This window comes from Orcinus orca, chromosome 17 (assembly GCF_937001465.1).
Source record: "Orcinus orca chromosome 17, mOrcOrc1.1, whole genome shotgun sequence".
NCBI classification, from domain to species: Eukaryota; Metazoa; Chordata; class Mammalia; order Artiodactyla; family Delphinidae; genus Orcinus; species Orcinus orca.
Window position 1 is genome coordinate 45,487,991 of NC_064575.1, and position 69,207 is coordinate 45,557,197.

General features: G+C 37.2%; 2 protein-coding genes across 9 annotated transcripts; one reads left to right on the top strand and one right to left on the bottom strand.

Moving 5' to 3' along the window:
- The first annotated feature begins 22,958 nt into the window (after positions 1-22,958).
- Positions 22,959-47,584, top strand: CIBAR1 (CBY1 interacting BAR domain containing 1). 4 transcript variants are annotated; one of them, XM_049700295.1, is made up of 9 exons: positions 22,959-23,178; positions 23,695-23,929; positions 25,102-25,125; positions 26,163-26,231; positions 31,390-31,494; positions 40,377-40,490; positions 45,287-45,406; positions 47,059-47,135; positions 47,350-47,584. In XM_049700295.1, the coding sequence occupies exons 1-8, from the start codon at positions 23,153-23,155 to the stop codon at positions 47,104-47,106; spliced, it is 741 nt and encodes a 246-aa protein (XP_049556252.1). In that variant the 5' UTR covers positions 22,959-23,152; the 3' UTR covers positions 47,107-47,135; positions 47,350-47,584. The 4 variants fall into 4 exon arrangements, with proteins under 4 accessions (XP_049556252.1, XP_033294185.1, XP_033294187.1 ...); XM_004275393.3 differs by lacking the exons at positions 25,102-25,125; positions 47,059-47,135 and adding exons at positions 27,198-27,299; positions 30,174-30,179 and having other exon boundaries at positions 22,969-23,178; XM_033438294.2 differs by lacking the exon at positions 47,059-47,135 and having other exon boundaries at positions 22,964-23,178.
- Positions 29,004-59,829, bottom strand: RBM12B (RNA binding motif protein 12B). Of its 5 annotated transcripts, none has more exons than XR_007472460.1 (3): positions 59,392-59,767; positions 55,738-55,785; positions 29,004-29,030 (listed from the first exon to the last, which is right to left on the bottom strand). XR_007472460.1 is itself a non-coding variant. In XM_049700217.1 (3 exons), exons 1-2 carry the CDS (start codon positions 59,779-59,781, stop codon positions 52,141-52,143), a joined length of 3,171 nt encoding a protein of 1,056 aa, XP_049556174.1. In that variant the 5' UTR covers positions 59,782-59,829; the 3' UTR covers positions 29,004-29,030; positions 43,006-52,140. The 5 variants fall into 5 exon arrangements, 3 of the variants coding, with proteins under 3 accessions (XP_049556174.1, XP_033294182.1, XP_033294181.1); XR_004486287.2 differs by having other exon boundaries at positions 59,624-59,762; XM_049700217.1 differs by lacking the exon at positions 55,738-55,785 and adding an exon at positions 43,006-55,153 and having other exon boundaries at positions 59,624-59,829.
- Between the last annotated feature and the right edge of the window lie 9,378 nt (positions 59,830-69,207).

The following is a 69,207-nucleotide window of genomic DNA, read 5'->3' on the forward strand; positions in this document are numbered from 1 at the left end:
GTTATATATACTACCAAATGTAAAATAGATAGCTAGTGGGAAGCAGCCACGTAGCACAGGGAGATCAGCTCGGTGCTTTGTGACCACCTAGAGTGGTGTGATAGGGAGGGTGGGAGGGAGATGCAAGAGGGAGGAGATATGGGGATATATGTATATGTATAGCTGATTCACTTTGTTATAAAGCAGAAACTAACACACCTTTGTAAAGCAATTATACTCCAACAAAAATGTTAAAAAGAAATAAAAAGTACTCATATTGTGGCACAAAAGCAGCCATAGACAAAATATAAACAAATGGGAGAATCTGTGTTCCAATAAAACTTTATTTACAAAAACAGGCAGTAAGTTGGATTGTTTGCTGACCCCGATCTATATACATTTCTATATCTTGTTTTCTGTATATGTCTTAGAGTGAATTTTATATCAGAATATTAGCGAGATCTCGTTTTTAAAGAAGTATATGAAAAGCTACTGTATGGATGTATCAAAATGTATTTATCCAATCCTATACTGATATACATTTTGGTTGTTTTCTAATTTTTTGTTATTATAAATAATTGATAAAGTAAATTACATTTTACATACTTCTCTTTGTACATGTATGAACATATATCTTGGATATGTTCCTAGAGGTAGAAACATACAATTTAAACTGACATTGCCAAATTGCCCTCCAATTTTCCACTCCACCAACAATACATGAAACAGAATGTCTCATACGGCACCATATTGATATAGAAATAAAGTTCGGATCCAGCTTTATTATTTTACAGTTCTACAGAGGTATGCTCAGTTTTCCCAGGATCATGTAGTAAGTCCATTATCTTTACCTACTAATTTGAAACGTTATCTTTTACAAAGGTTTCCGTCTTTAATAATAGCGAAGAAAAATGTTCACTATCAACATATAAAATAAAGTATTTAAAATCTGAATGTCAAATTTTCATCAAAGCTATCTTCTCTTCCTCCCCTCAAATCTAGGAGTAAGCAATTTTATCTTGATGCTATGATGTATCAATCTATAAAAGGAACATGGAGATCAGTTTAGATGAACACATTATCCATGGTCTAATTCTGAAAACATCACAATTAGCTGTTGATACCATAAACATGAGAAGCAAGCAGTTGTGTGTGTGTATGTTTTTATTAAAGTACCACTATATTTTCTCATTCCTTTCTAAAATTCCACAATTCTATGAAAGAACAATATAAAGATCTGTACTCACAACCCTGAGACTATGTCACAGTCAGGTCTGGTGGGAGAAGAGACCTTTCATTGGGACATCTGTCCTTTGGCAGGTGGCACTGAACAATGCAAAGCATAAGGGTAGATTACCAAAGGTCATGCTAGATCTGCACTGTCCAACACACACTCCATATTGTTAGTATTGGACTATATGGTAACCAGTAGCTACACGTGGCTATAGAGCACTTGAAATGTAGATAGTCCAAAATAAGATTGGGATGCAAAATACACACTGCATTTCTAAGAAATTATGAAAAAAGAATGTAAAATATCTTAATAATTTTTATATTGTTTACATACTAAAATGCTAAAACTTTGAATATATTCATTAAATAAAATATATTATGAAAATTAACTTTATTCTTTCTTTTTATTTTTTTAATGTAGCCACCACAAGATTTATAATTACAAACATGGCTCATTTTATATTTTTATTAGACAGTGGTATTAGTTCACAGCAATAGAACTTGTAACTTTAGGATATGACTTGAAGGATTAGCTGTGACTCTTGGAGACCACAAATAGGAACTGCAATCATAGGGATTCCTAAAAGTTCAGTGTGAATAGTAGATAACACAATACACTAGGAAGAAGGAACATTATTCATTCTGCAAATATGAATTTAGCACCAATTATTGCCAGGAACATGCCTGGCATTTGATCAGGACTACAGACTCCTTGATAACTGTATAACTTTGACCTTGTCAAACCATTAAACTTCTCTGAGTCCCATGGATTTGCATGTAAAATTGGCCTTGCCTGAAGAGAAGAGATTGGAATGAATGCACTCTTGAAATTCTTTTCTGCATCAAGATCTATGATTCTGTACATATTTCAATTTTGTAATCAAGGTCTCTAATTGGATATAAAACTGTATTAGAAAAGCTTACATCATAAATTTATAAACCACATTTTTGCACATAATTTACTAAGAACATTTTCTCTCAGCATGTAACTATATTTCTTTAGTGTGTAAAACATTCAATTCCGTAATCAATAGTGAGCTAAAAAGAGAGACAAAATCATATTTTGTACCATATTCTGACGGTTTTATTTTGAGGTACATAGACTTTTTTCATTTATTTATTTAACACATTTAATGAGTATAAGGCCAGATGCTATACAGGAAACAAACATTCATAATGATAGTCCCTGTTCTCAAATAACTTATCTCTGTAAAGCTTCCCCAACTTCCCTGGCCAGAGTTACTCCTAAAGGTAGAATTAGTTATTCCATTGTCCATGCCTCTATTACAACATTCAACATACTTTTTCTGTTTATATTTCTGCTTCCTCCCTAGACCATAATCTCCTTGGCAAAGGGATTATCTTATTCATCTTTGAACCCAGTACTTAACATATAAGGGATGCATGTTGAACAACTGACATGTGACTATTACCATAATCAATAAGGAAGAGATGGACAACCTGTGCTCCATATGTGACACCCTGAGAAGAACACACCATCAACTATGCAGTATTTTTGCCAAGAACATATAACCTCAGTCTGTTATTAGGAAACATCTGACAAGCACAAAATGATAAACATTCTACTAAGAAAGCGGGGCACAGAGGATTACATTCTTACAAAATATTAATGTCATAAAAGACAAAAAGGTTATAGAAATGTTCTATATTAAAGAAAGCTAAAGAAACGTGACAATTAAATGTGATACCTTATCCTAGACTGGATCTTTTACTAGAATGGAAAAACTGCTATCAGGGATATTATTAGGTCAATGGACAAAACTGGACTATGAATGATAGACTAAGGTATTGTATCAATATTAACTTATGAATTTGATACCTTCATTATGGTTATGTAAAAAAGTATTCCTATTTTTAGGAAATATACATGAAGATACTTTAAAGGATTATAATATATGTAACCTTCAAACAGGTCAGCAAAAAATTCTGCACACATACACACACACACACACACATGCAAACATATGCACAGAGAACAAATGATAAAGCAAATGTGGTCAAATGTTAGCAATAGATGAACCTAGGTAAATAGTGTGTGCATATGTTCCTTGTACTGTTTTTATATTTGCAGTTTTGAAATTATTTCCAAATGAAATGTTTTTAAAAGGACAAATATATATATATATATGTGTGTGTATATATATGTATATATATATATATATATACACATATGATGCTCAACTTCACTGCTATTCACAGAAATGCAAATTAAAACAAGGAGAAAGCATTATTCACTATTGGCAAAAGTTTTAAAGAATAGATAATATTCAGTAAACGCAAGGGTGTAGAGAAAGTAATACTTCTCTCACACACTGTTGAAAGGAACAGAAATTTATAAGTCTTTTTAGAGAATAATTTGGCACTTAAATCTTTTAGCCCAGAAATTTAAACTTTAAACCATTAACCTTTTAAACCCAAAAGTTCAACTTCTAGGAATTTTTCTTAAAGATTGCACACACCTTGTGCACATTGATAAGGTATAAAGTGATCACTTCAGTATTGTTTGTAATAGCAAAAAATGGTAGATAACCTACATATCCAACAATAGGTTAATAGTTAATGCATAATGAAACATTCATATCATGGAGTACTAGCCACTAAATAGAATGAGATAGACGTATATTCTGCTATACAAAAATTTCCAAGTACATTATCAATATATTTTAAACAATTTACAAAATAGCCTACATAGTATTTACAATTCCATAAAAACTTAACTTGTGTCATTGTATGTTTTATATTAATAGAAATATATATATATATATATATATATATATATATATATATATATATACACACACACATTTCTTTTTTATTGGCTGGAGTTTTATATAAAATAGTTACCACACCATATATATAAGTATATGTACCATCTAAAACTCTAGTCAATAGAAAAGAAATATTTACCAAAAGAGACAGATCAAGCTGGCAGAGGAGAAGGATGCTGGGCTCACCTTCCCTCATGAACACATCAAAACTACAATGACATATAGAATGACTCTTGCTGAAATTGACCTGGGGACTAGCAGAACAGCTCTTCTACAACTAAGGTTATAAAGAAAGACCCACACAGAGTCTGGAAGGAAGTGAGGAGAAGCAATTTGGTCGGGACCTGCACCCCTAGTGGGGGAAACAGAGAGGAGAGGACATTACAAGCTCGGGGATCCTCCCTGGGGAGTAAGGGGTCCGAGCTACGTATTAGACATGCCAGCCCTGGGGTGTGACACCATGAAGATGAAGCACCTTAGCTGGTCTAAAACCCACTGGGGCTTATCAGAGGGCTGTAAGAAACTGAGACTCCACTCTTAAAGAGCATGCACAGAGCCTGGCTCACTCGCAGTCATAGCGCTGAGGCAGCACTCCCCAGCATGCCAGGGCTGCCCCAGAGCACTCCTCCAGCCCGCACTGGGCTCCTGCTCCAGCCCCTCTTGCTCCAACGCTGCTCCCCACTAAGAGGGAGTCCGCCATTGCCAACAAGAGCGCACAAACTTGGAGGGAATGGAGCCAGCTTGGACTCTGGCCCTGCCTCTGACCAGCATGGAGGCAGCCATTGCCAGCACATGCCTTCTGATTGCACGCAACTGGAAGGGAATGAGGCTAACTCCAGAGCAGAGACCACCATCGTCATAGCATGCATCCCTGTGTATACTTGGGACAGGATAAGGCTAGCTCAGTGGTGTGAGACCAACCCCTCCAGCCCAAACACAGGCTCTAACCAAGGTGCTTACCCCAGAGGAAAAATGAAACCAACACAGAAGTACAGCCCCAAGCCTCAGGCTCAGGCCACATCCCAAACCAAGGCAAAGACTACCATCACACCTGGGAGAAATCTAGCTTCCTCAAAGTTCCTGCTCCAGCCCCACGGGCTCTGCCCTAGCCCCTGATAGGGCAGTAACAGCCACTGATCATGGAAAAACCCCAACTTGCACCTGGCTCTTGCTCTAGCCACTCCGCCTCCAGACCCACCCACCACCAAAGTGGTGCTGCCAGCACACCCTGGGGAAGACATGATCCCTGCCTACTTCAGATCCAGTTCTCTGACCAAAGCCACTGGGCACACACAGACTGAAAAGGGATGCTCCCACACAAGGACACGACTTCAAAACCAAGTCACCTAATTTCATATAGACAAAGTTGAACAAAATGAAAAGACAGAGGAATATGTTTAAAATGAAAGAAAAAGAAAAACCCTGAACAAAAAACCTGATGAAACAGAAAGAAATAACTTATGGAAAAAAAAAAAGAGCTCAAAGCAATAATAAGCTGAACTGGGGAAAAGAATATATGAACACAGTGAGAATTTTAACAAAGAACTAGAAAATATTTTTTTTAAAAAAGAATCCATCAGAACCAAAGAATACAATAACTGAAATGAAAAACACGCTAGAGGGAATTAACAGCATATTAGGTGATAGAGAAGAACACATAAACAATCTGAAAGATCGAATAATGGAAATCATCCAATCACAGCAGCAAAAAGAAAAACACATTTAAAAAAATGAGAATAGTTTAAGGGACCTCTGAGAAAACATCAAGCATACTAACATTTGCATTATAGGAGGCCCAGAAGAAGAAGAGAGAGAAAAGGGTAAAAAGGTATTTGATGAAATTATGGCTGAAAACTTCCTGAACCTGAAGAAGAAAACAGATACCCAGGTCCATGAAGCACAGAGAGTCCCAAACAAGATGAACAAAAAGAGAAGCACACCAAGACATATCATAATTAAAATGGCAAAAGTTAAAGATAAAAAATAATTCTAAAGACAGGAAGAGAAAAACGAGTTATATACAAGGGAACCCCATAAAGCTATCAGCTGATTTTTCAGCAGAACCTTTGCAGACCAGTAGGGAATGGCAAGATATATTTAAAGTGCTGAAAGGACAAAACCTACAACCTAGGATACTCTACCCAGCAAGGTTATCATTCAGAATTGAAGAGGAGATAAAGAACTTCTCAGAGAAGCAAAAACTAAAAGAGTTCATCAATAATAAACCAGTCTTACATGAAGTGTTAAAGGGTCTTCTTACTAAGTGGAAAAAAAAGGCTACAACAAGAAATAAGAAATTATAGAAAGGGAAAAATCCTGCTGGTAAAGGCTATGGATCAACCACTTAAATTAGCTAGTACAAAGGTTAAAAGACAAAAATTTGTAAAGTCAACTATAACAACAATAAACAGTTAAGGGATAGACATCAAGATGTAAAATATGACATCAAAAACACAAAACAGGGCTTCCCTGGCGGCACAGTGGTTGAGAGTCCACCTGCTGATGCAGGGGACATGGGTTCGTGCCCCGGTCCGGGAAGATCCCACATGCCGCAGAGCGGCTAGGCCCGTGAGCCATGGCTGCTAAGCCTGAGCGTCTGGAGCCTGTGCTCCGCAACGGGAGAGGCCACAACAGTGAGAGGCCCACGTACCGCAAAAAAAAAAAAAAAAAAAAAAAAACCACATACAAAACATGGTGGGGCAGCTGAAATGTAGAGCTTTTAGAATGTGTTTGAACTTAAATGACTACCAGTTTTTAATAAGTAGAAATGGTTATAGATCAACATGTAAATACAAATCAAAAAACCTACAATAGATATACAAAACTAGAGAGAAAGGAACACAAATATAACACTAAAGAAAATCATCAAACCACAAAACAAGAGACTAAAAGAAGAAAAAAGGAACAGAGAACTACAAAACAACCAGAACACAGAAAAAAAAAATGGCAATAAGTGCATGCCTATCAATAATCACTTTAAATGTCGATGGATTAAATGCCCAATCAAAAGACAAAGAGTGGCTAACTGGATGAAAAAATAAGACCCATCTATATGCTGCCTAAAAGATACTCACTTCTGAGCTAAAGACACACAGACTGAAAGTGAGGGGATGGAAAAACGCAAATGGAAACAAAGAGAAAGCTGGGTAGCAATATTCATATCAGAAAAAAAAATAGACTTTAAAACAAAGTCTATAATAAAAAACAAAGAAAGGCATTATATAATGATAAAGAGAACAATACAAGAAGCAGATAAAATGTTCATCAACATATATACAAATATCAACAGACATGAAGGGAGAAATTAACAATAATACAATAATAATAGGGGACTTTAACACCCCACTTACATCAATGGACAGATCATCCAGAAAGAAAATCAATAAGGAAACACTGGCCTTAGATCAGGGTCCCCAACCCCCAGGCCGCAGACTAGTACCAGTCCGCAGCCTGTTAGGAACTGGGCCACACAGTAGGAGGTAAGCAGTGGGCGAGTGAGTGAAACTTCATCTACCACTCGCTCCCAATCACTGGCGATCATTCGCATTACTGCCTGAACCATTCCCCCCGCCCCCCGGTCCATGGAAAAATTGTCTTTCACAAAGCTGGTCCCTTGGGCCAAAAAGGTTGGGGACCACTGCCTTAAATGACACATTAGACCAGTTGGACTTAGTAGATATCTACAGGACATTCCATCCAATACCAGCAGAATACATATTCTTTTCAAGTGCACATGGAATATTTCTAGGAGAGACCACATACTAGGCCACAAAACAAGTCTCAACAAATTTAAAAGGACAGAAATTATATCGAGCATTTTTTCCACAATGGTGTGAAATTAGAAATCAATTACAGGAAGAAAAATGGGAAAAACACAATCACATGAAGACTAAACAATATGTTAATAAAAAAACAATGGGTCAATGAAGAAATCAAAGAGGAAATCAGAAAATACCTTGCAACCAATTAGAATAAATCCATAACCTTCCAAAAATCTATGGAATGCAACAAAACTAGAGAAGTTTATACTGATAGAGGCCTACCTCATGAAACAAGAAAAATGTCAAATAAACCACCTAACCTACCACCTAAAGGAATTAGAAAAAGAACAAACACCAAAGTCAGAAGAAGGAAGGAAATAATAAAGATCAGAGAGGAAACAAATTAAATAGAGACAAGAAAATGATGTAGAAAAGATCAATAAAACTAAACAAAACTAAACAAAATAGATAAGCCATTAGCAAGACTCATTAAAAAATGGGGAAAGGACCAAAATGAACAAAATAAGAAATGAAAAACAAGTTACAATCAGTATCACAGAAATACAAATAATCATAAGAGAATTCTATGAACAGTTATATGCCAACAAACTGGACAACCTAGAAGAAATGGATAAATTCCTAGAAACATACAATCTTCTGAGACTGAATCAGGAAGAAATAAATAATCTGAAAATATCAATTATTAGTATTGAAATTGAAGCAGTGATCAAAAAACTCCCAACAAATACAAGTCCAGGATCAGACGGGAATTCTACTAAACATAAAAAGAACAGTTAATAACTATACTTCTCAAACTATTCCCAAAAATGAAAAGGAGAGAAAATTCCCAAATTTATTCTACAAGGCCACTTTTACTCTAATACCAAAACCAGCCAAAGATACTACAAAAAAAAAAAAAAAAAAAGAAGAAGAAGAAGAAAGAAAGTAAAGAAAAGAAAGAAAATTACAGGCCAAAATCCCTGATGAATACAGATGCAAAAATCCTCAAAAATAATTTAGCAAATCAAATCAACATATAAATAGGTTCATAGACCATGATCAAGTTTGATTTCTTTCTTTTAAAAAATGTTTTTTTTTGTTTTTTCTTCTTGGCCATGCCACACAGCATGTGGGATCTTTGCTCCCCAATCAGGGATCAAACCCGCAGCCCCTGCAGTGGAAGTGCAGAGTCTTAACCAATGGACCACCAGGGAAGTCCCAAGTTTGATTTCTTCCACGGATATAAGAATAGTTCAATGTCTGCAAATCAATCAATGTGATATACCACATTAGCAAAAGGAAAGATAAGAATCACACCATCTTCTCAATAGGTGGCAGAAAAAGCATCTGACAAAACTCAACACCCATTTATGATAAAAATGCTCAACAAAGTAGGTATAGAGGGAATATATCTCAACATAATAAAGGCCATATATGACAAGACCACAGCTAACATCATACTCAATGTAGAAAATTGGAAAGAATTTCCTTAAAGTTCAGGAATAAGACAAGGATGCCCACTCTTGCCACTTTTATTCAACATAGTATTGAAACTCCTAGCCACAGCAATCAGTCAAGAAAAAGAAACAAAAGGCATCCAAACTGGAAGGGAAGAAGTAAAACTGTCACTATTTGCAAATGACATGATACTGCATATAGGAAACCCTAAAGTCTCTGCCAGAAAACTATTAGAGCCCAATAACTGAATTCAGTAAAGCTGCAGGTACAAGATTAATATACAGAAATCTGTTGCTTTATTTTTTTTTAATTTGGCTGCACTGCACGTCTTGCAGGATCTTAGTTACCCGACCAGAGATCGAACCCAGGCCCCAGCAGTGAAAGTGCCATATCCTAACCAGTGGACTGTCAGGTAATTCCCCTAAGAAAACAATCCCATTTACAGTCACATCAAAAAGGATTAAATACCTAGGAATAAATATAACTAGGGAAGTGAAAGACCTATACTCTGAAAAATATAAAACACTGATGAAGGAAATTGAAGATGATACAAATAAATATAAAGATATCCCATGTTCATGGAAAGAATTAATATCATTAAAATGTCCATAATATGCAAAGCCATCTATAGATTCAGTGAAATCCCTATCAAAATACCCATGACATATTTCATAGAACAAGAACAAATAATCCTAAAATTTGTATAGAACCACAAAAAAAACCACATATAGCCAAACAATCTTCAAAACAAAACTGAACAAAGCTGGAAGTGCCCTGCCCCTGACTTCAGAATACACTGCAAAGCTACAGGAATCAAAACAGTATGGTATGAGCACAAAAACAGACACGTAGATCAATGGAACAGAATAGAGAGCCCAGAAATAAACCCATGCACATATGGTGAATTAAGCTATGACAAAGGAGGCAAAGTCATACAATGGGTAAAAGACAGTCTTTTCAATAAGTGGTGATGAGAAAACTGGAGAGCTATATCTAAAAGAATAAACTTAGAACATTTCCTCATACCATATACAAAAATAAAATTGATTAACGACTGAAATGTAAGTCTGAAAATAATAAAACTCGAGAAGATAACCTAGGCAGTACACCCTTTGACATAAGTCTTAGTGATATTATTGGCAGGGGGGTCTGCCTCCTCAATCAAGGGATACAAAAGCAAAACTAAACAAATGGAACCTAATTAAACTTAAAAGCTTTTCCACAGTGAAGTAAATCATCAACAAAACAGAAAGGCCACCTCCTGAATGGGAGAAGATATTTGAAAGTGGCATGTCTGATAACGGGTTAATATCCACAATATATAAAGAGCTCATAAAAATCAATATAAAAAATGAATAATCCAATTTTAAAAATGGGCAGAATACCTGAGCTGACTTTTTTCAAAAGAAGACTTAGATGACATATATATGATCATCTCAATAGATGCAGAAAAAGCTTCTGGTAAAGTTCAACATCCATTTATGATAAAAAAAAAACCTCAGAGAGTGGGCATAGAGGGAAAATACCTCAACATAATAAAGGTCATATATGACAAACCCACATCTAACATCATACTCTATGGTGAAAAGCTGAAAACTTTTTCTCTAAGATCAGGAACAAGAAGAGAATACCCACTCTCACCACTTTTCTTCAACATAGTTCTGGAAGTCCTAGCCACAGCAATCAGAAAAGAAAAAGAAATAAAAGTAATCCAAATTGGAAAGGAAGAAGTAAAACTGTCACTGTTTGCAGATGACATGATACTATACTTAGAAAATCCTAAAGAAGCCACCAGAAAACTACCACAGCTCATCAATGAATTCAGTAAAGTTGCAGGATACAAAATTAATATATAGAAATCTGTTGCATTTCTATACATTAACAATGAACTATCAGAAAGAGAAAATAGGGAAACAATCCTGTTTACCATTGCAATATAAAGAATAAAATACCTAGGAATAAACCTACTTAAGTAAGTAAAAGACCTGTACTTGGAAAACTATAAGACACTGATGAAAGAAATTGAAGAGGACACAAAAGATGGAAAGATATACCATACTCATGGATTGGTAGAATTAATATTGTTAAAATGACCATAATACCCAAGGCAATCTACAAATTCAGTGCAATCCCTATCAAAATACCAATAGCATTTTTCACAGAAATAGAAAAAATAATTTTAAAATTTGTATGGAAAAACAAAAGACTCCTAGTAGCCAAAACAATTTTAAGAAAGAAGAACAGAGCTGAAGGAATTATGTTCCCTGACTTCATACTATTCTACAAAGCTACAGTAATCAAAACAGTGTAGTACTGGCACAAAAACAGACACATAGATCAATAGAACAGAATAGAGAGCCCATAAATAAACCGACACACTCATGGTCAATTAATCTATCACAAAGGAGGCAAGAATATACAATGGAGAAAAGACAGTCTCTTCAATAAATGGTGCTGGGGAAACTGGACAGCTACATGTAAAAGAATGAAATTAGAACATTCTTTAACACTATATACAAAAATAAACTCAAAATGAATTAAAGACCTAAATAGATACTATAAAACTCCTAGGGGAAAAAAAACGTAAGCAGAACACTCTGACACAGCAATATTTTTTTTGGATCTGTCTCCTAAAGCAAGGGAAACAAGAGAAAAATAAACAAATGGGCCTAATTAAACTTAAAAGCTTTTACACAGCAAAGGAAACCGCTGACAAAATGAAAAGAAAACCTACCGAATGAGAGAAGATATTTGCAAATGATATGACCAATAAGGGATTAATATCCAACATATATAAACAGCTCATACAACTCAACATCAAAAAAACAAACCACCCAATTAAAAAATGGTCAGAAGAACTGAATAGACACTTTCCAAAGAGAAAATGCAGATGGCCAACAGGCACATGAAAAGATACTCAACATTGCTAATCATCAGGAAAATGCAAATCAAAACCATGATAAGATTTCACTTCATGCCTGTCAGAATGGCTATCATCAAAAAGAACACAAATTACAAATGTTGGTGAGAATGTGGAGAAAAGGGAACCCAGTACACTGTTGGTGGGAACGTTAATTAGTGCAGCCACACTGAAAAATTGTATGGAGATTTCTCCAAAAACTAAAAATAGAGCTGGCAAATGACCCAGCAATTCCACTCCTGGGTATATATCCCCCAAAAACCCCAAAAACACTAATTCAAAAAGATACATGCACTCCAATGTTCATAGTAGCATTATTTACAATAGCCAAGATATGGAAGCAACTCACGTGCCCATCAACATATGAATGGATAAAGAAGATGTGTTATACATACACAATGGAAGGCTACTCAGCCATCAAAAAAGAAAATATTGCCATGTGCAACAACATGGATGGACTTGGAGGGCATTATGCTAAGTGAAATAAGTCAGACAGAGAAAGACAGATACTGCATGACATCACTTATATGTGGAATCTAAAAACTATAACTATTTTGAATATAACAAAAAAGTGAATATAACAAAAAAGCAGACTTACAGATATAGAGAAAAAACTACTGGTTACCACTGGGGAGAGGGGCAATATAGGATTTGGGGATTAAGAGGTACATAGTAGTATGTATAAGCTACAAAGATAAATTGTACAACACATGGAATATAGCCAATATCTTGTGATAACTACATATGGAGTATAAGCTTTACAAATTGTGAATCACTATATTGTACACCTGCAACTTATATAATAGTGTACATCAACCATAACTCAATAAAAAAAGATAATATTACACACAACTTTGAGCTTATAGTCAACAACTTAGATAACATGGACTGGTAGGGAGCATTGAGTTGATGTAAATGTATAACCAAGACTAAGCCACTGTATGGGTTGTAGTTTCAAATATATTGTTAGTAACATTGATAATGTACCATGAAAATATTATTAATAACAACAAAATGTGAGGAAAGGGAAGAGGTAGGAATTATGAAGATGCTAATTTCCTTATTTTTCATAGGAGAGTTAAACATAGAACCTGAAATTTAAGCACATGTTTACAAAATGTGAAAACTTCTATTCTTAATGACTTCCCTTTTTTTAATCTTAGATCTTTTAGGAACTAATATCTTGTGGAACAGGAATATTATTTTCTAAATTCCAAGACCTCCTTATATTGTACTTTATTTCTTTTTTCTCTGTTATTAAATTCAATAAAATTAAAGTTAACATTTTAATTAAAAACAATGTCTTTAAAAATATCCTATCTTTACCCCAATTTCAAAACAACTACAAAATTATAAGACTGTATAGTACTGGCACAAGGATCAACATAAAAATCAATGGCAAGAAGTTGAGATCCAGAAATTAACCCTTATATTAATGATCAATTATTTTCAAGAAGGGTACCAAGACACTCAGTGGGGAAAAAATAGTCTCTTCCATGAATGTTCTGGGACAACTGAATAATCACATGCAAAAGAATGAACTTTGACCCCTCCTCACACCATACACAAACTAGACCATAGACATAAATGTAAGTGCCCAAACTATAAAATTCTTAAAAGAAAATATAGGAGTGATTCTAGACCATAGACATAAATGTAAGTGCCCAAACTATAAAATTCTTAAAAGAAAATATAGGAGTGATTCTTCGTGACCTTACATAGGCAAAGAAGGTTTTGCCTAAAGTAAGCACCAAAAGCACTAGGAACAAAAGAAAAATTAGATAAACTGAATTTCATCAAAATTAAAAACTTTTATGCTTCAAAAGATACTATCAAGAAAGTGAAAAGAGGGCTTCCCTGGTGGCACAGTGGTTGAGAGTCCACCTGCCGATGCAGGGGACACGGGTTCGTGCCCCGGTCCGGGAAGATCCCACATGCTGCGGAGTGGCTGGGCCCGTGAGCCATGGCCGCTAAGCCTGCGCGTCCAGAGCCTGGGCTCCGCAACGGGAGAGGCCACAACAGTGAGAGGCCCACATACCGCAAAAAAAAAAAAAAAGGAAGAGAGTGAAAAGACAATCCATATATAGGAGAAAATATTTGCAAATCTATATATCTGATAAGGACTTATATCTAGAATATATAAAGAACATTTATAAGTCAGTAATAAAAAGACAAACAACCCAGTTTAAAAATAGACAGAAGATACAAATAGTTACTTCTCCAAAACAGATTTACAAATGGCCAATAAGAACATGAAAAGATGCTCAACGTTACTAGCCATCAGGGAAATGGAAATCAAAACCATTTTGAGATACCACTTCATACTCACTAGGATGGCTAGAATCAATAAAGTCAGATAATACCAAGTGTTGGTGAGGATGTGGAGAAATTGGAGCTCTCACACACTGCTAGTGGGAATGTAAAATGGTGCAGCCACTTTGCAAAATTGCCTGGAAGTTCCTCAAAAAGTTAAACATAGTATTATCAAAGGATCCAGTAATTCCACTCCTAGGTATATAACCATGAGAAATGGAAACATGTGTCCACACAAAACCTTGAAGGCACATGTTCATAGCAGCATGATTTGTAATAGCCAAAAAGTGGAAATAACCCAAATGTCTATCAACAGATGAATGGATAAGTCAAATTGGTATATCCATACAATGGAATATTACTCAGCAATAAAAAGAACAAAGTTCTGATACATATTATAAGATGAATGGACCCTTGAAAACATTATCTTAAGTGAAAAAGGTCAGTCACAAAAGACCATATATTGTATGATTTCATTTATATATGTCCCAAAGAGGTAAATCTATAGAGACTGAAAGTAGATTATTGATTGCCTGGGGCTGGGAGGATTGAGGAGAAATAGAGAGTGACCACTAATGTGTGCAGAGTTTCTTTTGGGGGTGATAAAAATGTTCTAAAATTGATTGTGGTAATAGATTGTACAAGTCTGTAAATGTACTAAAAAAGATGGAATTGTACACTTTAAATAGGCAAATTGTATGGTGTATAAATTATATCACAATAAAGCTGTCCCCAAAAAGTGGATTAGGAAAATAAATTGTGGTTACAGCCATTAAAAATTTTTTTCACGTTAAGGCCAACTTGATTTATCTTAAAAATCAACAAACAAGTTTCTCTTGTTTCGAGTAATTAGATCCATTCAGAATATCTCTAATATAAATGGTTTAGAATTGGTCCAGCTATAAACAAATAGGCCAGTAGAATAGAATGCCTAGAAACAGGCAAAACTATGTATGGGAAATTGGTATATGACAGAAGTAGTAAAAAAAAAAAAAAAAAAAAATGAAAGAAAAAATCAGTTGGGATGGGGGGGTGTTGAACCAAAACTTCAATACATTAATTTGGCACAAGTGGTTATCCATATAGAAAAAGATAAAATTAGATCTTTACCTCTGAATATATACAAAAATAAATTTCAACTAGATTAAAGACCTAATATTAAAAACTTCTGCTCTGCAAAAGTGATTACAAACAACATGAAAAGACAAACCATTTCTATACAGATACTCCAGAGAAAATAAAGTACATATACATTGCAGCATATTTTGTAAATAGGAAAAAAAACAACCAATATTTACCAGAAGAATAAAAACACCGTCATTTATTCATACAAAAGAAATCTATACAGTACGAAATGTAACAACATGGATAAATCTCTAAAACATAATGTTGTGTTAAAAAGTAAATTTCAAAAAGGTATATAAAATATTATACCAGTTATGTAAAGTTCAAAAACATAAAAATAGCACATCATTAATAAACACATACACGTAAAGTAGAAATATACAAACAGGCATGGAAAGAATACACACCACCTTGAAGATAGCAATTATTATGAGACAAAAGGGACAGAGGGAATAAGATGAAGGGGTAGGGCTTTAACTCATCTAGAACTTTTGCTTATTTAAAAAAACTGAAGCAAATATGGTAAAATCCGCCCAGTAAATATACTACTATAGGGGTCAGTTAATTATTTTCTGTATGTTTGATATATTTCATAATGTAAAAAAAAAATCAAATAATGCCCCAAATAAAATTTTAAAACACATATAAAGATCTTGTTTTTATAAGATTGCTTGTCTTCATGCTTATGTGTTTATATATGTGTGTGTATATATATATGTGTATATATGCATATATATGCTCTACCTCTATTTATTAGATAGGTAGATAGATCAATCTAGAAAAATGTTCACCTAATATTAACATAACATCATATAGCATTGGCATTTATTTTCTTTACTATGCTTTTCAAGTTTTGATGCTACTTCTAATAACAAATATATGTCTTTTTTTCTAAAAGTCAAAGAGTTTTGCTTTATATTTTTCCATACCTTATTCATATTTCCTTGGTTTTTACCTAATGTACATTTCCTGTTCCAGGACCCACCCCATCCAGTATATCACATTACATTTAGTTGTCATGTCTCTTTAAGGTCTTCTTGGCTGTGACAGTTTCTCAGACTTTCCTTATTTTTAGTGACCTTGACAAATTTTAGGAGTAATGGTCAGGTATATTGTAAAGTATCCCTGAACTGGGATTTATCTGATGTGTTTCTCATGGTTACACTGGGGTTATGGGTTATCAGGAAGAAGACCGTAAGTTTAAGGTACATCATATAAAGGGTACATACTAGTAACATGACTTACCACTGTTGATATTGACCTTAATCACCTGGCTGAGGTGGTGTGTGTCATGTTTCTCTGCTGTAAAGTTACTCTTTTTTCCCTCTTCGCGAGGAAGTCACCATGTGCTGCTCACACTTAAGGAGTGGGTAGCTATCCCCCACGTCTTTGAGGGCATAGCGTCTACAGAGAATATTTGGAATTACTAACACGGGAGATTTGTCTCTTCTTCTCCATTTATTTGTTTGTTTATTCCTTCCTTCCTTCAATCATTTATTTATCTCAGCATGAACTCAGGGATATTTACTTTTTAATGTGGGTTATAATCAATTACCACTTTATTTTATTGCTCAAATTGTCCCAACTTTAGTCATTGGGATCCCTTTCAACTGGCCCCTCTGTCTCTTTGACATAGCGCCCTCAGTGTGTCGTTTTTGTTTTGTTTTATATCAATTTTTCAAAGCAATATGCATAAAGATCAATGTATTAATGAGAGAGATGCTAATAGATATATTAATAATGCTTAGTACAGTCAAGCACACTCAATCATAAGTAAAATTACTGATATAACTTAGCTAACAATAGTAGCTCAACAACAATATTATTAAAAAGTTCTACGTTATTTTTTGAATTTTTCACATTGGAAAACACTGATAGCTCTATTACTAGGAGTTAACCTCTGTGGAGCACTTACCATGTCGGGTACCATGCTAAGCGCTTAACATCTACTGTTCCATTTAACCCTCACAATAACCCTATGGCTAAACCTTGAGGAATATAAGGCTTAGTTTCATCACTCTAGGAGTCAAGGATGGTGCTTCTCAAAGTGTGGTCCCTGGACCAGCAGCATCAGTATCACCTGAGAATTTGTTATAAATGCATATTCTTGGCTCTCACTCCAGACCTCCCAAATCAGAAACTCTGGGGTGGGGCTTAGAAGGTTGTGTTTTAACATGCCCTCCAGGTGGTTCTGAGGCATGCTAACAGTTGAGAAAATGATGGAGCCAGAATTTAATTCCAGGTATGAGACCTCAGAGTCCATCAAAGCCCATGTGCTTTATCACTTAATAATACTCCGCCCCTTAACTACTAAAAAGAAAACCGGCTATAGGTGATCTCTACTTAAAAACTGGTGTTAAATGAGATAGGATTCTGGGGTAGTTTCATTCTATACTCTTTGCTTCTAGTGCTTGACCAAGTAATTTTAAATACTAAATTCACCACTAGAAGGAGCCCCTATATCCCCTCAAGTATTGAATCTTTAAAGCAAAAAATAAAATCATACAAACCAAAAAAAGCCTAAAATTTTACTGGAGAGAGGTTTTATTTCTGTGCATCAGCATTAAAACAATTTGCTTAAGCTTCTTAACATGGGACAGCTGCATCTGAAGTTATATTGTTTAGGCATAAACACTAGCAAATAAATACAATATATCATGGTTGGTCATTTAACATCTTTCTTCATTTCTAAAATGGGACAGGGACTTCCCTGGTGGTCCAGTGGTAAAGAATCCGCCTTCCAATGCAGGGGATGCAGGTTCCATCCCTGGTCAGGGAACTAAGATCCCACATGTTGTGGGGCAACTAAGCCCATGTGCCACAACTATTGAGCTCGCACACTTCAACGAGACGCCTCAGCTAGAAAGAAGCCCATATGCCGTACCTAGAGAGAAAACCCGAGCAGAGGGTGCACCGTAACGAAAAGATCCTGCAGGCCTCAACAAAGATCCCGTGTGCCACAGCTAAGACCCAACGCAGCCAAAAGAAAAACATAAGGAAAATAAATAAATATTTTTTAAAAAATAAAATGGGACAAAAGGGTAGGGGAGGAGAAATATTAACAAAATAATAACATAATTTAAGTAAAATAATCTAATTTAAACATCACCTCTAAAGTTCTAAAGAAAGAATAGAAAAAAAATTTTAATGATCCAGTTATGTATATAGCTGTCTATTTCCACGTTATTCAGAGCACTTGGATTAAAGATTGGTAAATCCAGCATCTGGTACATGATGAGTTCTCAGTAAGTAGGGCTGAATAAATGAGTGAATGAAGTTAATGTAACTCTTTGTCTCCACTGGACCTTTCTTAAGCCATCCCGCACTGGAATTTATTCAATTTTATACTAAATAAGATTGTGCTGTTTTTCACAATAAATATACAAATATCATATAGTGGTTTATGAAAAGGCAGTTGTAGTTTAAGAAAAGTCAGGTTACACTGCTTGTAACCTGGAACAATAATCCCAAGAGATTTTGGAATGCTACAACCAATGATGGGCACACCCTCTCCTTATTCCAAACATGAAATGACATTCATTGACTACTTAGTACTTTATGTTTATATTTGTTTAATAACTTTGCAAAAAAGCATAATGGGGGGGAGTGGATCCTGGTACAGTGGAAAGAGCACTGGAGAGAGAGGGAAGACAAAGGATTTAATTCCAGCTCCCCTACTGTCTCATCATGTGACCTTGGCCATGGCACTTGGCCTCCCCAGGCCCCCAGCTCCTCTTCTATTAGAGGTGTCCTAGGAGAAAGTATAGCCTATAAGAAAGAAAGTTTCTCCAAGCAGTGCAAACACTGGAGAACAATTGTACTGATGCATGTTTTGAAATGTCTGTTGACAGTAGAATAAGATCAAAGAGACTAAATCTCAGGAGAAGGGTTCCTAGAACACATTCAGCCCATACATTGGGTGGAGACTGAAAGAGTGCACTTCAATATATATTTATTCAACAATTACTATACTATATATGAGGCATCTGCTAAAAGATATGAGTTACATGATGAATAAGATAGTCCTTGCTATAACACATCAATATCTTCACATAGATACCAAGATAAGGACTTTGATGGTTAATCTGTGTCACCTTGACTAGGCCACAGGATGCCCAGACATTTGGCTAAACATTACTCTGGGTGTGTTTGTAAGGGTGTTTCTGGATGGGCTCAACATTTGAATTGGTAGACCGAGTAAAAGGGATTGCCCTCCCTAATGTGGGTGGGCCTCATCCAACCAATTTAAGACCTGACAAGAACAAAAAGGCTGAGGAAGAGGGATTTCCTCCTGCCTGACTGTGTGAGCTGAGATTTTGGGTTTTTCCAGTCTTCAGACCCAGCCAGAAACATCAGCTCTTCTTGGGTCTTGAGCCTAATAGCTTTCATACTGGAATTCATGCCATTAGCTCTCCTGGGTTTCCAGCTTGCTGACTACAGATCTTGGGAATTGGCCTCCATAATTATAGGAGTCAATTCTTTATAAGAAAACCATATATATGGTTCTCTCTGGAGAACCCTGACTAATACAAGGACCAAACTCCTTAGCATGGCCGAGATGCCCTACAAGACCTGGCCCTACCTACCCTCCCACTGCAACACATATCATCATGCCCACTTCCTCTACTCCAGCCTCACTGGTTTTCTTCCATTTCCTCACACACACCATGCTCCCTCTGTCATGGGGTTTTCACTTACTCATTCACTGGCAAACTCAGCTAATTACTGAGTTCCTACTATGAGTCAAGGACTGTGGTGGTATGGGAAATCTAACATGAACATGACAGCAAAGTGCTTGGTTTCATGGAGAATATATTCTAGTCATGGGAGGCAAACAACATATAAACAAATAGAGAGTAGCATGTGCTTCAAAGGAAACAAAAAAGGGTGATATGGTAATAGCTAGGTGATCAGAGAAAGCCTCACTCTCTAGATCTCTTTTAAGTAGAATTCTATATGATGAAAAGGGGCCAGGCATGTGGAGATATGAGAACGGAGTGTTCTAGGCAGAGAAAACAAACACAAAACTGACTCTGAAATGAGCTAGATATATGCTAGAGACAGAAAGAAAGATATTGTAGCTAGAGCACACTGGGGCAGTGAGAGAAGGTAGGCAAGAGTGAGATACAGCCTTAATAGCCAGAGTAAGAATTTAAAATTTTATTTTAAGTACACTGGGAGTGTGTCTTAGTCCATTGAGCTGCTATAGCAAAAATGCCACAAACTGGGTAGCATAGAAAAAAAAAAACAGAAATTTACTTCTCACAATTCATGATCCAAGATCATGGCACTGGCCAATTCAGTGCCTGCTGAGACCGTCTGCTCAGTACACGATGTCAGAAGGAGCTAGGGAGCTCTCCGGAGTCTCTTGTATAAGAGCACTTAATCCCATTCACGAGGTCTCTGCCCTCATGCCCTAAGCACCTTCCAAAGGCCCCACATCCTAATACCATCACCTTAGTGGGTAGGATTTCAACATATGAATTTTGGGGAGACACAAACATTCAGACGCATCCAGCAGAGGCTCTGAAAGGTTGGCATGATCTGACCCACATCTTTTATTTTGCATTTCAGTGTGTAACTACGGACATGAAGAGACCAGTAAGAAGGGTTTGCAGTAAAGGTGAATGATGCCAGTAGTTTGGATTACGGTGACGTAGAAATGAAGAAGGAATGGTTCAGGATATGTTTTGGAGGTAGAACAGGTGAGAACTGCCAGCATGTCTGGGGAAAAGAAAGGATGACTGCTAGGTTTCTGACTAGAACAATCAGCTGGAGGTTGGTACCATTTTCTGAAACATGAAGTTGAGGTATAGATGGGAACGGGGTGGAGGGGGGAGGGCAATTTGCCTGTATTATCCCTCTCTTTGGACTGTTTTTCCTTCCCTCTTCACCTAGTTACCCCCTTCCCAATTTTTGGATCTCAGCTCAAACATCACTTTAGTCCTTTCCCCAAATAGTTCAAAACAAACATTTATATTCAGTATATGCTCTCTTGGTGTCATCTATTTTTCCTTAGTACTTGTGTCACATTGCAGAAGTGGCTACTAACATGTTGCCTTTTTTGCCCCTGCTGACAGCCTTCCCACCAGAAGACTTGGTAGCGAGACCATCCTAGATCATCCAGCCACCAGCAGACCCGCCAGCTGACCAGGAATGTATGAAAGAGCCCAGCTGAGCAGACCCAAAGTAGAAAAACCACCCAGCTCACTCACGGAATCCCGAGTTAGCTAAAGCATTGCTGTAAGCCACTAGGTTTTGTGGTGGTTTGCTACACAGCAAAAACTGATACAATAGCACACAACTCAGTTACAATCTTACATGTATCAATATTTGTTTGATTAGTGTCTATCCCTCCAAGTGGGCTCTGTAAGACTAAAGACTATTCTGGTTTTAAGTTACCACTCCATGCTCAGAGCTCGGCATAACATCTGGAACACACCAGGCAGTCAATGGATAACTTCCTGAATGAATGCAAGGGGAGAAGAGAGGCATACACTGTAACATGAGAGAATAAAAGTTCTGTAAGAGAGGTAACATAGGACTGGGGACATCCGTTTGTCCAAAACAAAGTTTTATCAGCACCAAGTGCTGAGGAATACAAGGCCAAGATTACATTGCCTCTGCCTCCAAGAGCTCAAAAGTCTAGACTACGGGACACAGTACAAAATCAACAGAATACACGACTTTGGAAGGGAGCCCTAACGCTGTCTGGAAGAGGGAAGAGTGCAAATTGTCACAGTAGGGTTCTTGAAAGAAATAAAGCCTAGATTTAGTCCTGATGGTGTTTACTTGGAAGAGCAGCAGAAGCGAAGGCCAAGGATAGGGGGTTTTGTTTGTTATTTATCTCGGGTTATATCGCAAAGGTTTAAGTGTCTCCTCATCAAACTCTAAGGGCCTTCAGGGCCGGGAAGGTTACGGGCGGAGAGGGGATTCTTATCTTTGTATTATTCCCAGTGTCGAACATTACTTTTTCCACAAAATGGGAACTCAGTAAATATTTGCTGAATAAGTGAAAAGCTGAATAAATGAATAAGGCGGAAAGCACTGCTCCTTCCAAGAGCCCACAAGTTCGGCTTCAACACAGAGAAGTGGACAAGATGAGCAGTTTCTAAGACTCAGCGTCGCATAAGCAGAGACTGGCCCCACTGGCCTCCAGTTTTCCCTCCCTCCTCATTACCGTTTGACCCGCTTTTCTCCTGCAAACTTTGCTCACAGTCCAGCATGTAGGGACGGAGGCGGGAGTTTGGTGGCGGGTTGCCGCAGGACGCGGAGAGGCCCGGCAGCCCCCAGCCTTCCGCCGCGTTCCAGACGCTCGCGCGGGCAGGAGCGCGCAGGTGGACGCGCCGGCCGCTGGGCGCGGGTGGGTGCCGGGGCACCTCTCTAGCTTCCGCGCTCCGGGACGCCGGCGCCGACCGCGCGGGAGCGCGCCGCGTTGCCGTGGAAACGCCGGGGCCGCCGCGGCGGCGCGTGGGGCGGGCTCTCGGGCTCTAGCGACCCCGCGCACGCCCGGGCGTTTCGGAACCCCTGTCTTTGGGTCGCAGCCCCGGGTCTCCGACCGTGCGCGAGAAAAGATGTTGAGGCGCAGCTTGGAAAACCGGTAACAGCCCCGGGGCCGCAGCTGCCCAGGGCCGCCACACGCGAGGGCTCGGGTGGGGGAGTGGAGCCTTGCTCCGTGGGCCTCCGGGCCGAGCTCCGGCGCGGGGCCGGGGGCTGGACAGTAGCCGCCGCGCTCTGGGGCCTACCTCCCCGGTGGCCGGCCTTCACGCTCCCCAGGCGCCGGCCCCCGCCCTGCCGCGGGCGGTGCAGACGCCGGGTGGCAGCCGGGCGCCCGGGCAGCATGGCGCGGAGCTGCCCCGGGAGCCGCCACCCCGCAGTGGCGCCGCCGGCCGGAGCCAGGCCTCTTCGTGCGCCTGCACTGTGGGATGTGGAGGCCAGGCCCCGAATGGGGACCTAGAGGAGGATCGGCCTTGGGAGATGGTGGGATCTTTGAAGGTTTGCGCCGTCGAAGCTGCAGAATACCCCGGGAATGTTGGCATAATCAAATTAACGTGAAGATGAAGCCATCTCATCTCAAATGAGAATGATTTGCTTTTTGTGTCATCTTTTTCTCTAGGGATGCTCAAACCAGACAACTGCAAGATGCTGTCACAAATGTGGAGAAGCACTTTGGAGAGCTGTGCCAAATCTTTGCTGCTTATGTGCGGAAAACTGCCAGACTGCGAGACAAAGCAGACCTCCTGGTGAATGAAATCAACGTGTATGCCTCTACAGAGACCCCGAAGTTAAAGCAGGGCCTGAAAACCTTTGCCGATGAGTTTGCCAAACTTCAGGATTATCGACAAGCAGAGGTATGGAGTGAAGTCACACCGTCATGTTATGAATGAGCCCTGACGTAGTGGACGGAGGAGCCCTGAAGACTTGTAATCTACCTAACTGCAGTGACGAACACACTCTTGATGATAAACGTACCTTTTCATGTCGGTAACATTGTGTAAGTCTATTAAAGGGACGCTTCCTGTGATTTTACCGTTTTCAAACTAAACTCTAGGGTGTCTTGAAGTACTGAATTTCCCCACCTTACTTGCCAACTTTTGGCCATGGGGTGGCTATTTGCAGGGCGTAGTAAACGTAGTACCCCAGGGCAAGAAAAGGAGCATGATTTGTGTCTTGTGTGCAGGTAGGTATATTTTAAAGTATATATGGAGATGGAAGATGTTGGAAGTGGTGATGTGAGTGAATAAGGAGTAAATGAACAAAAGATTTTTGTTGCTGCTTCCATGCTCTGGAAAGTTGACCAATGTTTCATTGAAAGGCGGTGGGGGGGGCGGAGGGGGAGTACAGTATTATTAATTCTAGTCACCATGGTATTATGCATACAAACCAGTAGTGAAATTTTGTGGAGTTTTTTGTTTTTTTTGTGGGTTTGTTTGGGTTTTTTTGCTTTGGGGTGGGGGGAGGGAAGAAGGTGGTGTTGTAATTGTTTAAATTGTTAAAGCCCATTTACTTTAATACCTCATCAGTACTTATATTTACTTCAGGATTCAAGATACAGGTCAGAAATTTTCACTTTGACTTTTAACTTGTCAGAAGTTGCCCAATTAGAGCTGCATTGCTTCTTTTGTACTTTTCTCATCAGTGCTTTTCTTCCTTTTTAAAAGCCTAAAACAGAAATTTCAATTATCAAAAAAACCTCAGAATCAAAAAGAAGATAATGACCTTTGAACCTATAACTGCTAATCATACAGAAATTTGAGTAGTAATTACTTTTGGGGCTACTTTGTGGGAAAATGTTTCGTTCTTGTCATATGGTATTTATTCTGTAATAAGCAACTCTCAGTTATGTGTAACTGGGAACTTAATGTTTCAAAAGTAGTTTATACTCACAGATAATACTAGAACCCTACGTTAGCCAATAATTTCAGTGCCCCTTTCTAGACAACCTTTATGCTATTTATCAAATAGCAAACTGAATTGATTTACATTTGTTTTTTTTATTTCACTTGCTTACCAAATGGTGGAGGTGCTAAAGAACAATGAACAAAAGGTAGGCTACAAAAAGGAGAACAGAAAAAAGACTTGGCTAATCTTTACACTGAATAATCAGTGTATGGATTATTTGAAATGGAATAAATAATCCTGAGTATTCATGGATTTGATTTTAGGATTCCTAATATTTAAATGCTCAATGAGAACTTGATCTTCTCCATTTTCCTAAAATTTTTTAAGTGAAACATTCATATACATTCTGTTTATAGAAACTAAACAAAAATGAATATGAAGTGATATACACTCACTGATTATATAAACCTGTATCATCAAAAAAAAAGCCTTTTTCCTGCTACAAAAGTAATACATGTTCATTTTAAACAATTAAATACATGTCATCTTGTATTAGCTATCCTGAAAAAGAAAATTTTAATGTCCAGGAGTTATTTTTCTTATGCTATAGTTGTATACTTGCCTTAAAAAAAAATCTGTTTCTTTAGTGCCTTCCACTAGTGCTATTAGTAAAAGGAGAAATTACTCAAAATCTGATAAATATTGTAATGTTTAAGAAAAACTGTTTAATTTTAAATAAAAGAGAGATCCACCATACAGTATAACAGCTCAGAAACACTATCTTGTTCTCTAAGTGGTCTGTAGGCTTTTTTGCTTTTGAGGATTGTGTTGTTTTAAATCTTTCCCATATGCTATATTTTTCAGCTTTGATTTTCTTATCTGGAAGGTTGGGCTTTTACATTTCCGATATAATGTATGTAAAGTATCCATCCAAGTATTAAACACACTGAAAGTGGTAGCTGCAATAAAATTTGAGGTGTCTTAAAACTTACCAAAAGCTTTTATTGCTACTGCACAGCTTAACAGTTTTTAATGTATTTGAGTTTAGGTTCTGAGTCTTATCAATTTCTGGTGGTTATTCTTTTATTTATAAAGGTAACTGACATTTTAATTTTAAAAATTTCAAATATTAATCGGTGTAGTAATTATGTTCAGGTTTGACAGCACACGTTTTATTTCAGAATTTAAATTTTGATATGTCTATGTTTCTTTTCAGTTATATTTTATAATAATTTTCAATAGGTTGAAAGACTTGAAGCCAAAGTAGTTGAACCTTTGAAAGCTTATGGAACCATTGTAAAAATGAAACGAGTAAGTAAATTCATTTTTTCTACTATTATTAGGTATTCTGGCAAAACATATGAGGTTTCCAATAACTGTCCTTTTAATAAAAGGTACAGAGTAGTGTTTAGTCATTCTTTTTACACACTCTGAAGCATTCTTAGAACTTTGAGAATAAGGAAGTATTTTTATATACTACTGTAGCATCATAAAGCAGTTTTGTTTATTATGGAAACTTTAAAATATTTAATATTTATATTCATGAAGAACATGTGGACAGAAATTATTTTACTAAATGAATTTGTTTATATTTTTGTTTTAAAGCAGGCGATAACATGTAAACTAAAAATGAATGTGACAGAGTTTTTTTTTAATTTTTTTGAGGTATAATTGACATATATTAGTTTCAAGTGTACAACATAACGATTTGATGTTTGTATATATTATGAAATGGCCACAATAAGTTTAGTTAACATCTGTCGTGATACATAGTTACAAATTTTTTTTTCTTGTGATGAGAACTTTTAAGATCTAGTCTCCTAGCAACTTTCAAAATGCAGTACAGTATTATTAATTCTAGTCACCAGGGTATACATTACATTCCCAAAGTTCTATTTTTTAAATCAACTTTATTGAGGTATAATTTACATGCAGTAAAATGCTCTTGTTTTAAATGTACACTGAGTTTTAATAAATGTGTATACATCTGTAACTACCACCACAATCAGAATTTTATGTGTGTGTATATACATATATATAAATATATATATAGTTTTGCATTGAAATTGTGTCATTATTTGAGAGGATATTAAACTACACACATGCACACAGTCTCACACAAAAAGACACACTGATTATGCAATAGTAATAATTCCTGTGGTAATGATGCCAGGATCAAATAGGGAGTGTTCTTCCCTTCTTAAAACAGAGAAGTGTATATTTTACTACTTAAATAAGAGATTTTTATTAACAACAAAAAAAAATGCCTGTTTGCAGGATGACCTCAAAGCAACATTAACAGCAAGGAATCGAGAAGCTAAACAGTTAACTCAGTTAGAAAGAACACGTCAGAGAAACCCATCTGATCGACATGTTATTGTATCCTTTGAATTTGGGTCTTTAAAAAGATATTTTGTAAGGTATGCAGTACAGAAGTAAATATATATGGAAATTATGCATTTCTACTTTAAATGTGCAAAGAATATGAATGTAAAGTTTGAAAAGAAACACATGCATTTACAAATTCTCACTATGGAAATTAGCTAATTTTAAAGAGAATACACAACTTACTTCAGTCTTATGTTGTTTTCCACAAGATATTCAAAATATAAAACACTCATAAGTGTAGATGTTTTTATAAAGAATACAAAATTCTAAGATTTTTTACATAAATGATGACTAAATATTAATTATAAACTTAAAGATCTATCATTAATCCTAATATATCAATGCCTTCTCAGCCCTGCATTTGAGAAAAGGAAGGAACAATGATTTTTTTCCTGGTAAAATTCCCTTCATCTTAAAAAACAACAACTATGTGAAACCACAATTATGACTTCCAGCCAAAGACCCTCAGGAGATTGAAGAGTATAATTGAGGTCCACAGCTGGACACAGATCTAAATAGGAGTGTCTACTGTAACAAGGTTCTTCTGCTCAGAATGATTATTTGTTAAACTAGAATGTGCCTTGTTCAGAACTAAACAGGGACTTCCCTGGTGGTGCAGTGGTTAAGAATCCGCCTGCCAGTGCATGGGACACGGGTTCGATCCCTGGTGAGGGAAGATGCCACATGCTGCGGAGCAACTAAGCCCGTGCACCACAACTACTGAGCCTGCGCTATAGAGCCCATGAGCCACAACTACTGAAGCCTGCGCACCTAGAGCCCATGTTCTGCAACAAGAGAAGCCACTGCAATGAGAAGCCGGTGCACCACAAGGAAGAGTAGCCCCTGCTCACCGTAACTAGAGAAAGCCCACATGCAGCAACGAAGACCCAATGCAGCCATAAATAAATAAATAAATAGTTAGATAAATAAATTAACTAAATAAAGAAAATAGCATCTGGCTAATTGCCAGCAACTGGGATAGGTGCAGTTGTATATAAGGTACTAACTTATCCTGCTGCCTCTTTTTCCCATTCCTTGTGTCTCCTCCCTACTTAAGGTTTTTTACAGCCCACCTTTGCCAGAAACCACATGAGGATTGACTCTTTGGGGACATTTGAGGTTCCAGAACACCTCCATTTCTGAGGGGAATCCCTTGATTAGTGATTTTGGGCTGCACCAACAGCCTGGTCCTCCTTCCTTTGGACCAAAGATACATACGCCCAACCTTGTAATAAAAATGGGCAGCCACATGTCTGGGATCTACAAACTGGAGATTATAGAGTCTGGGTTTCAAGCAAGTCAGACAAACTACAGAATGCTGGAAAATCTGACTGACAACTATGGACTAAGGCAGAGACTAGGGAATATCACCAGTTTTTAAGAATCAAGCCAGAGGTCAAAATTTTGCTGCTTTGTTCGGAGGAGGGGAGAGTACATAAGGGCAGAAAAAATGTCACATCTGGAATCTTGAGGTGGTAAGATTGATTCAGGGGTATTGCTGTGGACACTCGATGTGGAAATAAATGTCTTCCTAAGACAGACGCCTCTGACTTTGGTACTTTGCTGTAAACACTGCTGTGGAGGAGGCTGTCTTATACCATAGACAGAGCAGGTCAGGAGTTCACACAGGGGGAGATAAAGCAGCAACTGAATAGATTATGGCTGTAGATGAATTGCCACACTCAGTAGGAAAGGTGTAGGACTCCAGTGGATTTTGACAACCTGAAACCAGAAAATAAAGGACAGTCTACATATAAATGCATCCACTATAAATATAAAGATATTCTATCATAGCATCATAGAATATTTACCAGGATAGACCCTTAAAATTCATCTGATCTTCAAAAGAAGTACATTAAAGTTCAGTATATAAAATAAAAGAGTAGTTCTGGTATAAGAGGATGGGGTAAAGAAGAATCCCAGTGTTCTGCCTGGACCCCCTAAGGCCCCTGGTGGCTTCTGAAAAAGCTTCTTGCAACAGAAAAACACCAATCTGGCTCACTCTTTTATAAGCCATTTTGCACTCATGACTAATTTCATTAAATATACTGATATCCTTATTCATAAAGTTGTATCACAGTATTTTAATCAAAAGTATCTCCTGCCCAAATTGGTATGTTATAGGATTTTGAAGAATTTTCAACAAAAGGAAGAAACAGAAATCTGTATCCACTTTGCTAAAAATAGCTGTGCGAATTTGGGCACGTGGCTATGCCCGAGTAAAAGGATTTGAGACTAGGAAATGAATCATAGTTGCTGGAGTGTGGTGGAAGGTGGCTTCTGCTTCCCTGCTCTTTGCTAATTTAGCGAACTCTACCTACCCTTCCAGATTTTAAAATGAAACTGTCAATAAACGGGGAGGGAAAAGACGTTAAGTCAAAAGTAAGTAGTCACGGTAAAGAATTTCACAAGTCACATGTACTGAACAGTATTAGAAAAATAGTCTGCTTGAATATTCTCATTAGTAAAAGGTTAACATGCATCATACCTGTTAGAAATTTTTTCGTAATAAATCCTGTGATAGTTATATTTTTAAAAATCTGAAAATCAGTAATAAAGAGAATTGTTTTTGATTACTGGTTATGATTAAAAGCATAAAAGTTTGCATGGATTTAAAGAAAACTTTATACCCTATATAGCAAATATACACACACAGAGATATATATAAATAAGTTTTAAATGCTTAGTTTCTTGAAATTGTATATCTGAATTAACCTAGTTGTAAGTATATAATCAATATAAAGTTATGATTAATGTATAATCTAATTGCAAGAAGATATAATTCTATAATAGCATATGATTTTAATTTATTGGAAGAAATTGTTCTATTTGAAATGTATTTTTTTCCTTTATGAAAAATTTCAGTCACAGGTGGGTAATAAAGTGATGTGTGAAGAGATGGACCCCTATAGTAAACCTTTTTACTTATTTCAATTTATACATTTTCTTGAAAAAGAAAGCAAAGGCTTAAATGTCATAATATTATGTTTCACAAAACTTTGATTCACAACTGCAAATTTTTCCTATGGAGTAAATATTAAGATGATGATATGTGATACTTTTGAGTAAACATAATACTAACATAGGAAACAACATTATTAGAAAGAGTTTAATCAGAAAATTGGGCCATGTTTTTAAAAATATGTTATTGTTTAACAAAAAATTTTAAATATTTTGGGGCAAACTGTTGTCCTTAAAGGAAGAGATGATTTTTTTAAAGAGAAATACATGATTAGATTGGAAATGTTCTGCACTTTACAGCACTGTAGCCACTAGCTATATGTATGGCTATTGAGCTCTTGAAATGGCAACTAGAGAAACCAGTTTTTTAATTTACATTTGATTTTAATTAATTTAAATGTAAATAGCTACATGTTGCTAGTGGCCACCGTATTGATTGTACAACATGGATCTAGATAGTATGAGTACTTTGAAGGAAAGTATTAGATTTTCCATCTAATTTATTAGTTGCTGGTATATATTTTTTGTAATAAGCATTAACTAAGTAATAGTGTAATATTGTTAGCTTATAAGAAAAATATACAAATAGAAAATCCATGCTGAAATAAATATTTGTAGTGTATATCCTACTCTACCTGATTAGGATATTACAGAAGTAGAAACATTTCATGCATTTGGAGAACTAGAAGATTGAAAATACTTAAGTATTTGAGGGGAGAAAGGGTTAAAGGGGAGAGAGATAGTGAGGAGAAAAGGAGAGTATGATAAATGGCAGAGACAGTGAAATATGTGAAAGCAGTAGAAAATATAGAAAATTGTTTTACAGTAAATCATCCAAGGGTGATATAGAAATAAAATGATTTTGTATGCAGAAAGGGAAGGAATTTTTGTTTTCTTTTGTTTGAGATCATGAATCATGTCACCTGAAAGATTTAAAGTTCTTTACTCTGCATGTGCTTATCGTATAGATCATTTTACTTTATGTGGTAAAATATATTTTGAATGATTGACGCTGTTATGGCAAAAAGCCAGTACCGCAGTGGTAGCGTTTACAAAAAGACTCAGTCGAATGGATTCTGACTTGAGTTTTTCCTGTACTTTGGCGGGGACACTTTTGTAGGCAGAAACTGAATTACAGAGGGCCACAATGGATGCTGCTCGAACAACTCGCCATCTGGAGGAGACTATTGACAGCTTTGAAAAGCAGAAAATAAAGGATATAAAGGTAACAAAGTAACTGTTAAGGTTCAAAATATGTTTTCTAACCTTATTTTTTATTTAAATTTATGACAAATTTAAATTACTGATTTTTTTAGTCCATAAATAGTCTGTGTGAAAAAGATGTAAACAGAAACATATCAAATATTATTTTCTTATGGAAACAATGGTATTTAAAGGGGCTCCATTCCCAACCAAAGGCCAGATATTCAAATATTATTACAAATAGTGTTAATCACAGAAAAATGACATTTATTATGTTTTTATGTATCAGGTACGGCTCCAGGCACTTTACATAAATTATCTTTTAATCTTTACAGCAACCCCATGAAAGTGAGGTGGTGTTATCATTTATTATGTAAAAAAAAAAAAAAAAATTAAGCAGAGATATAAAGTAACCTTTCTGAAGTATCACAGCCAAAAGTCTGAACCATAAACCAATTATGTATTTTAAAAATCTGTGCTTTCCATTATGATACACTATCACTAATTTTTATAGCTTATAGGTTTCTAATACCTACATATTATCAAATAATTAAGAGTAGCTAACCACATAAACTTGCATCCACCATGGTATGGTGTCACAAGAATTGACTTATTATAACATATCAGTAGACATTCAGGATCATGGACTTGAGAAGGTCTTCAGTGACTTTCTCATGGGCATCTTGGAAAGATTCGGAGGATTACTTATGATCACGTTATGGCCTTTAAAACAAGTCATCTAAGGATGCCTTTTGGCTCACTGCAAATTTTCCTGGAACAGCTTTTAAAGAAGAGTATTTTTTGTCATTTTAATAACTTATTAACAAAGAAAATATCCTGCCTTCAAAAGTTACGTTCTTATCAATAAAATAGGCATTATCTGCCACTTAACATTTCTCTCTCCAGTCCATGAAACAACATTCATTTGCCCTTTTATTTTTTTTAAATTTCCTATCATAGTTTCATAGGATTTCAGAACTTTGATTTTTCTGATAGCCAGGCTCAAACGTCTCTACTTTGGTCCTGAAGATTAAAAAAAAAAAAAAATTAAGCCTTTCAATTCACTCTGCACTCTGCTGTGTAGATTGCTACTCAGGAAGAGCACCTCAGGAGCTGCCCTGAGACAAACCCTTTTACCCACATAGAAGAGTGTGGGCAGGGCATTACATTTTACAACTGCTGACATCCTCTCTCAAATTGAGGGAGAAGGGAAGGAAGATTAAAATAATTGGCTTTAATCTGAAAAATGAGATTGGAGACTTGTGAGGTATGTCTGATTCATTGCCACCTAAGTAAGGGCTTCTTTAGTGACTTGGGAGCCTGGTTCCTCACTTTACCACTGTTCTTCATGCCTAAAAACTTCTCTTTTACACATGGCAATCTGCGTCTCTGATCTTTAGGCTCACTTCAGTGTTCCATCTGCATGCTGGCCAACTCTACAGGTGATTTTAATCCCATGAGCATCACCAGTTACAAAACGGGCAGAGACAGGGAGTGCAGAATTCCCAATTACAATTCGTACGACCTGGGATTTCCTGAAGCAGTAGGACATGGAGTAAGGGACTGCACAGTGGATGGTGCACAGAGAAGAAAAGGGCTTCCAAGCTTCTCTCTTGTCCTGCTATATCATGACCCTGGAAGAGGGAAGTCTTGTGGTAGTCACAAAAAAAGACAGGAAAAAACCTACTTTTTTAAAAATGGAGAGAGAATTCACATACCGTACAATTCTCCTATTTAAAATGTACAGCTCAGTGGTTTTTAGTGTGTTCAGATATGTACAACCATCATCACTCAATTTTAGAACATTTTTATCATCTCAAAGTGAGGCCTAGTACACTTTAACTTTTACCTTCCTGCTCCCCCAGCCCTCACCCCCAGCCTAAGCAACCATCACTAATCTCATGTCTCTTTGGATTTGGCTATTCTGAACATACATTTCATATGAATGGAATCATAAAATACATGGCTTTTGTAACTGGCTTCTTTCACTTAGCATGCTTTCAGGGTTTAGCCATAGTGTAGTACATATCAGTATCTCATTCCTTTTTATGGTGGAATAATATTCCATTGTATGGATATTAAGCACATTATGTTTATCTTTTCATCAGTTGATGGACTTTCGGATTGTTTCTACCTTTTGGCTATTATGATTAATGATATAAACATTCATGGACAAGTTTTTGTATAGACATATTTTCATTTCTCTTGGACATTTCATTTCAGTTCAACCATATAACCTGTTGAATTGCTGGTTCATATGGTAACTCTGTCTTTAATTATGTGAGAAACTGCCGGACTGTTTTCCAACGTGGCTGTGCCATTGTATTTTCCCACCAGTAGTATATGAGGGTTCCAATTTCTCTGCATCCTCACCAATACTTGTTGTTCATCAGACTTTTTCATTATAGCCGTCCTAGTGGGTGTAGAGTGGTACCTTATTGTGGTTTTGATTTGCATTTTCCTACTGATGCTTATGGCCATTTGTATATCTTTTTTGAAAAAAGTGTCTATTCAGATCTGTTAATTGGGTTATCTTTTTTTATTGCATTTTAAGAGTTCTTTATATATTCTGGATACAGATCCCTTATCAGATATGTTTTGCAGTTATTTTCTTCCATTCTGTGAGTTCTTTTCACTATCTTGATGGTGTCCCTTGAAGCACAAAGCTTTTTAATTTTGATGAAGTCCAATTTATCTTTTTCTTTTGTTGCTTGTGCTTTTAGTGTCATATCTAAGGATCCATTGCCAAATCTGAGATTATAAAGATTTATCCCTATGTTTTCTTCTAACACGTTTATAGTCTTCATTGTTAAGTCTTTTATGCATTTAATTTTTGTGTATCATGTGAACTGAAGGTGTTAAACCCCATTCTTTTGCATGTGACTGACTATCCAGTTGTTCAAGCACCATTTATTGAAGAGACTGTTCTTTTCTCATTGAAGTCTAGGCACTCTTGTTGAAAATCAGTTGATGTGGTTTTGTTTCTGAACTCCCATTCTTATTGATCTAGGTCTATCCTTATGCCAGTACCACACTGTCCTGATTAATTAACAGTGCTTTGTAGTAACTTTTAAAATCAGGGTGTGTGAGTTTTATTTTGTTCCTTTTTAAGATTGTTTTCGCTATTCTGGATCTGTTGTAATTCGGTATGAATTTTTGAAACAGCTTGTCAGTTTCTACAAGTCAGCTGGGATGCTGACAGGGATTGCATCAAATCTGTAGGTCAATTTGAGGAGTACTGCCATCTTAAGATTAATTCTTCCAATCCATGAACATGGGCTGGTTTTCCATTTATTTAAATCATCCTTAATTTCTTTTAACAATGTTTATAAGTTTCAAAGTGTAGGTTTTGTGCTTTTCTTTAACTTTTTCCAAAGTATTTTATGATTATTGATGCTACTGTAAATGGAATTGTTTACTTGATTTCATTTCAGTTCATTGCAAGTGCACAGAAATACCGTTGATTTTTGTACATTGATCTTATATCTTGCAACCTTGCAAAACTCATTTATTAGGTCTGATAGTTTTTTGCAGATTCCTCAAGATTTTCTACGTACAAGATCATGTCATCTGTGAAAGTGTACACTTTTAATACAGGCCCCCATGACTCTAGCAAACTCCCAGAAATATGAGTTCCAGAGATTAATACCAGAGTCTGTTAAGGTTATGAATCTCTGTTCTGTATGTCTTTCCTCCTTACTGTCAAATTGTTCCTTTTCCAAGTTAGGCCTCATTTGAGATGTTTTATGATAAAGAGGGATGCACAGATCCTGTACCCAAAAGCCTCGAAAATCAATCAGAAGGGTTACTTTACCACCCCCTTATTTCTAACAAAAACAATATTCAGATATTGCCATGTTGATTTTACCATGTCTGACAAACACCTCTGTTTGTGAGATAAATTCTTGGAAAAGTCAAAACTGTTGATCCCGCTCATGTTTTGGGAGAATCAGACACAAAACATTTTTTTTTTTTTAAGAACATTCTTATTGTACCTGTTATCAGGCTACTGCTTCAGATGGAGGCAGAGCTTCTGGGTCTTTCTTTAACCTCCCTGGGGGTAGAAATGATTGGCAGTAGTGAGCACTGCTCATAACTGTATTAACTGTGTTTGAGGTGGGGTTTAATTGACAAGTCTATCTGAATTTTAGCAGCAGTGTTAATTAGTAAGGTAGCACAATTTTTAGGAAAAGACTTTTGATAGGAACCTTGCAAAGGATCTGTCTTTCTGGGAAAAGCTGGTATGAACTTAGTTGTATAGAATGTGGAAGAAAACTCACAATCCTATTTGTTTCCCATGTAATGGAAAAAGTCATCAGTTATATGGTGTCAAGGGAATTTCTGACCTATGAAAACGATCTTGACCAGGGGTCACTCCTGGAACAGATAGGGACAGGAATTCAGTATTGGTAAAGTCGCTGACGTGAGCAAGAAATAGCTTCAAAACTTAATTTTTAGTAACTTTATTTTTCTTATAAATAAATATGAAATCACCATGACTTTTTTTCATAAAATTATTGAGAAAAATGTAATAATTCCACTGCTCAGAAATAAGCCGTTTTGGTTTATATCCTTCCAGACTTACTTTCTATGAAATATACTCAAGAAATATACTAATAAGAATAATAACAACAAATATTTCTTAGACATTAACTATGTCACACATTCTAAGCATTTTATATGGATTAACTCATTTCCTCCTCACAGTGTCCTATGAGAAAGGTAATATTATTACCACTATACAGTTTTATTTAAATGGGGCCACACTATATGTAGCATCTTTTTAAAATTTAATATATCATGGATATATTTGTGCTAAGGAAACAAAAATCCATATTGTCTGTAATGGCACCCTCATATAGTATTTTGCTATATGGATATATCAGTTTATTTAACCAGCCCTCATTGATGGACATCTAGATTATTTTTGCAATTATAGATCTCATTGCATCATTAAACATCAGCCTTTTTTCTGGTCCAGTTATTCTCTTGGGATAAATTACTAGAAGTGGCATTCTCATTCAAAGAGCATACACACTTTCAATTTGGATAGCTGTTTTTAACTTCTGTCCACAAAGCTTTAACTAGTTAACATTTCTGCAGAACCTTACATGAGCACACCAATGTAACAATGACGAGTAGTAGTATTTTTAATAATAAAATAATCTAATAGGTGAAAAATCAGTATCATATTAATTTGCTACAGTTACTACTGTTGAGGCAGAGTATTTTTTCATATATTTAATGACACATTTTTCTTTAGTAAATTACTCACATTTGACCTTAGCCTATATTTTTATTGAGTGTTGGCATTTTTCTTATTAATTTGTAAAAATTCTTTATATTGAGAATATTAACCCATTATATTAAAGAGAAGATCTGTTGCAAATATATTTTCCCATTTTGTTGCTTACGGTATGTTTTTACCACCTTAAAGTCTTATTTTTGCTGCCAGATCTTCTCCTTTTTGATTTCTGCCTTGGTGTCATGCTTAGAAAGGAGTTTTCATCCCCAAGATTATATAATTATTTGCTCATATTTTCTAGTATTTGTATGATTTTTTAATATTTTAAATATTTTATTTTATGCAGTTGTATTTTGCCTATGGTATGAGGTAGATGTCTAACTTTATTATTCTCAAATGGATAGAAAGTTCTCCTGACATCATTTATTAAATAGCCTCTACTCTGGAGAGCTGTCATTTCCCATTTGCCAAAATTATTAACAAGACCTTTTATGACTTTTTTGTTAAATATTCTGCTTTCTAATTAAACCAGATGGAGGCTTTAATGTTATGATAAGGAGCATTTTCTAATTTAGCTGGTTTACTCCTTGGACAATAAAAACAGCACACTTGTGCTGAGCACTTACTCTAAGCCAGTTACCATACTGTACCTTTTCCTGGATTACATTTAATCCTTAAGGCAAAACCTAAGATGTTGAAATTAAGGAGAAAAGAACAAACTGTGTAATATTACACAGCTGATTTGTTTCCGTCTTGATTTGAACCCAGGTTTATCTTAATCCAGAGGCCCTATTTTAAACTACGAGGCTACCTGCTTTGCAGAATACTTGCCGATGGGTAGAGAATTTCATATTAGCTCCCCACCACCCCCACCAATAAAAATTAAGTACGTACCCAAATGGCCTTCTAGTCACACAAAATAAAATTGAAAATGAGGAAAAAAAAGTAATGTGTGAATGCCTCTGTCCCTGACCATACTGACCCATTCCAGATTAGCAGATTACATGAGATCATTGAAAGCTGTGTTTATTTGAGGAAAATTTTTTCTAAATATGAATGGATCTTTCAAAGTTCCACCACCTTTCTGGTGACTCACTGAAATTATTTTATTTTAAAAACACAACGTTTTTATGTTCTTTCTTATACCAGTTGTCATCTGATTCTTCCTTGCTATTATCTTCCTCCTTTCTGCCCATTTTCCCATGTTTTATGAAATTCTATCAATAGCTAGAAAGAAAAAGTATAACTGGTAGTTTTTCCTCCTTACTATACTCAGGGATATAACTGTCCTCTCTGATAATCTTAAGGCTTCATGGTTCTTGGGTCAAAAATTCCAAGTCTGGAATACTGCCTTAGCAATGCCACTGATTCTCCATCACTGTTTGTGACAGAAGAGTTAACAGGGCCATTCCCATCTTAAATAGATATATAGTATATGTTCTGTCAAGAAGTAAAAGGTCAAACCATAAAGGATTAAACCAAAGTATCACAAAACTTGAGTGATTTTTCACTCATGTTCCAAGTAAAATAAAAGGTCAAACCATAAAGGATTAAACCAAAGTATCACAAAACTTGAGTGATTTTTCACTCATTGTTCCAAGTAGTAAATAATAGCCATTTACTAATTAAAGCTACTTCTTAAAATGTTTTCTATCACTAAGTGAAACTAAATTTTGAGACTGCAAAATGCTAACAGACTCAATGTTGAGCTCTGTCTTTTCAAATGAGAGTGTAATAGATTCTTTTATCAGAGGATATGGATAAACCAAAATAATGTATCATTCTTCAGTGACAGACATATCAACATATTTTCAGGGCTTACTTATGAGCTAAGGGGAATATAACTCCTATAAAATGCTATTATTAAGAAATTGTTAGTTCAGAGATGACATCACATTCAGAGATTTTGGCATCAGGGATTTAATAACTATATTCAAATATTCAAAATTTTAAATTATTTTGAATTTTTTCCATATTCCTCAGTTACCACAGTGGAATAGACTTGAATTAAGCCTAAACCTACAGATTTAGGTGTAATAAGGCTGTAAATGTTGGGATTTCATTAGTTATTAAATAGTGTGCCAGTCTCTTAAAGATTTAGAATGTTCATTTGTAGAACTATTTAAAAATAGGAGTAATACCCAATTTACTTGAGCGGTTTAAGCTTAACCCCTTACTTTCTAGCTAGTCACCTATCTTAGGAAGACTGACAAGAGAAGTACCAGCCCTAGTCAAAAGCCATTCTACCTCTAAGGTATTCCTATCTGGAGATTCTTGGTGTGGAATCCAAAGTTGCACCTTGGCATAATGCTGTTTATTAGTCAGTTGCCAGTCCAGTATACCAGAGCACTTTGTGACCTATATGAAGTGACAGTAAAGGTCATTGTCAGTTATAGTTATAAGTCATTTATCCCAGAGCCCAATCTTTGCATTTAGCCCTACATATGTGCTTGGCAGCTCAGAAGGGTTACGTCCAACTACAGATCTATTTCCACTGAGTAGCAATCAGAAGCCTGTTAGTTCTCCCTTAAATATTTTTCTAATCCTTAAGAATGGAGATGGAGAGGGGGAAAAAAAATCACAGGACACTAAGGGATATCTGTATGGCTACTTTGCAAGGTGCAGGACCACTCCTATCTGGGTGGTTAACACAGGAGAACAGAAATGAAGGAAAATGAGTATTTGACTATTGCCTTCTAGCCTAACCCATCTCATGTATATTGCCCCTTAAAGGACAATGCTTGAGTATTTTCTATCCTATTCTTATTCTGCCCACTTCTCTTTACATTAATGCTCTGATTTTTTATTTTGATAAGGGATAAGATAACAAAAGGATAGATCCTATTTTATTGAAAACTTGTCTGGCTTGTATACTTTCCCTACCCACCGATTATCTCACCTCTGCTTAGATCAACATGCACATCTTTATTCATTTCTCTTTGCTCATGACCTTCCCTACTGTAAGTTGTCATCATCATGCTCAGAGTTTACCTGTAGTTTATTTTTAAAGGAAATGATTGATTCCAGCGAAAACAGCACAGTACAATGAGCAAGAGCTATAACTTTGAAGAGTCAGATCTAAGTCTTAACATTATAGCTGTGAGCAACACTGGACAAGTCATATATTTGTAAACTGGAAAGCTCTATGCAAATGTACGGTGCTATTATCAGTAGTAGGAATATCATTATTACCAAGTAATCCCTTTGTGGTTAGAGAATACAAGTATCATATAAATATGATGGGATAGAATTCTTGCCTAAAAAACATTCTTTTAAACATCAGTTGGAGTTGCTAAAAAAAAACAGCTTCAGTACTAAACTGCTTTAGCTAATACTTATAGGCACTGAGCAACAGAGTACATAATGACATACATTTTAGTCAAATCTTTTTTAAAATCATAAATATCTAATAGAAGAACTGACTAAAAAAGGGAAGTAAATAATAAGATAGGAAATATTTTGTGTAATTTGAAAGTTTTGCTGCAGAAGGGCTTTGCAACTATTTTTATTCCAGTTATCTTTTGTACTTCATCTGCCCTGTGGAAAAACAGACACCTCTGTATCTCATAAAATGCCAAGACTATATAGTAAGAAATAAATTTACTAAATTCATGAAGCAGTTTATATGATTGTTTAAATTCAAATCCTTGTGTTTTTAGACTATATTTTCAGAATTTATCACTATCGAAATGTTATTTCATGGCAAAGCTTTAGAGGTCTACACTGCTGCCTACCAAAATATACAAAAGATTGATGAAGAAGAAGATTTAGAGGTAAGACTACGTCCATCTAAGCTCAGTTCTTCTATTGATATGGAAATGTTTAAAAGAAAGCATTAGTTTGGGTAAAAATATCTTAAATTAGAACACTACATGGTTTAGATGTTATTGTATGCAGTTCCAAATAGCTGAACCTGTATGACTTTCTATTTATTTTTTAACTGTTCAAATTAACCATGGTAGAGTTCCAAGGATTAATATCTAGTAAAACATAGAAATAAAGCCATTACATGAAATAATGTATCATTTTGACTAGTGATATGTCACTTACATGTGCTAAAAATAGCATTTATTGATTTGAGCTAACATTTGAGTGTTTATGCCACAACACCCAAAGCTTTACAGGCATTTTCTCACTCACTCCTTTGATGTAGGTACTGTTATCATTCTCGTTTTACAACTAAAGAAACAGGTGTAGAGGTTTTAAGTAACTTAACTTGCCCTTGGCCACTTAGCTAGTAAATAGCAGAATCTGGCTTCTAACTAGTTTTGTGGGACTTAATCAGTAAGCTATGAAATAAATGTAGGTTTGCTTTGTACTGATGGTTAAATGCAAATAAATCTTACTGGCCAGCTAACATTAGAGCAATTAAATATCAAAGCCTGGTTTCAACCTTCCAAAAGGGGAAAAAAAGGCAAAGTATTTTTGCTGAAATAGATAAAATATTCGAGATATACTCTGTCTACAGTAGAAGTGAAAAAGGCCACGTACTCTCAAGATATAACCAGAATTTTGTATTAATAAGTGATAGAATTTGAGAGTGTCTGTCATTTCATAATTTTGAAGATTCCATTTTTTTTTTACCTGAAGTATCTATAAAGAGATCCCCTGGGCCTTCACTTTCCACTACTCTGCTGGTTCCAAGAAACCTGAATTCAGTAAAACCAGATTATAGCTTGGCCAAAATGAAGAAAAGTACGTGTTTTAGTATGTGTATATACATTTTCCAGTGCCAAAATCTGATCTCAGTTTTACCTCAGTTAAGCATACATGATCGTATTTCTATTACTGTTTGTTAATAGATGGCTTCTTAAGTGTCTATTCCCTCCAAATACTAAAGCTAAGGTTTCTAAATTTTTACTCCTTTTTATATCCTATTTTTTTAAAAAATAGATCAAGCTTTTATCTGTAATTTGTAAAAGTAGCAAATGTTTATATAGTGATTACTTTGAACCAGCTACTGATCTATGCATTTTCATTGTATTATTTTAACCCTACCATCAACTTTAATAAAAGTATTTATTATCCTTACTTCTGTGGATGAGAAAACTGAGGCATGGTGAGGTTAAGGAACCTCCCAGAGGATCCCATAGCTAGTAAGTAACAAAGCTGGGAGCCAAACCCAGAAGTTTGACTATAGACATTGTGTTTTTATCCTATCTATACTGCCAGAAGCGTGGTTCTTGATGAGTGACATGAACCATTTCCTACAAGAAACAACACTATATTGAGTGGCAGGTTCAAAATTGATCCCTTGCTTTTCCTACAAGACTTAAGTTTCCTTTACAAGTATTTTCATTCTCCTTTTTCTAATACGCTTGACCCAATACACTTGTCACTAAAGTCACTAAAAGTTCCTTCAAGCCCTTTGGACCCCAAGATTTTCCTTCTCATTCCAGAGGTCCTAGATATCTTTTTTGTCACACCACTTCCTTTACCACTTCTCTTACCACTGTTCTTCATCAGCTAGCTAGCTAGGTTGTAGGATTCATTAAAAAAAATTCAAGATCTCAGGGCTGTGTGGTAGATGTGTTTTTGAGTATGAACTTCCCCATTTTTTCTATTGGGGCAGTATTGAGCAAGTTAACTTTTTCATGCTTCAGCTTCCTCATCTGTAAAATGGAGATACTTATAGTGCTTATCTCATAAAAAGTACATTCATCAACTGTTTATTGAGCACCTGTTATATGCCAGACACCATTCTGAGTGCCAAGGATTTAGCATTATAAGAATTGGTCCAAGTTGTCAAAAAAGCAGAAACTTAAAAGGAGTTCAGACATTTAAAAAATATACTGTGTAACTATTTACGTTTTATAATGTGAAGAAGAAAAAAATATACAAAGAAAAAATAAAAAATATAGTGTGCTGCAAGTGTATGTGATGGAGGATTCTAAATAGTCTAGAGAAAGAATGATTTCTTAATCAGAAGTTTGAGGGATAAGTAGGATACGTGGCAACAGCTTTCAGGCAGAGAGCTCAGATAGGTATACAAAGGTCCTGAGATGTCATGAACTATAGGCCTAAGCTATCACTACAATGCCATACAGAAATTGTGGAAAGGAGAAGAGAGCAGTCTGGGGAAAGTTGTGTGGGACAAGTCGAAGTAAAATTACATCAAACAGCTACCAAGATGAGGAAGGACCCTTTAAATACAAGTTTCTTGGAAACAAGTAGAGAAAATATGCAGAGAGGAACAGAGAAATAATTTGCTGTTCTTCTTAGATAGCAGTCCTGACTTACTCAGGCAGCAGCTAATTATTTGAATCTAGTTATCAGAAACCATCTTACCTGATTCATTCTTCACATAAAAAGTACTGTCAGGCCCATATTCCCCTTCAAAAGATCACCTCTGTACATTCAGTTCAGAGCATATTTCAGATCTTGAGACTCACTCCTAGAAGAGATCTTGGACCATATTGGAAAATGCATTATTGCCAATAAATTAATATTCCTGTAAATCTGTTGTTTTGCAGTAGGAGACTAATATTCAACTGGTTTAGACTTTTACCCCAAAGGTTGTAAATTATCTTCCACTTCCCACTTTTATCTTTGCTAGAAAAGCTTAAAAAGGAATGTCATTCTAACAAAAATATATTTCTTCCAAATACCAGTGGATTGAGTCGTCCAGTTTTGATATCATACCAGGATGCCAGGTTCCATGTCTGGCACCAAAATATAATTGGGTCCTCAGTAAACTGTTAAATAACCTAATTATTAGCATGCCTGAATTGCCGTTAAACCAAGTCATACCTCTTGCGTCTTGCGTTAAGTTTCATCCCTTGATTCCTTTTGTGTCCTGCACTTCTTTAAGGTTTAAAGAAATGTGTAGAGACATCCCCTAGTTTGGGTCGTTTTTTCTCAAAACACCCAGATTAAGTTCATGTTAACATCATTCATTTACCAGGCTACTGTCTTAAGCTGGAAGGAACTGCAAAGATAAAACAAGGCTTCTTGCTCTAGAGGAACTTAAAACTAGTTGTAGAAACAGACATGTAATTACAAAACAGTGAGATAAAAGCTGTACTGAGGGTATAAACAATAGGAGCTACTGACTAGAGAACAGGGGAGAGCAGAAAAAAGATGGCATTTGACTTGGCTCCTGAAGGATAAGTAAGTGCGCTGAAATTCCAGGCTGAGGAACCAGCACTGCAAAGTCACAGTAGTATTACATGTTCTGCATATAGGTATATATGCTAAAAGTGAAGTATAATGGGTAGGTGTGGGTGATTGTAAGCCTTGAATGTCACCTAAGGCATTTAGACTCTCAATAGTCAGGAGCCAAAGTTTTCTAGTCAGAGAAAGTTGTCAAAAAAGGTAATGTGGGCTAAGGGAAACCCTTTAAAAATATTTCAGGTATATGCAGTAGAAAAAGGGATGTGAAGAAATAGAGCAGCTAGCACATGCAGAGTTTCGTGATGGCATGCATGGAAAAGAAGTTTCAGGACAAGGTCAGCTGAAGACAAAAAGACAACTTTGGTAACTGACAGCAAGACCAATTTCAGTGGAAGGGGAAAGCCTAACTGTAGTTTGTTGACAAATGAAGTAGAATGTTTGAGAAGATTTTTAAAAAGTAAAGTTATACCTTGAAGTAATTTTTTTTTTAACGGATCTCGTTTGTGGGGGAGGAAAACTGGAGAAAGAGAGCTTTTGTTTGTTGAAGTTTCGCTAAAGGGAAAATGCACCTTGGAGAGAATCAGAATGACATTTGCTTTAAAAAAGGAAAAGGGGGCTTCCCTGGTGGCGCAGTGGTTGAGAGTTCACCTGCCAATGCAGGGGACGCGGGTCCATGCCCTGGTCCGGGAAGATCCCACATGCTGCGGAGCGGCTGGGCCCGTGAGCAATGGCCGCTGAGCCTGCGCATCCAGAGCCTGTGCTCCACAACGGGAGAGGCCACAACAGTGAGAGGCCCGTGTACCGCAAAAAAAAAAAAAGGAAAAGGATAGGGTGAAGAGTTGAGGAAAAAAAGAGGGAATATGAAGAAATTCACATCTGACAGACTTCCCTTCTTTGTTACAGAAATGGTGGAAAAGCTACAGGTAGGGAAGCTTAAGACCACAGTAAGATTTGGAACTACTGCCAAGCAGTGGCATTCCAGATCCTAGTGAGATTGGAATCCATAAATTAGAGTGGCTCCATTTACTCTTCTGTGATGTACTATGAAAGCCATCAGTGAATTTAAACTGATAAAGAGTTGAGGATAAGCAGAACAGAAAGAATCAAAGTTGTGACTTAGTCTTCCCACTGGCTTGCATACTCTTTGAATGTAGGAACTTTTCATGTTTCACCAGCAAAAGCTCTTAAGTGATTGTTTCAGGGCCCGTCATCATCTTAGGTGGTACAATAGAATTTTTTAGCTTACATCTTTCCAACTTAAAATATTTATTTTATTTTTTTGATTTTTGTTTTAAATTTACAATAAATAAACTTTGTTCCCAGTGTGGGGAGGGGAGTTGCTTAAAAAAATTCTAAGCTAAGGGGAACTTAACATGATAAACTAAAGGGAACTTAACATGATTTTCTAGATTTCCATTGTTTAGTATCACTTTATAATGTTTTATCATTGCAACAGGTTTTCCGAAATTCTCTGTATCCACCAGATTATCCATCCCGTTTAGATATCGTAAGAGCAAATTCAAAGTCACCTCTTCAGAGATCACTGTCAGCTAAGTGCGTATCTGGAACAGGACAGGTGAGCTAGAAACCATAATTTAAAGGAATGTGAGCTACTGCCTTTGGAATTGTTCAGTACTAAAAATGTTTCCCTTAAGTCACAGGACTTCGAATAACTTACCCTCTCTTACCCTCTTATGTAAAATAACAGAAGACTGCACTAGGTTCGGCTCTTAATTCTTTTATCATCTGTAAGATATTACTCTCTGAAGCAGAACACTTGGGAGCAGAGGTGGAAGGGACAGGAAAATGCTGATCTACATTTGTTCTCTGGTATAGCACGAAGAGCACAGATTCTGAAATCAAACTATTTAGGGTTTAAATCCCACTATCACAGCTTACTGGAAATGATACCTAAAAAGGGCTTTTGTTGAACATTATCATAGATCCAGAAGCACATATCTTTAGGGTAAAGAATCAATTTTCTTTTCTTCTATATCCAGAAAGCCTGAAGTACCTGGTATCTAGAACAGGGAGGGGTCAACCACCTTTTTCTCTAAAGGGCCACACAGAAAATAGCAGGTTTTGTGGGCCATATGGTCTCTGCCCCAACCAAGAGCAGCCATAAACAATACATGAACAAATCAGTAGTTGTAATAAAACTTTATTTACAGAAACGCCACAAACTGGGCTATAGCTTGCCAACTCCTGATTTAGAAAGCTATGGCCTTTTTCATATCTAGCCTTCAGAATTCAAAATTGAGCAAAATATTTTCAAAATATAACTTTCAGGTAAGTGTGACCCAGTACCTTCTGTTTACATTTGATTCTCCTCTAAGCATTTATTTACTGCTTTTTATTTATGCATCTCTCCCCTTAACCAAATTATATTTTTATTATTCCAGTACTAAGTGCCTTGCACATAAATTCCATAATCTAGTATTATAGTACTAGTATTATAGTACTATAGTATTATAGTATGCAGAGTTTTGACCTTTTAGAGCTAATAATATCACCTAAGTTAGCCAAGATCTGTGTAGCACTTTAGAATACATAATCCTAGGGTTTCTCAACCTCCGCACTATTAACTTTGAGCCAGATAATTTGGAGGGGGGGAGGGAGGCAGGGGTACTGTCCTGTGCATTGTACAGACGTTGAGCAGCATCCCTAGACTCTACCCACAAGATGCCAGCAACACACAAACACACACCCCAGTTTTGACAATCAACAGTGTCTCCAGACATTGCCAGATGTCTCCTGGGTATAATCACCCTCAGAAAAGTTTGAAGCAGGATGATCCAAGTGGCAACAGTCAGGACTTAAAGGCAAGTAGTGAATTCAGATTCTCAACTCATTACATTTAAACCAGACTATTTTTAAAGTTTAATATTTCAGTTGCCTAGTTGAAATATCCTTGTGTTTTTGCCATCCCTTTAATGAGTTTCATTCAGATACCTGTTTTTGTGACCTAAGAACTGTTTAACTTAAAATATTTTTTGACATTTATAATATACAGAGACTATATTAAAGTCGGTTATTGAAGTACTGGTACCCAACTGGAATCAAATGGCTAATTTCACATTTTTCTTCAAAAAATAACATGAATGAAAAAATTTTGCGTCTGTTTTCAAACCTTAAGATACAATAATTCATAGGGAATTTTCATTACTAAAAATTACTACTTATGGACATTTTTCTGAAATATTTGTTCTACGTGTACTTCTCTATCAGGGCGTATTAAAAAGATACCAAGGGCTTCCCTGGTGGCGCAGTGGTTGAGAGTCCGCCTGCCGATGCAGGGGACACAGGTATGTGCCCCGGTCCGGGAAGATCCACATGCCGCGGAACGGCTGGGCCCGTGAGCCATGGCCGCTGAGCCTGCGCGTCCGGAGCCTGTGCTCAGCAACGGGAGAGGCCTCAACAGTGAGAGGCCCGCGTACCGCAAAAAAAAAAAAAAAAGATACCAAGCATGTAAAAATATTTTTTAGTTAGTATTATTTAAAATGTTTTAACTTTTAACAGGTATCCACCTGTCGACTAAGAAAGGATCAACAAATAGAAGATGATGAAGAGGATGAAGACTTAGATGTTACAGAAGAAGAAAATTAAATTTAAGTAAACTTTGCATTTCCATTTTATCTTAAATGACTTGGAATCCAGAATGACTAAAACTGTAAAACTTTATACTGGCTTGAAATGAAATGAAATCCTACTGGAAATGGAGAAATTATTAAAGGAAATTTATGCTGACCAAAAATGAAGTTTTAAAAAATATTACACACCAGTCATTTCAACATTCTGTCTAGCAGCATGTGATCTTTTTGTATAAGTTCCATTTTTTTAAAAAGATTATGTATTTCAGAAGTATTTCATATTAATGCATTATACCTAGTTGAGGTTACACTAGTTAAATAGATAAAAACAACAACAAAAAAAAAACTAACAATTCCACTTGCTTCCTTTAGGTTAAGACACCATGCTTTCAATACCAGAAAAGGGTCCTAGATAGTCATTCTGATGAAATACAAATTCTGTTCCATAAAGCTTTAATCAAAAAGCCAAGTTTTCTTTTTTTACTTTTTTTTCACTTGTACTACAACCTGAAGTTTCATCATTCAATATATAAATTTACTTTTCAATGAGAGTATTATAGTCACTCTTAACAATAATAGGACACTAGGATATTGGTGTTTTACAACTATACATAAAGCATAAATTTTAGCTTTAGAAAGCTACATTCAGCTTGATTCTGGTTTTAAAACGAAGTCACTGTCGTACTAAAGTGCTATATATGGCACTCCATCTTTTGCAAAGCTATGATTTGGTGGAATGTTGCCCTAAAAAACATCATGGAAAACCATAAATCAGTAAAAATTCTGTAAAACTTTTACCAAATTACCATCTAATCAATAAAAGAATGTACAGTCACTCTTGTTCCTGAAAATATAAAACAATTTAATCAGAGCCTTTCAGTATGTCTGATGCTTTCCTTCTTTGGATGGGGAATTGTACTTCTATTATTTCATAGATCCCAGTCAGGCATATAAAAATTAGGAAATGATCATTTGGGATTACCACAAAAGGATAACAGAAAAATAAAACTTTCCAGAAAGCTTTTTTGACTTTGTTATTCATGGTTCTGTTCTTAACAAAGCACTGCTTCATGAAAATAGCCCTAAGTGATAAATTTACTTAGTTTTTAAGTAAAATATTCAAAACATTTTAAAATCCTAAATAATTTGACATTCTTAAAAAACTGAGGATATCATTGCATTTTTATTTTCTCAGTATTTAATCTTGGTATTTGTAGCTGGGAAAAAAACACAGTTCTAGTATTGCTCTTGCTGCTTATGATAGCAATTCACTTCTCTTGAGCATCAGTTGCCCTATTTATAAAGTTAAAATAGTGCCTGATATATAAAGCAATCAGCAAATAATTCTGATATAAAATGTATGCTTTGGCTACTTCAAAAAAAAAATTCTAAGGACAAAAGGAATATACAAAATACTTTCGATGTAAAATTAAATTTTAGACCAGACATAGGTTGGCAAACTCCTTAAAGGGTTACACAGTAAATATTTTTACAATTTGTGAGCTGAGAGACAAAATCAAGGCTATTACATAGGTACTTATGTAACCCTACTTAAAAATGTAAAAGCCTCTTTTAGCTTCCTTATAAAAAGACAGGCTATAGGCTTCCATTTCTTATCTCCAAAATAGGTTTATTAGGGTTATTGGAACTAAATGATATAGTTAATTCACATGTAATTAAAGATCATAAATACACAGTATCTATTACAGCTCAGTAAATATTAGCTTACATTTAATACAAAGATGGAGGTGATAGGGTCACTGCTTAATAGGTGATACATGGACCAAGAGCCAATGCTCTTGACAGTATTTTCAGTAAGTGCTAAGTGTGTGCTCCTAACACAATAATTCTTACCTATCTCTTGGGATTAAGTTTACTTTCTAGGCATGATCTATATTTTTCAGAATACCTCGAGTCAAAAATGTTTGGCTTTAAGATAATTAAAATGCCACTGGGTATTAAACTAGAGAACCAATATGCCACTATACCTGATACATCTAGGAGAGGAAACAAAACTGGCTATGAGATAATTACTGGAGCTGGGTGATGGGTGTATGAGGATTTAGTACACTATTCTCTTACCTGTTTGAAATTGGTGGCGTGCTGGTAGTTGGCTCTCTGGGGTGGAAAATGCCCTGATTTTCTGCATTTACCAATTTCCATGGTGTGAATACTCCTACCACGGCCAATTTAAGTTATCAACATGTCACTGAAGGCAGAGTTGGGAACAGATATGCAAAAATGGCTCCCAAGAAGTAGAAGCCAGCTTTCTGTAATAAACTTTTTAAAGTTAAAAAATATATTAAACCGAAGATTACGGAGTAAATTAACTATTCATATCAATCCATTAATTTTACAATCGAAATACAAAGCCTGTGTTTACTATTGTGATAGCCTCTTATCTACCACGACCATCCCAGCCTAGATTGAGAAGCAGTTCAATATTAAGTGATACTGCACTTTAAGCTTCATCTTAGCTTTTACTGATATATATTTAAGAAGCATTTTAAGTCTTCCCATATACTCCTCCAATAAATTATCTAAATAATCTCTGAGCAGTTAAAAATATCATTTCTTCCTATTGTCATTTTCCTAGCTGCTTGTAAGCTTACTAGTTTCAAGAGCCATACTGATGTGCTTTTTGGAACCAAATTTACCAATTTATTCATTCCACTAGCAAGAACGACACTCAACATAATTAAAAACACAGAGGGCTTCCCTGGTGGCGCAGTGGTTGGGAGTCTGCCTGCCGATGCAGGGGACAGGGGTTCGTGCCCCCGTCCGGGAGGATCCCACATGCCGCGGAGCCTGAGCGTCCGGAGCCTGTGCTCCGCAACGGAAGAGGCCACAACAGTGAGAGGCCCGCGTACTGCAAAAAAAAAAAAAAAAAAACGCAGAAACTTCGGTTGGTTTTTCTTAGACTTCTTTAAATCACTAAAGATTAATCCAAAATACTTATAGCACTAACTGGCTAAATACTGACAAAGTATTCTACTTCTGCCATACCCTATTATTAAATGACTAAACTACTGATATAAATTCAAACTTTATTCTTATTTGCTCACTGTGGGAAATATCTAAATCACAGAATTGAGGAAAATTAACCTTGCTTTATGTAAACTATAAAAGGCCAACCAAAGTCAAATCATGTTTCATAAGATGAACAATTTTAAATTAGAAGCCAATACATAATGTTTGTCTCCCAGAGAAACCCTGGAAGTTTTAGTTACTTTGTCTTTTATTAACAATGTTTGGGCATACTAATTTTATCTTTTCTTAATGCTATTTTTAAAGCAAAAATGGAGGTAAGAAAATATCCTTTACTCTTGAAAATATTTTTAGCATGGTCTTACTAAAATTAAAAACAGCATTTAACAAAGTTAGCAGGCAAAAGTATTAAGAGCATGAACTGGAGTGTGTAGTCTGTCTGGGTTGAAACTGGCTCCATGATTTACTAGCTATGACTTTAGGCAAGTAACTTAAACTCTCTGAATTTCATTATCTCATTTGTGAAATAGCGCTAAATACTCTTAAGCTTCTTAGGGAATAATTAAGATTGACATTATGCATGTAAAGTACTTATACTGCCTAGCACACAGTAAGTGCCCAATGTAAGCATTATGATGGTATAGAAAATCAAATCCAGTATTTGCAAAATGTCTAAATGTCAAATATCAAAGAAGTCAAAATTCAATCTCACAAAAGTCTTGTTATATTTAGTCACTGAGTCTTTGGATAAAAAGTTTTGAAATTAAGAGATGAGAACCTAATTTGAAAAATACAATTTATATGAATCATCAGTAAATTCTTCCTAGAAACACAAACTATGTCCATTTATCAGATTCTTACCAGCATAAGCCTGAAAGTCCCCTTGTACCTATAATTACTTTACTTTTTTATTTTTTTGTCTTTAAGTATCTTGAGTAAATCTTATCAGTTTGGTTGATGAGATGTTGGAAGAAACCACAGAACTATACACAGCACTAATACACTATTATTACAGAATGTTTGGTCTCTCCTGTCATAAATATTACCTTATACAGCTGTTGGAAACCTTCACAAAAGAAGCTATAATTTTTTTCTCTTTATACAAATACAATTAGTTGGTTTATTCAGTTGCAATTTTTTTATTTTTATAAAATTTTGAAAGTTATGATCATCGAAGTTTTAAGAATTTCCTAAGCTTTTTACATAAGTAAATTTCAAGTTCACAGTCTGTCAATTTTGAACTATTTATGATTAAGGGGAGGCTTAACAGTAATATCTCAGACAAGGAAGAGGGCATTAATTCTGCAGGCAGTTAGCAATGAAAATGCTAACCCTGAACAATCAGTCACTGACCATTTCCTTATACAGTTTGAGTAAAAAGATGTAGACTACAGAATGGAAACAAAAGTGAATATAAAACTTATCTTCCCCAAATACAGTTCTACTATACAAGTCTTGACGTTTACCCATGACATCAACAAAAATTAATGCACTCAGGGAATTAGTTCTCTCCCCCACTGGTCAAAAAAAAGGCATATATATTTTTAAGTTAGAAAAAGTGAACGGCAATTTGCAAGCAAAAGAAAACCAGATTCACATTCTATTTACATTTGTTCTATTCACAGGTCAAAATTAAAATGTTTCTTTTCATTAGTTAAAAGTAAACACTTAAAAAAATGCATTTTACTGCATCAATACTGTGGGGAGGTAATTCTGAATTTAGAAATGCTCTCTAGAGCAAAATTAACTTAACTTTGCGGGGGCCAACTGGCCTATCATTCAGATCTTTAATAGCAGCCATAGCTTCATTGTAGTTTATCATGGCAACAATGGCTTCCCCTGTAGGTAATCCTTGCTCGTTATACTGTATTGAAACTGAATCAGGAATGATTCTGTAACCATGGAAAAAGTCTAGAATTTCATTAACATTAGCTTTAAATGGAAGATTCATTATCTTAATGGGTGTTACTCTACCTGAATTACAATTTAATTTTGGATCAGGCATAAATCTCCCCTCAGGAAAACTTCCCATATTACGCTTTCCAAAATCAAACTTGCCACCTTCTGGGCGACCAAAATTCACAAAAGGGCGATGACTTCTAAAATCATCAGGGGGGCTCCTAAACTCCTCACCAGGAAGTCTAAAACTGTCAGTAAGTCTAGGGTCCTCCTCTGGAGCTTCCCTGAGGTCTTCCTCCGGGAGCCGCCTGAAGTCCTCATCGGAAGGGCTTCTAAAATCTTCCTCCTGGGGATTCCTGAAGTCCTCATCAGGAGGGTGCCTAAAGTCTTCATCTGGAGGACCCCTGAAATCTTCATCCAGTGAGTGCCTAAAATCTTCCTCTCGGGGGCGCCTGAAATGCTCCTGGGATGGCCGCCTGAAATGTTCCTGAGGCGGCCGTCTGAAATGCTCCTGGGGTGGCCGTCTGAAATGCTCTGGGGGCGGCCGCCGGAAATGCTCCTGAGGTGGCCGACGGAAGTGCTCCGGGGGCGGCCTCCGGAAATGCTCCGGGGGTGGCCGCCTGAAGTGTTCCGCAGGTGGCCGCCTGAAGTCCTTCTCAGGAGAACGCCGGAAATCCTCCTCAGGAGACCGCCTGAAGTCCTCCTCGTGGGGCCGCCTGAAGTCCTCCTCGGGAGGTCGCCGGAAGTCTTCCTCTGGAAGTCGCCTGAAATCCTCCTCAGGGGGCCGCCTGAAGTCTTCCTCAGGTGGCCGCCTCCATTCCCCCGGGGGAAGCCGTCTGAAGTCCTCCTCAGGAGGCCGTCTCCAATCCTCCTCAGGTGGCCTCCTGAAGTCTCCCTGGGGGGGCCGCCTCCAGTCCTCCTCAGGGGGTCTCCTGAAGTCTTCCTTGGGAGGCCGCCTGAAATCCTCCTCAGGTGGCCGCCTCCAGTCCTCCTCCCGAGAGTGCCTGAAATCCTCCTCCGGAGAGTGTCTGAAGTCCTCTTCCCAAGAGCGCCTGAAGTCCTCCTCAGGAGGCCGCCTGAAGTGTTCCTCCCGAAGGTGCCTTAAGTCTTCAGGGGAGTGCCTGAAATCCTCTGGGGAATGCCTAAAGTCTTCTGGAGGGCGCCTTTCAGGAGGTCGGAAATCCCCCTGGGGATGCTTGAAATTGTCCAGTTGCCTCAAGTCCTCCTGCTGATGCCTAAAGTTTTCAGAAGGGCCAACCGAGTATAATGGTAGATCATTTGAGTCAAATGAATGGGAATGATCATCTCTGTCACATGACTGTGAATGGTCATGCATTCTCTCACTGGACATTGAAGAAAAATTTACACCAAACTCCCGCATTTGTACCTCAGATATGAGCCTTAACAATACCTCTGTCCCCAAGAATCTTCGTCGGTTTAAACGTTCAGCTTTCATGGCCTGTTCTTCTGATCTGAATTTCACCAATGCTTCTCCTAGACCAACTCCTTTGTCATCATAAAGCAAGTAAATGTCATCCTCAGCAAGAGAAAAGTCTGCAAAGAACTTCTGCACTTCAACTTTTGTAACATCAAATGGAAAATTTCTTATATATATGCACAGTTTCTGGCCAGAATAGCCTTCTTGAGAGTATTTTTGTGAAACGTGTCCAAGCCTCTCTTTCTCTGTTGATGCTGGTCTTTTCTTTTCATAACAGTCAATGAACTTCAGCATCTGTTTTCTAGAAACTGGATCAATATGAACTGGACGATATTGTAAAACAGTCTTATGTAAACCCAGAGCAGTGTTATAGTCTTTCAGAGTCTTGAACATCACAAAGGCATATCTTGTTCTTCTTTCATCCTTATATAAAAACCTAATCTGTTCATTAGTCAGATCAGTATCTCTAAAGAAATTTCTTAAATCTCTTTTGTTAATACTTAGGGACAGATTTTTTAAGTGAACATAAAATCCAAGAGGAGAACGAGAACGTGTTCTTCTGGGAGATTTTGAATGAGATCGTTTCCAAAAATGTCTATCATTAATTCCTCTTGGTGGAGAATGTTCTTCAGTCCTCATAGAAATGTCACCCTCCTTAACTGCATTACCTCCAAACTCAATCCACTGTTGTTCCGAGCCTTGCATTACTTCAATAAATCTTGAACCCATAAAACTTCTATGACATTTAAGACCTCCTGAAGCATCGATACATGAAGCAAATTTTACTATGGCATCACCATTATTTCGGCCATCATGATGCTTTAAGAAAATTACTCCATCCACACACAAACCAGAGAAAAAGACACGTACATCATCTTCGTTTACTAAGTAAGGCAAGCCTCGTAGAAACAAGTAAGGATTCTCTGCCTTCAATGGCCGTGTCTTTCTTGGCCTTAAATCACCTTGTCCTGTACCATTAGTATGAAACCCAGCATCTTGATTAATCGGAGAGCCATATCCAGAATTACTTGCTTCTTCTTTAATAGCCTCAACAAAATTAGATAAGCTGCCAACCCCTGGTGCCCCAGATCCTGGTCTCTCTCTTCCCATGCGATCAGTTCTTTTCATTTCTATAGTCTTCTGCATTTCTGCCTTACTACTAAGAAAAAGCTCTACAGATGAATCCTTGATAAACCCTCCTGAACGACTTATGGCACGTCTTGCATCTTCATCTGTTGCAAAGATAATAAAAGCCTCCCCAACTTCCCCTCCAATTATATGCACTCCTCCATCAGGAATAGTCAATCCCGTGAAGAAGTGACGAATATCCACAGGCCCCGCAATAAAAGGAAGCCCCAGTAAACGGATGACTACAGCCATGCTGAGCTCAAACCACAGCAATAATGACCTGCAGACAGAAAGGTACACATAATAGCAAGTCTTATTTTTGAAGTACCTAATCCCAAACTAAGCTTAATAGTTACTTGGTTCCTACCTTCTTCAGCATTTATAAATGAAAATAAGACATGAGTTCACAAAGATATTGACTGTATCTAACTCTTAAAAAGAAAAAAAGGAATAAACTTTCTCCCAACTAAACATACAAATAAATAAACCAGCTACTTTGAAGAAACATTTCCTATCACCTATCCTATACAGTATGAGCATCAAAAATATCACATCTTCTTTGTAAGTCTGCCAAGTGCTACTTCACAACAAGACCAAACTATTTTCAGACATATCTTCTACTGAAACATGGGAGAGAGAGCTTTGGTGATTAAAGAATTTTACCAACCACAACGAATTTTACATACTTAGAAAAGGCATCTATGGTCAGTATATAATTGCTGCTCATGATAATAAACTGCTTACCACTAGTGCACCACTGACCAGACATAAAGTACAGAAGCCATATGTACCTAGATGTACTATTCTACTTTGCATTTTTTTTGTCAAGCTTCTGTGAAACGCCTTAAGCTCTGGATATCTTACCTTTTTTTTATTTCTTGGAGACCTGTTAATTCTGTAAAAGCAACTTAACTGTGGAAAGAAAATGAAATATAATTAATCCTTGGACCCTGCAATTGATCTTAAACAACGCCAGATTAGGATATTCACTTCAGAATTACCTAATAAAAGTGAAGCAATATAAGAAGCACAACTAAGGGCATTACGAAATGGTTATCTTTGTTCCAAGGGGAAATTAATCATCCTTCAGCAAAAAGAAGGTACAGATTTCAAGTAGACATCAGCAAATTATTTAGAAGCAAAAAACCTGAAAATTTAACAATCAGTCCTTGATTGAAAGTGACATGAGGAAAAAGGTGATGGACATGTTATATATTTTGATTGGAGTGTTGGTTATATGGTTGTATAAATTTATCAAGGCTAAATGAATTCTATCCTTAAGGTCTGTGCATTTCACTGTATATGAATTTTATATCCACTTTAAAAAAAAAAAAAAAACTGTTCTACAAGTAAAATGACAATTTAACACCCAAAATTCCCAAAACACTTTCTATTCATTTCCACCCATGAAAAGACCAACATCTAATTCATTATGTCCAACTCTCCTGCAAATCTCCTCCCTTTCAAAACATAAGACCAAATCAAATTAATAAATGATACAGTGAACACTAATGTTTCAAATTCAAAAACTAATTTTTAAAGCAATAAATCCAAGACCAATGGCTACCATTTGGACACAATTTTACGTTCTACATATACACCTCACATTTCTAAACATGGAACCAAATTTCCTGATTCCACTATAAATAAGACAAATGATAAAATATCCCTAAAATCTAAAATCTCAATTACTACTACTCTTATACTCAACTATTGCTACTCCTTATCTTAAACTCCTAAAAAACTAGTAAAATTCATCTTAAGCCAGAAAGAAAACATTCAGATAAACACAGAATGTTATGATGCTAATGTTTATTCCATTTCAAACAACTATCCTGCACTCTACCGAGGAAACCCAAATGAAAATGTAGAAAGGTAAAAATATAGTAAGAATATATTAGTTTGGGGCTTCCCTGGTGGCGCAGTGGTTGAGAGTCCGCCTGCCGATGCAGGGCACACGGGTTCGTGCACACGGGTTCGTGCCCCGGTCCGGGAGGATCCCACATGCCCCGGAGCGGCTGGGCCCGTGAGCCATGGCCGCTGAGCCTGCGCGTCCGGAGCCTGTGCTCCGAAACGGGAGAGGCCACAAGAGTGAGAGGACCCCGTACCGCAAAAAAAAAAAGAATATATTAGTTTGGAATGTTTGGGGATATCAGTAGTAACAACTGAAAAATCTGAATTTAATATTCCTTAAGGAAATTACATCTAATACTTTCAGATGTACCCAAACAAAGTAGTCTTAACCAAGTAAGTTTTTAAGACCGGCTAAATTAATGATTATAAGTTTATGTTTTTAGTGTGCAAATAAAGGTTGTTTTAATTCAGTACTTACACCTAAGTACCACTCACCCACAAAAGTGGTGTCTGAAAACTGTTCTTTGAGGTCTGCAAGGCTTATTTTCCTTTGAAAAATGTCCATAGATTACTTTTTAAACTACAAGCTAAACTAACAAGGATAGCAAGAAATTAACTGGCACATTTTACACATCTAAATTATCAATGCCAAACTGATATTAAAAATATTAATGAGTTTTACTATAAAATATTTGCATGGTATGTGGGGGAGGGGCAGAGGACATATGGGAAATCTTTCTACCTTCCACTAAATATTACTGTGAAACTAAAAAACCGTTCTAAAAAATAGTCTATTAGAAAATATCTGCACTGTCTCCCCAACCCCACCCCCACCCACCCCCCGCCAAAAAACGTGTATAAGCTTAGTTTCTTCAACAAACCAACATCCACACCAACATTTTAACAAAAACTACAAATGGCTTCTGGAATAGTTGTCCACATTACTGTTCCAAGACTTCTTCCTATGCAAAATGACTTAGCTCCTTTTTCGCTTTTAAAATATTTTAGAAAGCAGTGTAATAAACATCATTTTGTCCCTCCTAAACTTTCTTAAAAATTCAAAAAGGAACAGAAATATATCTACAGAAAAAGCTGAGAACATTTCACGGAGTAATTAATGCCAAATACAAAAAATGTCTTATAGGGGCTTCCCTGGTGGCGCAGTGGTTGAGAGTCTGCCTGCCAATGCAGGGGACGCGGGTTCGTGCCCCGGCCCGGGAGGATCCCACATGCCTCGGAGCAGCTAGGCCCGTGAGCCATGGACGCTGAGCCTGCGCGCCCGGAGCCTGTGCTCTGCAACGGGAGAGGCCACAACAGTGAAAGGCCCACGTACCACAAAAAAAAAAAAAAAAAAAAGGCTTATAATTTATCCTCCCTAATTTGTAAACAATATTCTAAGTAGTTCCACGAGTACAAATTCGTGAATTGCAGTTCAACTAGAATATATAAAATGTTTCTTCTAATTTGCCACAAATATAACTACTGCTTAAACTTTTCTGCCCTTGAGATAGAAAGGTAATGTACCATTTATCCCTCTAAAAAACACACCTAGGAGACCACCTATAAGAAACCAGCTCTGAAAATGAGCATCTTTCCTGTGGTTCCCATGTTATTTCCTTAAGCAAATTCCCCAGAAATTCTATTCTTAGAACATTACACAAAAAAGGAAAACATAAAAATACCCTAAAATACTCTACACTTAAAATTTTTCTACTTACGAATGCAACAAAAGTATTTTTGTGGCTGTGTTGGTTTAAAGACAGGGATCTGTTAGAACTTCTAACCTATGAAAAGAAGGAAGTGGGTCCTTAAGAGCTCATTTAAGGGCAAGTCGCTGAAATTAACAAGCTCATTTTAAATAATTTTGCTAATTTTATCCAACGATTCATTCCACTTAATCATCATTATCACAAAAAAAAAAACCCCACGAAATGTGCATCTTTTCATCAAGACTGAAAGGGAAAAGGGAGGAAGGCTAAATTTAAATGGTATTATTTCAGATCCATTTATTTTAACTAGAGAATAGCAAGTCATTTTCCAGACATGGTGAGGGGGAGAACACTGCCACTATTTCTTAAAACCTAAAGTTAGGATGAAGCACATTTGAAGCACAAACGCAAGAGTTTCCCCTGCAGAAAATAATCTACCCCAGTCCACAATGATTCTTTATGACGATCTGCCTTTTATCCTTTTATAATGTAGATGGTTAAAATAAAAAACTAAAGGCATGACGACACAGAGCCAAGTCCCCAGTAGGAACCGTAAATGAAGATGAATCCACACGGCACAGGAATTCCCATAACATCCATCATCCTCAAACGGATCATCCGAAGGCATTGCTTCTATAGCCCAAAGCCTTTGTCCATACTCCCAGGGGTCAGAGCTTCCTTCTTTCGCACCAGGCCAAAGTTGCTACGTGGGATCCGATGCTGTAGCCAGACCTTCAGCCAAAAATCAGCCTTCATATTAACCTGGACCGCCCAACCTCCGTGCCTTTCCGTTACACCGTCCCAAGGGCAAACACATTCCGCCCTAACTCGCCAAAGCGTGAACTGTCCCCAAATCTAACTGAAACACTTTAGCTCCCCTCAAGCCTAATGAGCCAGGCCTTCAGCGCTTTTCTGCCACCGCTGACTACGATGACATAGCAAAGAAAAAAAATACCTATGCAATCCTTCGAGATCTTCACTCTCAAGCAGACTGGCAAGTGCACACACACCACCACATGGACGGGGGAGTCGGTATTTAGCAAGGAAAGAGGGTGCCCTAACGACAGAAGCTACGCTAGTTCCTTGCGCGGCCCCGCCTTTCCCTGTGCTTCCGTCCCGGCCGCCAACCCCTCCCAGCCCCCGGCGCCCCAGGGGTAACTGCTTCGCACTTGGCAATAAACACACACCGCTGCTGCCGAGTCGGAACCACAAGGCTGGGGGCGGGGTGCACTCCTCGTCGCAGCAGCCTCCCCAAAACAGGCAGACCCCTGAGTGAGCCTAGAGGAAGATGGCGCCCACTCTCCCCTCTGCTCCGGACAAACGGACGCACAGTTTGTCTGCCCATGCGCTCTCCAGGCGTAACCCACCACCCCGGCGCCCCGGCCACGTTTGCGCACGCGCCCAGACGCTCACCTACTTCCCGTCGTCCAGGGAAGGGAGGTGGCTCCCACAAGCGCGCTCGCTCGCCGTGGAGTTGCTGAGCTCCTGCGCATGCTCGGATTCCAACCAAGCCGGGAACCTGAACAAGGAACAGGAGAGAGCTTCTGAGACAAAGTTCGGGGTTAACCCGTTGCTGCGGTGAGAGGCTTCAGTAAATAACAGCCGAAATGCACTGGACAAACGTTCGTGATTCCCAGGAGTTAAGAAAAGAGACGCAAAAGCGGAGAAAATTTTACGATTTCATCTTTTCAGCGCTGCAGTTATGTATTCTAAGCATCTAACGAAAGCCTCTTTGTAAATACTTTTAAAAGACCAGAAAAATGTTAGTGTTGCTGCCTTAGATGTTACAGGTACAATGCCAACACCCAAGGGGCTTAATAAGTGCATGCATATTCAACTTTAGAGACATTTATGAAGTCTGTTAATGTCTTTATACAGTTCTTCCTACCTTTGGGTTTTTTGAAACAGAACACATAAAGCCAATTTTGCAAATTGGGAAGCGAAAAGCACAGTTACAGGCAAGTTCTGTGGTGCCTGCTTTGTAAGAACTGGTGAACAACCTTGTGTTTTATTATTTGCAAGTAACAAAGCAGCCCACCACATTTTATAATTACAGGATACATTTATGGGTGGATTCAAAGCTCGCTAAGAAGCTATTACTTTAAAGCATTGTTACATATGAGAGAAAAAAATGAGTTTTCAATCTCTCTCTCACTGCAAAATACCCATTCTCTTTGAGAAAGAAGAGGTAGTTTAACAAGTGAATAAAAGGTAGTTCTCTGAGTGAGCCACCATTTACTCACTTGGGCAAATAACTTAGCCTCTCTATGCCTCAGTTTCCTCATCTGTAAAATGGGGATAATATTAGTACCTGCCTCTTAAGGTTGCCAGAAATGTTGAATGAGCAAATATATGTAAATATCTGAGACTACATAAGTGTTAGTGACTTGTTTCAAATGTCAAGGTGACCCCATAGACAAGCAGAAGATGTCACCTCAGGGAGCTAGGCTCAATGACTAGGCAGCATTTACCTTGATTATTTCCAAAACTCCAGGGTTTGGACCTAGCCTAGCAAGCTCAAGAACCTGAACTTAAAAACTAACATCTATTGAGAGTTTATTATGTGCCAGCCCCTGTGTATTATCTCATTTTATTCTTACAACTACTTTTAGAGGTAGGTACTATTATTTTTCCTATTTTACAAATAAGAGAAACTAAGGCATAAAGGATTGCGTAGCTTGCCCCAGGTTACAGAGGTAGTATTAACCAGGAATTGAACCCTAGTGGTTTGCTTCCAGAGAACACTGCTCTGAATTATACAGGGAGAGTATGCTATCTTCTGAGGCAGACTCCATGTAAACAAGCACACAGAAACAATGCTCCAAAATGTCGATATTGTCAATATTAATTCACAAGAAGAAACACTAGTAAAGTGAAACTGAGATCAACTCAGGCTGACCAGCACTTTACTGGCTGTAAACACTCTCTATATGAAGTCAAATGATGAGAGGATTGTTTGCTAAGCATGAAAATAGAGCATGAGTTATCTAATGTCAAAAACTGTTTTTCAGTTAAGGGTACCTAAGAAACCCATCTAACCCATCTTAACAAAAATACAGCTGTCATTTAATGAGCACTTACTATAAGGCTCATCTGAACAAGTGTGCTTAGATCAGACTCCTTCCCTTGGAAAGGCTTAGACAGATATTGCCAGTTGCCCTTGTTTTTCGAAGATGACCATCCCCCTTCTATTCACAGATTTTCTCCAAACAGAACAATATAGTGAATGGCTGTTTTTTTCTTGTCTGCCTTCTGCCTTTCTCTGATGACTACACCATTACAATCAAAAGAAGAAAATTCCAGTCCAGGTAATTGAGTTTACCTATATGGTATTCTGGCTATTGAACAGTTTCTTGAGCCTTTAGTGTGTCAACATGAAAACGTAATCATTTTAGAAAACAGAAAGAAAGTTTCTGGAACAGCAAAACAGAAGACTGTACCCTGAAACATGGTAACCACACGGAGCCATCACCATTCTTTGGCTCTGCCTGGGCAATTAGTCAACTTTACTAGGCATGTTACCACGACTACAGCACTACTTACCTTCCTGCATGATTTTGCTATCAGACAGTTTTCAGCTGTCCTTCCTAGGTCTTCAACATCTACAAGAACAGCCTTTCATCACTTGGTCTCAGAGTTCCTCCATCTTCTAAACTCCAAGGACCCTCTTGTAAACCCTGACTTCCACTCAATTCAACTGGGATTTATTGAGCATGGACTGTGTGTCCAGAACATTGCTAAGGCTCCTGACAGACAAAGCTGAAGAAATCACCGTCCTCTTTCCTCAAGAAGCTCATACTGTAGCAGAAGAGACAAGCCCACATGTGCAGCCAGTCATCACATACAGGAGGACATGTAGAGCATAGGGATTAAGACCGTGGGCTCTTGGATCAGCCAGATTCAAGTATAAATCCCAGCTCTTCCACTTCGTGACTATGGACAAATTCCTTATCCTTAAACTTCTCCATTTGTAGAGGAAGTTAACAGTACCCACCATGCAGGGCCATTATGAGGACTAAGTGAAATAATGCTTGTAAAGCATTTAGAACAGTCCCTAAGACACAGTAAACTCCATTACAGTTGTCCCTCGGTATCCTCAGGGGATTAGTTCCAGGACCCCTTCAGATACCAAAATACAAGGATATTCAAGTCCCTTATATAAAATGTCATAGTCTTTGCATATAACCTATGCACATGCTTCTGTATACTTCAAATCATCTCTAGATTACTTATAATACCTAGTACAGTGTTAATGCTATGTAAATAGTTGCCAGTATGTGACAAATTAAAGTTTTGCTTTTTGGAAATTTCTGGAATTTTTTCCCAAATATTTTCAAACTGCAGTTGGTTGAATCCATAAATGTGAAACCCATGGATATGAAGAGCCAACTGTATAACTTAGAAGTCAAGAAGGTAGTCTCAGAAATCAGAATACCATAGTTCCAAGCCCAATTCTGCCACTTGCTAGCTGTATCATTTTAGTTGCTGAACTTCAGTTTCTTCACCCATCAAATGAAGATGACAATAGTAGAGTTGTTGTGTAGATAAAATGGTCTTATATATATAAGCATTAAAGACCCACAGTAAAGCACCAGGAAAAGCATATAACATGAAAATCTTACATGTCTCTCTGGTGGCCTGTATGCTCCTTTCCAGTTTGTCCCCTGCAGTGGTTCTCAGGGGCTCACCTACAAAACCTCCAGGAATCACTGGAGCACTGTATGGATACTACTAATTAAATAAAGGAAGTTGCTCAGTTGTGTGTAACAGAAGTCAGATCCAAAAGACTTAACAGAATCAACAAATGAATGATGTGTGGTCAATTAGAATTGAACAGGACCCCAGCATTCTAACTTGGATAACTTCTTGCCTGATGTAAATGAGAGTCTTGTCTCCATGGTAGAAATATGGAGGAGACTGAGATCCTGAATAGTCTATGGATGCTATAGTTAACAGAAAGGAGGCGTGCAGGAAGGGTACTGGATAAAATCTCTGGGTTTCAGTGATGAAGCTATGACCCCCAAATCTCACTGTAGAACCTATTTCTAGTGAACAGGCAGGACCATGTGTGAAACTGGATGTCTCCTTCTGCTTAGGCTTCCTTCCCCTGTGTTCCATCCAGTCCCAGGAACATAAAACAAAAGGAAGAAGCAAGAGGAAGACCTAAGAATCTACAGAGAAATTCTGAAGAGAGAACAAAAGGAGAAAATGAAAAAAAAAAGAGAGAGAGAGAGAGAATCCAGAAGACATTGCATTGGAAAAGGCAGTCTCATGGAGCCCCCACTCAGCTGCATAAGAATGGACCTTGGGTCTGGAACACTTCCTTACCAAGGGTTAAGGAGCCCACACAGACCGTGCCTGGTTTATTACCTTGTGTGGGAATATGTTTCCTTGTTTCAATCTCAATGAGTACTCTTTAGTCTCTGCTTAAAGCATGTGCCTCATATGGTACCTGACCAACCCCACTGTTATGACTGTCCTCTAAGGCGAGGGAACAGGGTTCCTTTCACTGCAGCATGAATGGGTGCAGCGCCTAGGCTAATTACCCTGTGTCAGCAGCAGGGAGAGACCCGCTAGCTGTGGGGTGCCAATGCCCATTATTGAAGCTGAGCTTGCTGTGCCTCTTCTCTATGTAAGTTAAGTGCTGTCCCATCCAGGGCTGGACTGCATTGTTTTTTGTTTTTTGGTTTTTTTTTTTGAAACTCCAATCAATACCAAGATGCAATGGGCAGACGTGTTTGGAGTTTTCCTCAGGATTGATAATTAGTGCATTGTACTCTGCCTGACACCATGCCATGTGGACACCAAAAAATTCTGTCCATAAGGACTATGGCCAGAGGCCTCGTGGTCTAGGTCTAACCCACATTGGTCCTCTGCTCCCTTCCCAGGGATGAAACGAGGGAAGAGAGCATTGAGCTCCCCTTAGAGTTCGGAAGATGACAATAAACTGGAGAATGAGGGAATGAAGCAAGTTTTGATCTTTTCCATTTCAACAAATGTGTATTAAATGCTTATAATGTATTACACACAACCCCAGGAGACAATGGTGAACAAAAATGGACATGGTATTTATTCTCGTGAAGACTATAGTTCAGGAGAAGAGAGAAAACTAGTGAAAGAATTATTAAACTAAATGTAAATTTACAACAGGGATAAGAGCTGTAAAAGGGAAATACATGTTCCTCTGAGAGTATTTCATAGGAGGGCCTGGCCTGCTCATGGAAGTCAGGAAGAGAAGTGACAGATGAGCTGGAAGGAAAGGAAGAATTAACAAGGTAAAGGGAAATTGCTGGGAAGGGGAAGGGAGGAGAGGTGGTGCAGGCAGAGACGTGCACAGGCTCAGTGGCAATCAGAGAACTGAAAGAAGACCAGTGTGGGCAGAGTGCACAGGACAATGAAAGGCTGCAGGAAGAAGTCAGACCCTGCTGGGGGTTACGGTTCACGTTAAAGACTTTGAGCTCTCCAGTGGAAAACCAATGAACTATTTTCAACAGAGAGGTGACATACTAGACTTGCATTTCAAAAGATTACTCCAGCTGAGGTCTGGAGAATGGATTAGACTGTGGCAAGAGTATGCACATGAAGACAGGTCAACAGGTTATTTTGACTTCCAGTTTAAGGTGACAGTTTGAACTGTAGTTATTTTCACTCCTTTCAGAAATCCAAATAAAATATCAAAAAGGGAACTTTCAAAGGATTTCTGACAAGAATGAAGATGATAGGGTAGGAGACAACAGCAATAAAACTTTGCAAGCAGGAATGAGATGGATAGGTGATCGTTTCTTTTGTGAATCCAAGACGATTCTGAATTGACAGTGGAAAAAGCTAAGAAGCAACCTTATATGCACCAAATAAGTCCTCAAAGGCTTAAGAGGCCTCAATATCTTCTGCTGCGGAAGGAAGTGAAAACAGAGTTGATTGAACATCAATTTACAAAGCACTGAAGACATGCACTTAAGGCTCTTTCCTTCCAGTACAAGAAACGTGTCTCTCCCCCACTATAGCAGAAGATTGAAGGTTTATTCTCTGGAGAGAGTACGACGTAGGGACAATGGATACAGATGAGATCAGAGGCTCTATGTAGAAAAGAAAGGCATCATGTGAATGATGAAATTGAATGATGAAACTCACACTCTTTTCCCCGCTAAAACTGGTAACCAAGCTTAAATCCTTCAGGGAGAAGATTATTTCTGGGGAATTCGATCAGCACAACAGGGGGGAAACTACTAAGTGTGGGGGAAGACTAAAGACATTTTCAGATATCCAAGGTCTCTAAAATTTCCGTCTTATGACCCCTCTCAGGAAGCTGCTGAAGTATGTGCTCAGCCCAAAGAAAGAAGTAAACCAGGAAATAAGAGGATATACAATCCACTAAGCCTGAGATCTCTCTTTTCCTCTTCCAGCTTAATAGAGTGCATATTCTCTTCAATCTTGGTTTACTCCCTTGAGGAGAGATCATATAATATAGTGGTTAAGAACATGGATGCCTGAGGCAACAAAAACAAAAATAAACCAGTGGGACTACATCAAACTAAAAAGTCTTATGCACAGCAAAGGAAACCATCAATAAAATAAAATGGCAACCTACCAAATAGGAGAAAATATTTGCAAATCATATATCTAACAAGAGTAACTACCTGAAATATATAAATCACTCATACAATTCAGTAGCAAAAGCCCCAAAAAATCCAATTTTAAAAGGGACATAAGATCTGAATAGACATTTATCCAAAGAAGACATACAGATGGCCAACAGGCATGTGAAATGGAACTAAACATCACTAACCACTCAGGAAATCCAAATCAAAACCACAATGGGATAACACCTCACACCTGTTAGAATGGTTATTATCAAAAAGACAAGAAATAAGTATTGGCCAGCATATAGAGAAAAGGGAACCCTTGTGCACTCTTGGTGGAAATGTAAATTGGTGCGCCATTATGGAAAACAGTATGAAGGTTCCTAAAAAATTAAAAATAGAACTATCATATGATCTAGCAATTCCACTTCTGGGTTTTCTCTGAAGAAAATGAAAATACTAACTCAAAAAGATATAGGCACCCCCATGTTCACTGTAGCATTATTTATAATAGCCAAGATATGAAAACAACCTGAGCATTCATCAATGGATGAATGGATAAAGAAGTTGTGATATATATATACACACACACACACACACACACACACACACACACACACACACACACACACACACACACAGTGGAATATTATTCAGCCACAAAAAATAATGAAATCTTGCCATTTGCAATAACATGGATAGAACTTGAGGGTGTTATAGTAAGTGATAAGTCAGACAGCGAAAGACAAATACCATATGATCATATGATCTCACTTATGTGTGGAATCTTTAAAAAAAAAAAAAAGCCAAACTCATAGATACAGAGAACAGATTGGTGGTTGCCAGAGGCAGGGGGTGAGCAAAATGGGTGGAGGGTGTCAAAAGGTACAAACTTCCAGTTATAAAATAAATAAGTCATGGGGATGTAATGTACAACATTGTGAATATAGTTAATAATACTGTATTGTATATTTGGAAGTTGCTAAGAGAGCAGATCTTAAAAGTTCTCATCACAAGAAAAAGAATTTTTAACTATGTGTGGTGACAGATGTTAACCAGACTTATTGAGGTGATCATTTTGCAATATATACAAATATTGAATCATTATGTTGTACACCTGAAACTAATGTTACATGTCGGTTGTGCCTCAATAAAAATAAATAAATAAAATAAAATATTTTCCTAAAAAAATAAGAAGAGAAAAGGAACACAGATGCCTGGATCCTAATACAAGTTCTTATTGGCTCTCTCTGTTCCTAAATTTCCTCATCTATAAATGGGGGATAACAGTATCTACTTCAAAGGGCTACTGTGCAGATTAAAACCACTTGGAGAAGAACCTGGCCCATAGTAAATGTGTTAAATATATTGAAAGGAGATTCATAGTTCTGAGGAAGAATTGAGGATTTTTTTTAATGATAGCATATGATAACTAAAGAAGCAAAGAAGACACTCAAATAAGAGAAAGATAAAAATTGTGGTATGGTACATGACTCAAATGTGAACAACATTTAAGCAGTCATAGTAATGTGAAAGTGATTACTACTCTAACTGAAAATTTAAAATAAATATATTAAAAAGATGGAGAAGTTCAGAAAATGTGATAAAAAGCAAATCTTCGTCTTCCATAGCAGGCAGACAACTGATAATGCCTACAGCTGAAAAATTAAGTTTAAAACAGGCCATTGCAGTAATTAAGGGGCGGGGGAAAGTTGTATTTAGGGTGGCAGTGATGGCAGAGATTAAGAAAAGTAAAAGAATTCAAGGGATATTTGGGCAATAAAGTCAAGAGATATTTAAAAGATAAAAATCAAGAAGTCTTGCTAATGGACTGAAATGGGAAGTTGAAGGGAAGGAAAGCATCAAAAGTTACTCCTAGAGTTTTGGCCTTTATTATAGTTTGGATGATGTTGCCATTAACTGAGATAGAGGACACTAGAAGAGAGCAAGTTTGGGGGTGGGAGAAGGGATGGAGATTATGAGTTGTTTTTGGACACCTGGATTTAAAGGTACTCCATTCCACCCAAATGGAGTTTTTCAAGAAAACAGTGGAAATACTGATTCAGAGCTCAGAAAAATTATTTGGCCTGGATATACATATATATGTGAGTCATCTATAAAAAGTGGTCATTGAAGTCATGGACGTGACTTTCCCTAGGAGGAAAACCAAAGAATGAGAATAGTCAAAAGTCTAGGAGTGAGCCCTCAGGGATTCCACATTTAATAGCCAAGTAAAGGAGTCTGGGCCTATAAAGGGCAGAGAGCAGGAATAACCAGAAAGTTTATTCTAGGAATAACCTGGAGGAAAACCAGGAGAGTGTTCCATCATGGAGGCCAAGTTCAGTTTGGAACATAATGAATACAAAGCAGCAGTTGTTTATATCTAGTTGTTTTTATCTAAGAATCAGGAGATTGGGAAAGAGTGCAAGACTCACCACACAAAAGGCCCCAATTGTAGGATTTTGACCTAATTCCCCTTTTGGCCACAACCTCCATTTCTGCACTTTGCATTTAGCCTTCATGTTCTTTGTAGTATTTTAGTTCATTAATCCCCTCATGGACTCACTTACCTTTCCCTTTTATTTGTTAATGCCCAGGAAAGCACATCCAGGGACTCAAGAGCACCAGTAAAAATCAGGGTTAGGGCTTCCCTGGTGGCGCAGTGGTTGAGAGTCCGCCTGCCGATGCAGAAGACGCGGGTTCGTGCCCCGGTCCGGGAAGATCTCATGTGCCACGGAGCGACTGGGCCCGTGAGCCATGGCCGCTGAGCCTGCGCGTCTGGAGCCTGTGCTCCGCAATGGGAGAGGCCACAAAAGAATCAGGGTTAAAAAAGCGTGACCTCTGGTGTCAAATTGTCAGGGTTAGAATCATGATCTGAGTGTGACCCTAGGAAGTCATAGATGCTTTTTGAGCCTTGGTTTGCTCATCTGTAAAGTAAAGGTGATAATAATGGTCCCAAGTAGGATCAAATGAGATATTTCAGTGTCTGACACATTGAAAGCAAGAAATTAATATCAGTTATTTCAATTATTATCCATGGTCTTAACTCCCACCAACATATTAGATAATTCCTATAAGTTGAATTTCTACCTTTAAATTTTTTTCTTTAATCAGTAAGAAGCCTTTATCTGCCCCAAGCATTTTCTATGTTCCTTTAATGTCACAGTTCACCCAGCCACCCAAATCAGAAA

Excerpts from the sequence above, each read along its gene's own strand:
- CIBAR1 (XM_004275393.3), top strand. The coding sequence starts at position 23,153 with ATGTTGAGGCGCAGCTTGGAAAACCG. Across the intron at positions 26,232-27,197 it reads CCATTGTAAAAATGAAACGA|GATGACCTCAAAGCAACATT; the intron begins GTAAGTAAATTC and ends GCCTGTTTGCAG. Across the intron at positions 40,491-45,286 it reads ATGAAGAAGAAGATTTAGAG|GTTTTCCGAAATTCTCTGTA; the intron begins GTAAGACTACGT and ends TCATTGCAACAG.
- RBM12B (XM_049700217.1), bottom strand. The coding sequence starts at position 59,781 with ATGGGCAGACAAACTGTGCGTCCGTTTGTCCGGAGCAGAGGGGAGAGT. Across the intron at positions 55,154-59,623 it reads GTTCCGACTCGGCAGCAGCG|GTCATTATTGCTGTGGTTTG; the intron begins GTGTGTGTTTAT and ends TTCTGTCTGCAG.